The following is a 60948-nucleotide window of genomic DNA, read 5'->3' as shown; positions in this document are numbered from 1 at the left end:
TACACGAGACAAAAAGAAGAAGAAAATGTTCCAAGATGAATCGTGCCATTATTCTGCACCCTTTGCTTCCGTCAGGTCAGAGGTTAACGCAGAGCGTATACACAATTGGCTGAAATTGCCCTCTGTGAGAAATAAGAATTGACATGGTACACTATTACAGCAAAGAAAAACATATGGCGTCAGTAAGTATTTTCTTCAATGCAGTGGTACCAGATAATTACTCTGATTCAAAATTGTGGTCGTTTCTTTAATGCAACTGAACTAAAAACAACGACAACAATTTAGAATCGAAGTGAGTACTACTTAGGCTCCACCTTTTGCCATTTCCAGTCAATCTATTACATGATACATATGAGTTGTGACGGCAGACTGACAGACTGCATGCAGCACACCTCTACTCTGCAATCAAGCAATTCGCTTGGGTCTCGGTACACCCCCTGAAAGCTACATACAAGTACTATACACCAAGCTAGCTAGTTAACCATGGAAAGACATGCCATGCACGAAACCAAATCAATCATGCATGCTTGAGCTGTCTGTAAAGACCCACATACTGTAACAACAGTTTCTCATTGCACCCAGATGCATGGCACATCAGGGCAACGTACAAACACGACTGATCACTGCTAAATGCTAATCCTGTCATCCTGGCATGTCCTTCCTCGGTTCTCCGTAGTGATAAATTAACCAGGACCAGATCGACCAGGCTGCAGGCGTGCAAGCGCGGATACATGCGTCCGGGCTCACCAACCAGGCCAACATAATGTCCACAAACCATACATGGGAATGATTGGATGGCCGTCCTGTCTTAGGTTCACCGCAACGTCCCACCACCATTCCATTCCCTCTATACTATACTCTCTACAGTGGTCTACACTTGAAGCTCCACATCATGCTCCTGCATGCCGGCCGGCCGGCCCTCAACTTTGCTTCCCTTCTACTCCCCTCCTCCTCCTCTCTCTGTCTAGGCTAATACTCCCCCATGAGCTCCATTAGCACATTTGGGGGCCTACTCTAATGAACACACCCACCCCACCAATGCCATTAACCATGTCTCTCCACACACACACATAACCACTTCCACACTAACATGTCAAAAGAGAAAGAAATATCCATCGCCACTACTAGCATGCACACCACACTTCCAACATCCAAAGGTGGACACCCAGTTCTCCCAAGTGCTCAAACCCATGGGCCCACTTGTCATGTATGCCGTGGCCGTCCGATCGGTGAAAATCAACGGCCCAGATCGCGCCTAAATCGGGCATCATCCTCTGAAGAACAATCACAGAATTAGTCACGGGGCGGGCCTCCACCTGTTGTCAGGCTCAGAACTGCCGATTTTCCCACATGGCAAGGACCTGCAGGCTGCAGCAGATCTGTCTGTATAACCTCCGGTCTCTGGCCTCTTTGTCTCTGGCCACTGACAGTTAGTGTTAGGCGCTCTCGAGTCTCGCCTCTGACGCAAACACTAGAGCAGAGAAGAAGAAGAAGAGCACGTACGTACTCTGGACTAAATGAGGACAATCCCGGCCACGATTCTCCTCATCCTCCTGCTCCTCATCGCGCTACCGCCGCCGCCGCCGTCCGCCATGGCGCTGACCGCCGACGGGCTGGCGCTGCTAGCGTTCAAGGCGGCGGTGACGGAGGACCCAACATCGGCGCTCTCCTCCTGGTCCGAGTCCGACGCCGACCCATGCCGCTGGTCCGGAGTCACCTGCGCCAACATCTCCTCCGCCCAACCCCAGCAGCCTCCGCAGCCGCGCGTGGTGGGGCTCGCCGTGGCGGGCAAGAACGTCTCCGGCTACATCCCCTCGGAGCTCGGCTCGCTGCTCTTCCTCCGCCGGCTCAACCTCCACGACAACCGCCTCACGGGCGCCATCCCCGCCGCGCTCTCCAACGCCTCCTCCCTCCACTCGCTCTTCCTCTACAACAACGCGCTGACAGGGGTCCTCCCGGTGGCCGCGCTCTGCAGCGGGCTCCCGCGGCTGCGGAACCTCGACATCTCCAGCAACGCGCTCTCGGGGGAGCTTCCCCTCGAGCTCCGCGGCTGCCGGGGCCTCCAGCGGCTGGTGCTATCGGGGAACAGGTTCTCCGGGGAGGTTCCCGGCGGGATCTGGCCCGAGATGGCTCCCAGCCTGCAGCAGCTCGACATTTCCTCAAACACCTTCAATGGCTCTGTTCCCCCGAGCCTCGGGATGCTTGGTAAGCTCTTCGGCACGCTGAATTTGTCCCACAACGAGTTCTCGGGGGTCGTGCCGCCGGAGCTTGGAAGGCTGCCGGCCGCCGTGGCGCTCGACCTCCGGTTCAACAATCTGTCCGGGGCGATCCCGCAGATGGGGTCGCTGGCGAGCCAGGGCCCCACCGCGTTCCTCAACAACCCCGCGCTCTGCGGGTTCCCGCTCCAGGTCGCCTGCCGCGCCGTCCCGCCGCCCACGCTGTCCCCGGCGCCGCCGCAGAACACCAGCCCCTCCACGGCCGCCGCCGCCGCCGATCAGGGCAGGCAGCATCACCCGATAAAAACGAACCTGATAGCGCTCATCTCCGTGGCGGACGCCGCCGGGGTCGCCCTCGTCGGCGTCATCCTCGTCTACATATACTGGAAAGTCAAGGACCGGAAGAAAAGCCGCGACCACGACGATGAAGACGACGAGGATCGGAAGCAGGGGCTCTGCCGCTGCATGTGGGCCCGGCGTGGCAGAGGCGGCTCGAGGGACGAATCGGACGACGGCGGCTCATCGGACGACGACGAGGAGGAAGCAGGCGTCCGGAAGCAGGGCGGCGGCGGCGGAGACGGGGAGCTGGTGGCGATCGATAAAGGGTTCCGGGTGGAGCTGGACGAGCTGCTGCGGTCGTCGGCGTACGTGCTGGGGAAGGGGGGGAAGGGGATCGTGTACAAGGTGGTGGTGGGCGGCGGGTCCACGCCGGTGGCCGTGCGCCGGCTGGGCGGCGGCGTGGGCGGCGCCGACCGGCGCAAGGAGTTCAGGGCGGAGGCGCGGGCCATGGGCCGGGTCAGGCACCCCAACGTCGTGCGCCTGCGCGCCTTCTACTGGTCGCCCGACGAGAAGCTCGTCGTCACCGACTTCGTCGGCAACGGCAACCTCGCCACCGCGCTCCGCGGTAAGTACTACTACTACTCTTCTTTTCTAATGACACGTACTTAATGCTCCTAATATTGCTTTGAAGCGAACCCCTATAATTGCGTTTGATAGATTTAGTAGGGGAATTTGCTAGATTTATGTTGATGTGACTAACATGTGTTGTTTAGTATTTGCTTGTTTGGCGTCATTTTTATTAGAGGACCAATTGCAGTACCCTATGTCCGTATAAAATTTGCCTGAGCGCGGTCAAATAGCTCCTATAAACTTTAAAATTGCATGCGTAGGTCTTCAAACTTGTCAAAGTTGTTCTGTGAAGTAGGAGTACCATACCAAACACACGGCATGTACTAATTAACAAGAGATCATCGACATGGCCGGCATGCAACAAATGCTGACACCTGGCAGGAATTCCTTTGCATGCAAGGGAGCTAAGTGCTAACTATGTATGGCCAAACAATTGGAAATCAACCCACGGGATTGTACGTACGAAGTTAGGAACAATGCGGGGAGGTAAAGATTTGCAAAGGAAAACTTGTACTAGTAGCAGTAGGATTGTAGGTGATTGGTTGGTAGAAGAGAGAAATCCCCATGCTACGCTAGGCTCGCTAACGAACCCGCCCGTGCGAGGACGGTCACATGAGTGTACGATTTCCTTCCTTCCTTGTGTTGAACGGGGACTGGTTTAGGTTCGATCCCATCTCCGATCATGGAACGCCCGGGGCGGGAGAGCGAAAGCTTCCAAAGGGGCGCACCGGCCGGCATGTCTCCCCGGGCCCCGGATGGACCATATCACATACAGTCATACAGATGCAACAGTCCGCTGTCGACGGACGGACGGATGGTCCTTGAGTCCTTGACCGGCCTGACTTATCCGTCTCTGTCAGTCTCTTTCTCTGTGGTTGCGTTTAACGACGAAGGCAAAAGTAACTTCTGAAGATAACATCCCGGATCAAACAGATGATTCCTTGTCGATGGTGATGCAACTACCGCGAACTAAAGTCCCATATAATAGTTTTACCACCAGGAAATTCTCCAATATTTTATTTTATTTTTAGTACTCTAAGGCCCTCTAAGGTTCTGTTCGGTTTGTAGAAATTTTGATAGGATTTTTTTAGGATTTCAACCTTAGGAATTTTTCCTATATGTAACATTCGTTTTATAGAAATGAGGGTGTTAGATTCTTAAGGAATGGGTCCAAATTGACCTAATTTCTAAGTATTCTAACCATTAGGTAGGACCTCATTTAAAATTTTTAAGGATTGGAGTGTGCATGACATTCTTTTTCCTTTCCTATGGTTTTAAAATCCTATGAACCGAATAAACCCTAACATATGTACCCTATGATATTAGTAGCTTGGACAGCAGCCATAGGGAATCCGATTTGCATATAATGGGTGCATATGCAAGGATCCTTTAGCATCATGCTTTTGATTTTTGGGGCGCTTGAATTTCAAGGCTTATTATGGTACTAAACTAGAGTCACGCCATAAGCTAGTACCACTGAAATAGAGCGATTAAGGAAGCTGCGTCATAATTTAGTATGTTCATAGGGTCGGATGTTTATAATGTACTCCACTACGTAGTGGAGTATATACTATGTCGGAAACAATTCATGGTGTCTCATTGCACAAGATAGGAATAGGACTAGCTATATCTAAATACGGTCACATGATTTTCTCTTAATCCATACTATAGTCAACCTTTTGAACCGTTCAGTTGATCCAAGGGTGCATCCATCTTCTTACTTTCACCCACCTCTGATCATTCGGGCCAACCTCGCCCCTCTCATTTCTGCCTCCAGTTCGTCACATTTGGTGACGCCGCCGGATCCGGCTTGGCATAGCTGTTCATCCTTAGTTGGGAAGATAGTATCTGGCCAACACCTTTAGAATCTGGAACCGAATTATACTAAGCTGACTCCAATCCCTAGCCTAGCTGCTCGGGCACAACATTGCTGACAAACCAAACAGGGCGGGAGACAAAAGGGTGCCAACGGAAGGCGCCTTTACAGCATCCTGCGTGCAGGCGCAGCGCCTGGAAGGAGAAAAGAAGGCTAAACAGAATGATCAACGCCAAACTTTTTAGGCCTGGAAACCTTTTGTCAGTTGTCACTGTCATGGGCAAACAGAATGATCTTCTGGCCGCTAATACAGACCAGAAAAGTTTTGCATGCGAGCCAGCAGCAAAGGCGACAATTGATTGGAGTGCGAAGGCCACGCCTCGTCCGGTGACGCGCATGATCAACGCTTTTGATTACTGTTTGATGATGATCAATGATGAATGTAGTGTAGTACTGGCTGTTGCTTGAAGGTTTCTGTTGATGACTTTCTGTCGCTAGGCTTTGGTAGGACAAAGGCTGACAGACTTTCTGCGATGTGTTTACTTGCTGGTTCTCCAATTTCTACCGTCAGCAAAAACACCTGTTCTGAATTACTACGACACACGTGTCAGAAAAATCACCATTGGCAAGTGAAGGACAAATCAGGCACGACATGGACAATGAATGCTCACTGCACAGGTCCCTCCGAGACAACTATAGACATTGGCTGCTTGTGTCTGTGGAAACGATCAAGCGCAAGTGTACACTGCACGGCTGCACCATGTGACCGGTAAAACTTGTGAAAAGCATACGGCATACCTTGATCTTCCGCCGCTAAGGACACATCACTCTGCTAAACAAATGGCCATCAGTTTCTTATTTCTTTGAGAATCAATCGGCATCAGTCCTGGGTATAGTATAGCAGTAATATACCGTAGTATGCACCATTCAGCTCAACGTGCACATGAATCCACCGGAATCGCACGTGCTGGTGATCGCCCTACGGGGCTGGGGTGGGCGGTTAACCATTCAAAATGATTCCAGCTTACGTTTCAGTTCCGTCAGCAGATCAGTTCATTTCACAATTTTACTCCATGTAATTGTAAAGCGAATTCCTTGACTTTTAATTAATTACTGCGTTGTTGACTGGCGTTGCAGGCCGGAGCGGGGAGCCGGCGCTGTCGTGGGCGGCGCGGCTGAAGATCGCCAAGGGCGCGGCGCGCGGGCTGGCGCACCTCCACGAGTGCAGCCCGCGCCGGTTCGTCCACGGCGAGGTCAAGCCTTCCAACATCCTCCTCGACGCCGACTTCACCCCCCGCGTCGCCGACTTCGGCCTCGTTCGCCTCCTCGCCATCGCCGGCTGCGCCCAAGACACCTCTCTCCCCCAGCCGCCGCCGCCGTCCTCTGGCGGACTCCTCGGCGGCGCCATCCCTTACACGAAGCCGGCGCCAGGGCAAGGGGGCGCCGGGTACAGAGCACCGGAGGCGCGCACGGCAGGGGCGCGGCCGGCGCAGAAGTGGGACGTGTTCTCGTTCGGGGTGGTCCTGCTGGAGCTGCTGACGGGGCGGGGCCCGGCGTCGGACCACGCGTCGTCGCCGTCCACGTCGGCGTCGTTCTCGGGGCCGGCGTCGTCTTCGACGGGGACGACGACGGACCGGTCGGGGAGCGGGGAGCACGGCGGCGGCGCGGGGGTCCCGGAGGTGGTGCGGTGGGTGCGGCGCGGGTTCGAGGAGGACTCGCGGCCCGTGGCGGAGATGGTGGACCCGGCGCTGCTGCGAGCGGCGCCGACGCTGCCCAAGAAGGAGCTGGTCGCCGCGTTCCACGCCGCGCTGGCGTGCACCGAGGCTGACCCGGAGCTCCGGCCCAAGATGAAGACCGTCGCCGAGAGCCTCGACAAGATCGGGTCGTGAGAAACGGATGCCTGCGTCTGGTGCCATCGTCACGAATTAGCCTACACTGGCAAATGGCAACCGCGGGTGAAATCTTTTTCCTTTTCTTTTTTTGAGGTCACAATCTCGTCGGTGAAGTTCTTTTTCTTTTTTTTCTTTTCACTTGTTCAGCTGTTGATATTCTTTTTCCTCTCTCTTTTTTTTAATTGTGTAATTGGGGTTTTGCTGGCCATTCTTTTGGACGCGGTTAATGATTTTCTAATGATTTATAGCAATATACTCCTATATGGAAAATGAATTTTTTTTTACAAACACTGAATAAAACATGTGAACGCACACACAAACACCAGCATAACAACACACTCATGCAACGCACCGTAACACTTCCAAACAAAGGTAGGCGAACAGGTGGACATACTATTCTTTTTCAATTGTCTTGAAAACATTTCACGTAGCACCCAAGCACTAGTAGAGTTCTAGTCTAGCTTTTGTTTTTTAGGGAAAGAGTTCTACTCCCTTTTTTTAGAATCTAAAAGAGTTCAGGTCTTTTTTTAGGAAAAAAAAGAGTGTTCAGGGCTTCGGGCCCATGTATGTCGGGCCAGACGGACAGGCCCATTAGTGTATAGGCAGTACGGAGCACTGAGCAGTGAGCACGCATACACACGGACCAGGCCTAGGCATACATGTCTTGGAGGCCCAATGTTTGGTGGGCCAGGGCCGGCCGGCCGCAGGATCGACCGTGACTTCGATAGTGCTTCATTCCCGTGTTGAGAGCGAAGTTCAATCCTTTGCTGGCTCTCGCCGTAAGATTCCGGCCGACCGACCGACCGATCGATCGGACTCCGATACATTGCGTCACTCGTTTACCTACTTCTACCAGGATTCGGATTCATTCACCTTACGCCGACGAGTTATATAGTCGTCCTAGACGCGGAACGAGTAGCTAGAACTAAGCTGGTGATTGATCGATCGATCAAGGAGATAATATACAATGTTGAAGCGGCGGGGTCCGTCGTCGGAGCACGATTACCACGACTTCGCCTGCACCTGCAAGAGGGCGCGGCCGCCGGCGACGAAGCGGCACCTCTACCTGGCCTTGGACGACCGGGACAGGGGATACAGCCTCTACAAGCTCGACGTACTCGACGCCGCCGACGCCGACCAGGCGGAGCGGCCTCTCCCGGAGCCACCCGTCCTCCGGCTAGAGGTCCCGGAAAGCGGGGACGCCTGCCACTTCGCCGCGCTGGGCACCAAAATCATCGCCTTCAGCAACCGCTCCCCGCCCCTCGTCCACGACGCCCTCACCGGCGCCCTGACCATCGGGTCCCGCCGCCCGCCACGCGCGCTCTCTCGCTTCCCTTCCTTCACCGTGGCCGCCGGCGGCCGGCTCCTGGCGCTGCCCCACGCCGTCACCCAGGATACATATTATCTGCAGGAGCAGCCCACGGCCCAGCAGGAGGATCCGCTGGGCCTGGCCGAGAGCAGCGGCAGTAACGACGACGAGGAGCAGCGAGTCGTCGTTCTCGTGTGTCGTGCCGCGGCCGGCGTCCATGGCGCGGGGCGGTGGAAATGGCCGGCAAGAGGCGGTGGGCGTGGAGTCCCGCCGATTCAAGCTCGCCGGTGCCGTTCGACCCCAGGGCCGTCGCCTGCCACGCGGTGCACCCGGACGGCCGCACCGTCTTCGTGTCCGCGCAGCGCCGGGCCGGCGGCGCCGCCTCCTGGCTGGACCACGGGACCTTCTCCCTCGACACCGGCGGCCTCAGCGGCGAGTGGACGCGTCACGGCGGCTGGCTGCTGCCGTTCAAGGGGCAGGCCTTCTTCGAGCCCCAGCTCGACGCGTGGGTCGGGCTGGACGGGCAAGGGCACCTCTGCTCCTGCGACGGCGTGTCCCGCCGCGGGACACGCGCGGCGGCCCCCGTGCGGAAGGTCTGCGAGGACACGCCGCTGCTGCTCGATCCGGACAGCGACGGGAAGCGCGACGCCGTGCTGACTCACATGGGGGACGCCAGGTTCTGCGTCGTGGAGCGCGCGGCAAGAGACGGCGGCGGCGAGTGCGTGCTTCGTGTCACCACGTTCGCCGTCAGGTACGGCAAGCACGGCGAGCTCAAGATCGCGGATCGCCGCCTCGTCGGATCCTACCTGGCGCCCAGGCACAATGTTTTCTTTAAAGTGCAGGCATTCTTCCTGTGACAACAAAGATGAGCCGATGTTGCAATTAGGTTTTGCCCAGCATATAAGGGAGTCTAATTATTATCTTTAACCGTCCATCGTGGATCGTGTGATACAACCTAGATCTTATACACATAGCAGGTGTGTCCGCGCGTTGCTACGGGTCAATAAAATCACAAACTATTTATTTTTATTTTCTGTGCAGGCAACTCATGGCGCTGTCGAGGTCGGCATGCGGGTGTGGTGGCGTCGGTTGTAAAATGGAGTAGGAAAAATCGTGAAAAAAAATGGAGGAAAAGGAAATAACAGGTAATGACATATTGGTTGTAATTTTAACTGGAGGAAAAGAAAATGGCATATTGGTTGTAATTTTAACGAAGTTAACTTACGGCGATGACCGCGACCGTAACATCACCACCAACTCTAATTTAATAGATAGTAATAGATAGATACTCTCTCCGTTCCAAAATAAGTAACATGGATTTGTAGACGGAAGGAGTATTACATTTTTATCCTTTATTGTTTGGCATTTCTATTTTAGCTCCTCATCCCTTCTTTCTCCCTCCATCTAATCTTCTCTTGACACAGAATTTATTTCTCCCTCCATGCGCCTCATTCTCTCAGTCTCCCCTCCTTCCTCAAGCCGAATGTTGCCGTCGTCTCCTTCCGTGCGAGTCATCCCCCCGCACTGGTCTTACCAACCCCCGCCGTCATTTCTATGCCGGCAAATCCAGCCTGAGCTAATCCAAGCATTCAGATTCAAAATCGTCATCTTTCTTTTCCTCTCTTATATTTGAACCGGATCTATTTATCATGATGCCAAGCGTAGAGTTTCAAATAGCGGGCTAAGCCTTAACGGCGGCTTAGGCCATCATATATCACATATAGTGACGTCGTGAAATTGCCCGCCAGGAGTAGTAGCTACATTTTCGGGAGCAAAAGGGGAACATGGAAATGAGGCTAGGGTTCTCAACTTCTCGTGTGGTGATTTTCCGGTGGACAGAAGAGGGAATGGGTCAAGCGAATGATTTTCTGGGTCGTTCGTTTTTTTTTTTGCACCTGCAGTTTTGCGATGATAGTAGCGTGAGGGCAGCCGGCACCGGTTCTTCTACCTCACTACTCCCTCCCTTCCTAAATGTTTGAAGCACTATTTTTGTTCAGTCATACTTGTTAACCTTTGACCAAGTTTAGACGGAGTAGGAAAAAAAATCAACATATAGAATATCAAACAAGTGACTATGAAAATATACATAACAATCGATTTAACAAAACTAAGTAAAATAGAGCATTAGATGTTGGTATGTTTTTTTATTAATTTGATCAAAGTCCAATTTCTTTTGATTTAGCACAAATATAAGACTTCGAACATTTAGGAACCAAGGAAGTACGTACGCGGTACATTGTCCTCCTTCTTTTCCCTTTTCCGTCTTCTACGACTACGAGGCCACCTGCCCGCTCGGCCCCACGTACGCCGCTGCGCGATCTGGTTGCGAGCTAGGCGGGCTGGAATGCTCGAGCGGCCCAGTCTCGTCGGCAACTTCCGAGCTCTCAGCCGCTACTTGCTCTCTTCTTCCTGCGGCCTCGCCTCCGCGCGCGGTGGACAGTCGGACAAAGGAGACGAGCAATGAACGCTCAAAGAAACGGAGACGAGCAAGGAAATATTCGGCGACGTTCCTTTGCTTAACTGTCGTGCCGAGATAATTTAGTACCGCATCGCTAGCGTACGTGAAAATCCAGCAGCACAAAAGGCAACACTCAGGCACCCGTATCACAGCGTGCGGCAAGCACGTTTACAGCACATACCAAATATGCTTACAAACGTCATAGGGGAAGCTTGCGACAGGTATACTGATATGATATCCATCTCGATCGGTTGACTTGACCAGAATCCCTGTCATGGTCGAATCTAACAGATGAATTCACAACTTACCTGCAGGGGAGGCCCTTTTTTGCTAAGCGATGTATAAACTTGCATGCTCACGCAGTCGATCGGACGATGGATCAATTCCCTTTGCAGTTACCGTTTCGAGAAACAGGAAAGCAGAGCATAGGAGGGAAGCTCGCTCGGCTTAAGCAAAAAAAAAAAAAGGCCGCCCCCTGCACGTAAGCAGTGTTATTTATCTGTTAGCATCGAACATGACAGTCTCTGGTCAACCAGGTCACCGAGATACAGTATATATATCAGTATACCTGTCGCATGCTGGCGCCTATGACGTCTGTGAACAATGTCTGATGCTGTAAGCGTGCTTGCCGCACGCTGTGACACGGCTGCCCGAGCGTTACCTTTTGTGCTGCTGGATTTTCACGTACGCTAGCGATGTGGTACTAAAAATTCACAGGAACGCGCGCGTGACGATTAGTGCCGATCGAGATCGAAGCAGCCAGCGTGCGTACGTATTACTGGCCGGTGCGTGTTACCGTAGAGAAGACCCTCTAGGTGTCCCACGAACAACATAGAGATGCGTGTATCACAAGATGTAGACACGGGAGAATTATCCTTATATATCGAAAAAACGCCAATTACAGATAATTACTGCTAACAAAGTAATGGTTACATACTTAAGCTAGTATCACATCGAGGGTAGGCAACTCAATGGAGCTGGCTAGCTAGCTCGCGATTTTATTCAGTGAAACATCGTCCTATCGACGATCGACCGATCAAATATTATTGCTTGCTGAGAACTGAAACGAACACTATTAATTATCAACTGTACCATGCATTTGCACGTAGTCGTGTAGGCTCGTAGCTAGGCTACGGGCTCCGCGGGCAAATAGAGCCCGGAGGGCAAGGTTCATGGTTGGAGCAGCAAGACGGGCCCTCAATCAGTTGACGAGCCGCCAGAGCCTCCTTAGGCTCACCGCCGGCTGCGGCCTCTTTCGCCGGCCTGCTGGCAGCCGCCAGATGCGGCCCATGGAGATCCGTCGACGCCAGCAAGATCATCATGGCGAGAACGACCGCTCCCACAGTCTGCATGCACGAATTCCCAGCTCTTGCCATGGCCGATCGATCGATTGATCAAGCTATGAAAAGAAGCTATTGCTAGCTAGGCTTGTGGTTGTGTGGATCAGTTTGTTAATTGTACTCCTTAGAATGTTTGATGCAGGGGTTATATGCATGTATTCGGATGGTGCTAGCTATTTATAGGCTTATATCTTGCCTAGATCTGCATGATCCATCCATCAAGGTTCGGTTGGCTCGCTAGCTAGCTGGCTGGCTGTTTTACACACTCCAAGTCCTTGACGTTTTTGACGGGTGATGAAAACTAGAGAATGGTTATTCAAAATTCAGCCGATCGATCATGTTCAACAAGCAGGAATGTAGAATAAGAAGCTAGCGAGCTGAGCTTGATGGATGGCCTGGTATCACGCGTCTTAACTTAAGACCATAAGTACTAAGTACTCGTACGTACAACTCCTATACATGCTATTATGTGACAGGTCTTAAACGTCACGTGCACACGTATGCATGGTGGAACGACATTTTGTACGTGGTAACGTTACGACACAATTAGGCGTCCGCACGCACCTACGTGGAAACTACAAGGTCCATCTTTCAAGGGTGGAACGAAGACTAGTGTTCTTTGAATCCGCGAGTCGTCAGTCGCGTCAAAGAGAATTTGACTGTAAACGGTTCAGTTCCGATCTGAACTTGCCTGGACCTGGAATGTCAAGTTCTCAATGACTGACTGAACAGACATATTTTTACGCGTCAGTAACAAGGAGTAAGTACATCATCCAAAAGACCAAAAGAGAACATATCAGGTGAAAATAACTTAGATGGTAATACTGCAGCAACTACTGTGGGCCTTCTCAAACAGAGCACTGGAACGGGCTACACGTTTCGAACGCCAAACCTCCGGTGACCCCGACGCCATCTGCACCTATGGTGTTTGACAACCACCTGCTCATCTCTTTTTTTCTTAATCTCAATTAGCAGATGGATGGGTCCCACGTTCCTCTCCCCACTCTAAAGTCCATCTTCTCTCACACGGGTCATTTTCCCCTCTCTCTCTCACACACACACCGGCCATGGCTGTGGCTGACCCTGTGCCCCGTGTTCCCATGGCTGGGCGTGAACTTCTTCCTCAAGGACGGCATGGGCGCCTCCACCGCCTCACTGCAGATCCTTCAGGCATCCCCCAACCTTCCCATGGTCGCCAAGCTGCTCCTCGGCCTCCTCTCCGACGTTGTTCCTGCCCGCGGCTACCGGCGCCTGCCCATGGTCCCCTCGCCGACCAAGATCGAGGGCGCTAGCAGCCATCTCTCCTGCGAGCCGCCGCTATTGTAGCCACTCTCGGTCTCCATCATGTACCATGTGATTTTTTATTTTTGATCCATCGTGTACCATGATTTTGTGCTATGATTTTGAAGCACCATGTGATTTTTTATTTTGGATCCATCATGTACCATGATTTTGTGCTGTAATTTTGGAGTACCATGTGAATTCGTGGTTCCATCTTTAAAAATTAGTTGAGAAGGTAGTTAGTCACTGGTAGTGAATTTTTGTGCTGTGATTTTTGAGTACCATCATGTACCTTGGGTACATGACAACGTACCTATATTTTATGAATGTTTGTGTTGTGATTTTATATTGGTACATGATGTACACAGTCTTGATATATGAGGTACTTAAAAATTGTTAAGATACATGTGATGTACCCATACGATGTACTAGTCTCAGAAGAGGTATCAAATTTTGACAGATTTATTTTTCTGATACATGTGATGTACCACATCATGTACTCATCTCATAAGTCCGTATACACGGCGTACTATGTAATCAAAGTTAAAAGCCTAGCAGAGAGAAAACGTCAGAGTCCCATCAAAAACATCTGTGTGCCTGAAAAATGACTAGATGGGTACCATCTCGGCTTTACATTTGGAACCCAATACATTGGAGTTGGCATCCAGGCTGGATCTGAAGATCGCTCAAAATTTCTTTTTTTTACAGTAAAATACCTCTTTGTTGATCGTCTAAAATACGGAGTAGTTATATCCTTAGTTAAGATGTAAGAAAGGTACTTCATTCAATCCTAAATTCTTGTCGTTATTTTAGGTCAAACTTGTACTAAAATAAAGACAACAATTTAGAATCGGAGGGAGTATAACAGTAGGTGCCAAAAAAAGTAAGCTAGCCTAGCGAGCTCAAGGGCAGCACGACTGGCTTCACGCCGGTAGTGACGGAATTATGAAAGGGGAGAGCTCATACCAGACTGGAGCAAAAATACAACGTTCTAAAAATGCACCAAAATTATTACTTCCTCCGATCCTTATTAGTTGTCGAAATATTACATGTATCTAGACATGTTTTAGGCATAGATACATCCATATTTAAGAAAATTTGACACAGTTAATATGTATCGGAGGGAGCAGTATTATTAAAGAAACTGTGTGGCTTCTCCCCCCTCTGGTGCTTGTGACATTAGGTTACACATGAGCTGGAATCATATATGGAGAAAAAAGTACTAGCTGATACTATTTACGTGAGAATAAAATATAGTGGTCAGGTCAGGAATCAGAACCAACAGGTCACACTACTGATCATCCAGCTTCCACACCTCATGGAGGAGCCTGTACCTCGCCGGGTTCACGCCGCCGATCTGCTTCAGCTTGGTGAGCGGGTTCGGTGGCGCCTTGGACACGAAGGTCAGTGGCGAGCTCAGTTCATCGAGCTCATCGTCACTCGTGTTGGACTTGCGAAGGACTGCCGACCCGCTCTTCCTCGGATCGCCAATGATGCTTAGGATTGCACCGGATGCAGGGTACCCGTACAGGATGGGCGAGGCGCTGCAAGGGACTGCTCGTATGCCCTTGTCGCTGTCCTCCAGATGGTCCTAACAACAAAAAAGATTCGGCAACTCATTTTTCATGGCCCGATACTCTGTAAACCGCGATGATGACTACATTTTGCTAATCTGTAGTTTGTTCCATGTACTCACTCCATCCCATAATTCTTGTCGAAATATTCATGTATCTAGACGCTTTTTAGGAATAGATACATCCATTTTTGGGCAAATTTGAGACAAGAATTATGGGACGAAGGGAGTACTCAGAATGTTAGAAGCTACCTAGTTGCAGTACCTGTAATCTGAAACTACCTCCTTAAACAGAATAGCATTACATCGTCAGAAATGATATCAGCTTTCAGTTTTCACATATTATTTTCTGAATAGTTCATTTTTATATGTGTGTGTTACATCATTCAGAAGGGAACTTTTTTGGGGTTCTGTTACAATTTTTTTTTTTTTGCCGATGCCCGTATTTCCAATGATATAATTAAATGCCAAATTTGCAGTCTTAGAAGTACTGGGATGTTGTTGTGTGACAAGAATTTTCCCTTAGCATTTGCCTAGTTTTCATGTTCCACATAAAACATGAACACGATGGGTTCATACTTTTAACCATGGAATTGATTTGATGTCTTTGGCTTTTTGTGAGATTGTTTGCAATGAAGCTAGTTATGTTCTTAACCAATAGAAGTCTTATCTTTTCATTGCATCCAAAAGTTGAATAAACTAACCTCCAACTCTAGTGCTTGAAGCAAAGAATCTTGAACTGGGTCAGGGCAAAATTCATCCGGTACAAAGCCATCAAGTATGCTCCTGACGATTGATGAACTAAAGGTAGGACAAAGCTGTGAAAAGATGACAGCATTAGAACAAAACTACAAATTGAGCAGTTCACTGATTAATTATCAAATTGATGCATATTTTGTTGAACAAGAAATGAGATCATGCCTCTTTCCTGGTATTGGTTTCCACGAGCACATCCTTAGGGATCATTAGGAGATCACTTAATGCATTTAAGAGATAGAATGGCTTGTGAGTTTCAGGAATGCCACTTTTACCATCCCCATTATCAACTTCTGGATAGTCGTCCATATCCATACCAAACAAGTCAGTAAGGCATCTGGACCAGCTGCCGATCTACGACCACAAGAGTAGATACAAGTTGGCTCTCTCAAATCTCGATAACAAGTAAAAAAGTCATAAAAAAAAAAGTTCCGCTGATGTGGGTATGACCACGTTATGAGCATGATTGTACTTACAGCATTTTTCAGTTGGACCCCTGCACCAAAGCTAAATTTCCCAATTGAGATGGGAAGAACCTTAGGATCAGTTATTGGGTCAGACATGGGGTCTGTCGGAATCTCATCTTCTGACTCCCGTAAAATAGCATTGAACATTGCTATGTCCAGTCTAGCTATACACTGCTCCATCACCTATCAAAGGGCAATACTGTCGGACTTAGTACAAGTCTAAAAGATTTACGTGAAATCTGTTCTCGTTTTATCAGTGCCAGAGCTTTGATCAAGAATAGGAGATGCAGTTGCACTGAACTTGAAAATTTGCTTGAATAAAATAATTTATGGTGAGATGCAAAAAACGATAACTATTGGAAAAGCAGTCAGCAGGTGTAAAATGCACAGTATAAGAATTATATCATGAAAAGTTTAAGGTCAAATTCTGTTTATATACCAGTTTGGCAACATCAAAAGTTCCAAAGAATAATGGAAAATGCTCCCAGTGGCTCAAGTATGCTCACAGTGAGTTGCGTTGAATTAAAAGAACTGCAAATCTTTTACATAGTGCCGAGACAAATATCAATGGAAATGTCAGTAATGAGTTCAATGCACATTCTTGTTCCGTATCTAATCTGGCAAAAAATTACATGTACCTTTCCATGCTAGAAATTCAGAAATATGCTTATATACCTAATTTTGGAAATTTGAAGAAATTCGAGTTATTAATCAATCATATTCAGCTCACCAATTTGGCTAACATAGGCAAACACCCGCACTCATGTCCAGCTGCCCTTACTGGGCATATCTTTTCTGATGCTTGTTTAAAAGCCTTCTTCCATATGTCTATTGATAAGGTTGCTTGTTGCTGATTGCCAACAACAGTAATTCTTCCGTAGCATTTCTTTGCACTCGAAGCAGTCTTTGATTCACTACTTGTATAAGCAGATTGCATATGTGGTGTGAATGCCTGCAAAGCAAAATTTTGTTGTGCATCAAAATTAACAAATCCTACTAACAAAAGCACATGCAACAAAGGATTTAAACTAAAAGGGAAACAAACCTGCCACCAAATGCATTCAACAATACGTGAGAATATCCATGATTCAATCTTCTTTAGTGCAGCTATAAACGTGTCACTGTCTTCCCAGTTATCAAACTCAGGGGCAAGCAATTTTCCTTTCTTCCTATTAAGGGACTCCCACATCGATGCAGAATTTTTCCTGGGTGTTGTTTTGGAATTATAATCAGCAGCATTAATGCCATTCCCAACGCCCGACTGCTTCGAGTTTTCAGTAACAATTGCTCGCAGCACCACACAGTTTGACAGCCAGAAACTCAACCTGATTGGAAAATTATATAAGGACATGGATGTCACAATACATTACAAAGTTCAAAATTACATGAAGTACTCTAACGTAGTACTGCACTCTACAAAATGTTGAGAGGATAAAGTTAAGCTTGTAAAGTTTTATCAAGTTATTGCCAATTAATCCAACCGCCAAAAGTAGGCATTCTTTAAAATATGAAGGTTTGAACATAAGAGGAAACCCATGCACCTTGCAACATCGTATCCACAAGCTTTTGCAACCAAAACCAGCCCAGAGGAAGCACTCTTTGCTGCACTCCCCATCTTTTCTCTCGGCCAGTTTTTAAATGCATGAATAAAATGCCTAGAGAGCCTTCTTGCTGGTGTATGGACCTTGTTTGCTGAGCTACCGTGTTCAGCAACCACAGAATAAAGGCCTATCTCTGAAGCAGCGGCTTCTCGCAGTTCTGCTTCAAGCAACTCAACTTTAAGTTCGAGTTCTCGGACTTTGTTGTCGTTTCTATTATTTGAAATGCGTATAGGCGCCTGGGCTTGCATGCCATTATCAGCACTGGCCTTTGTATCATGAGAGATCAATATATCTTTGGAATCAACCTCCTTCACTTCTTCCTTCTGGGAATCAACTTTCTTATTTATGGCGCTTCCACTAACATCTGGAACTCTCATACTGAACCTCATATTCTTTGCTCTATCACTAGTTAAAGTGCTATAAGTTCTTTCACCAAAGTTTTTCTGGTTGGAGTCAGTCGTACCATAAGCAAATGACATTTTACGACCAGTTCTGAGACCACTGTTTGGTGGAATAGATGGAGATTGTTCGCCAGGAAAATCTGATGCAAGAGACATAGTCCCTGGATGGACGCTTGCCTTGTGGATTTGAATAGGATGCTTTTCAACTTCTTCACTCCTCACTTTTGTACTGGAAGATGGGATTTCATGCTGGGAATCCAATGATGAGCTGGTGAATTCATTACCAACTAGCCTGACATCCTTCCCCTATAAAATTTTAAATTACATTAAGAAGGTGCAAATAAGAAGATTTTGTATTTATTTATTTAATTAAAGAAAACGAACCAGACAGCTGAATTACACAATTACTATTTTCTACAGAAACTGGTAGGGAAGCACGTGAAACTCCTGTCCCGTTACATGGTGTTTACGAATTAAGTAAGAGGTAGGGTATAAATTGTACAATCAACCATTTCAACAGCTATAAGCTATGGTTTGGCTCAACAGTAATAGTGTGTAAAAAAAAATTCAGGAATGGATACTCCTATTTTATACAAGTCACACATTATAAATGTGATGGCCGATGGAAACCTGATGATAGTACCAACTCCCTATGCCCTACCCAGTGCTTCTAGTTTATCATAACTTCTTTTACGAAGTGAGGTTTCTTGACTGAAGGATAGAAAAGCCAACTTTTCAAACTAAGATATAAGCATATATGAATCCATTGGACATCCAAAGATAGATTCCTCTTTTTACCTTGAGAGAGTCCTGAGATCTAGCACTACCTGTACGCACATTTCGATCCGAACGGTATGGATATGGAGCTTCCTCCTCATCATCAGTGAAGGAGGCAAATTCAGCATCCTCAGTGTACTCTTCGCTCATTGTTGCCGACATAAATTCCTTTGAATCCTTATCAACTGATGCCTCTTTCGATAATGCATCTCTTGAGGTTGAGGAAACGCTTGATGTATCCCCATCCAAAGGTTGGACACGAAGATAAACCATAGGGTGTGCATTATTCTTAAAGCTCCTCTTAGAGTTGAGAGGCACAGGAATAGCAGTGTCCTCATGAAACATTGCATGCTCGGCCAAGTCTAGTGTTGCAGTCCCCAAATGTTGTCCCTTCAGCTTATCCCTCCTCGGTTCATACAAATTCAATTCAAGCAAGTTCTTCTGCCACTTCCCACTCTTGGATGACCCATCCTTCTGAAAGACCACCTGTATGCTTATGAACTCATTAAATTCGATTTTCCCCGCCGTGGAACCGGATCCGATTGAAGGTGCAACAGCGTTGGTCTTCCCTGAATTGCGCTCACCATTTTCCCAAAAGAGAACCGCAGAGCGCAAAGACTTGAGGGATTCAGAAGGGGGCCATGGACTGATCTCTTGGATGAAGATATTGAAGTCTACATGGATGGAGGCATCCTTCTTCGTCTTGGTTCGGAGGCCCAGCACCATTGCTCAGACACAATATACTGACTGGGCTTATAGTTGGATGGTGATCTGAATACTGAACGAAGATGAAAACCACTTGGTTGCTTCACTCTGATTTATCCATCAAATCACACGACAACATTTGGTTTATAGAAAGCACATATCCTGCAATTAGTAAGAACTATTTTCAGTCCAAACAAATAAAGAAATGCACGTACTCTATGTCAAAAATATAATAGACATGTGCACCAATGATCCAAAGGCCGGGGGTGTTCCCCTTTCGATTATTTCTGTAAAAGAACAGATTACCAAGATTAAACTACAAAAATAGATAGTCGCCCCTAAAACTGCATTTTAGTAAGATCCCCAATACTGCATTTTTAGCAGGACCCCTATATTGTAAAACCGCATACAAACACGAAAGACAGTAATTGTCGGAGGAAACAAAGACTAGGCAGAAACGAAAAGCATCCCAAATTCCAGATCACAGGAATTTGAGTATATCAGACCAAAATAAAATAGAATAAATGGGACAAACTGCTGGCGGCACGAAGAGATCTGAGAAAAGATATTGACATTGACCAGGTTGTGGCGAGCAATCCCCTCAATCTTTCAGCCTCCGTCGGAGCCTCAATCTTTCAGCCCCCATCGGAGAACCAAGTCCAGAAGAGAGGGGCATCAAGAAATCACAGCGATTGAAAAATGGCGCCTTTTGGGGCATAAAAGACCGCAAATTTATCCCCCAGTAACACGCATGATGCAGTAGTAGCACTCTAGAAACAACAGAGAGCAAGCGACGACCCAGTAAGCCAAGATGACTTGGTTCGGTACGACAGTACTGAATGCAGATTAAATGCTAAGACGTCCCTACACTAAATCCGGTACAAAAGGAAGGCAGTTGATGCAAATGCAAGCAACAATCAAATCTTGCCCAAGCGTAGACGCAAGGGAGAAGCAATGAAACGAGTCAAACTGAGAGGTAAAAGAAATGGAGAAAAGAAACAGCAACTACCTGAATCTGACAGGGCCAATCTAACTGCAATGCGAGGAGCACGGCGGATAAATTGATGGAAAGAGGGAGAAAGAAGGAATGGGGGGAGGAGTCCCTGCTCACGTTGGAATGATTGGGCCGGTGATTGAGTTCGTGCGCACGCAGTAGTGTCCGGCTGTCGGTGCGGTGGGGAGAACAAAGACACGGGATACAAGAAGCCGGCCCTCCTTGGGCTTGAGGAGCAGAGCCGAAAGAGGGAGAAGAGACCGTGACCTGAAGCAAGGTTGAGATGTTAACCTGGACGGAAAGAATCTACCATGAGAGATGTTTTACTTTTTGACAGCAAACCGTGAGGAATTGTTACGGGTATATTTCTCAGTCGTCAGCCTTCGATTTATCACGTAATTAGCCCATTTTTAGAAAAACCAGATGATTAGTTCACTGGGTAGAGGCTAGCTGGGCTATTACTGGGCCTCCGTCTTCTCTTGACATAATCTGTAGGTATTTTCCTTACTTTCAGTCACTTGCTTAGGCGGAAAAAAAACTAATTGCACGATGTTTTTGAAATGTGCAAACCTAAGTTGCAATTATAAAAACATCAAGTTGGCAAATTCGTCCCACATGAGTTGCCATGTCATAGCTATTTGTTTTAGATCCGTTGGCAAAGAGACTAATAGCATCTCTAGCAGATCTCTTATTTGTCTCGGGTGGAACATATATCATATACCATGTCCGTAGATAAAAAAATAACTAGCTGAACATGGTCTGAATTTGAACAGATAGAATTCGATCGATCTAAAACATTTAAAGTTAAAGCATAATAAATGAAACTAGGACGAGGCGGTTGTAGGATCATTCGGACTCAGAGGTGATGATGATCATATCATCGTCGGTGAGCTCACCGGCTCACTCGGACTTAGAGGAGATGACGATCATCGTCGGCAAGCTCGCCGGCTCCTCCTCCTCTCGTCTGTGGTGCATGGTCGGCATCAGCATTGGATGAGCCCGTCGCGGGGTGCCGGAGCTCGCTGGCGCTGGCACGCTTCGCCTCGAATATGCTCCTCCTCACCATGCTGGTTAGTCTCCTCGAGATCGGTTCAGCACGACCGGGCAAGGCGGCCGCCGAACCGGGGTGCAGTCAGGCCACCGTCGGATCGGAGCGCCAAGAAGGGGTCGGCCTCGCGGGCGACGAAGGCTGCCCGAGCACGCCAGGGGGCAACTCGAACTCCTGGACCGCGTCCCGTGGCGGCGGGGATTTGGGAGGATTTTGCGGCGACGGCGGTGAACAACACCGGGGATATGAAGAGGTCATCCTGTTACTCTCCCCCTTGCCCTGGATATATTGTGCATGGAGGCAGATTTAGGGTAGCCAGCCCGTAAGAGTTTTTGCGGGCCAGATCGTTTTAAAACCTATTCGGTGTAAATTTTTTCGCTCAAACCTGTAAATTGAGGGTGCCATATGAAAAGATAGAGTTGTTCTAGGCTATAAATTTAGGGGGCAGCTCAAACTACCGGACCGCGTCCCGTGGCAGCGGGGAATTGGAAGGATTTTGCGGCGGCGGAGGCGGCAAACAACACGGGGGGATATGAAGAGGTCATCCCGTTGCCCTCCCCTTCCCCCTTGCCCTAGATATATCGTGCATGGAGGTGGATTTAGGGTAGCCCATAAAAGTTTTTGCAGCCAGATCATTTTAAAACCTCTTCTGTGCAATTTTTTCCGCTCAAACCTGTAAATTTAGGGAGAGCTGTTCTAGGCTAGGATACTGTAAATCTCTTACTTGGAGACGATAGGCCAGAAAATCTCACTCCACGGCTCCAGGTGATCGAGCTAGATGTAGGAAAGGCGAATTTGAAAGTCACACTTGGTTTTACCGCTAGCTGGTGGCTACACCTACGTACCTTTCAACGATGCAGATTTCTGTTTTAATTAGGGATCAAAATCGACCCATAAAAGCAAGAAAGATAATCTTGGCCTCTTGTGAGCTAGAGTTGGTATCTCAGAACCGGTTAATCTATACGGCTTCTGTTGAAGAGAAAAAAACTACTCCCTCTGTTTCATAATTCTTGTCGAAATATTACATGTATCTAGACTTTTTTAGAAATAGATGCATTTATTTTTAGATAAATTTGAGACCAATTATGAAACGTGAGAGTATATTATTGCCACATGTATGCCACGGCAATTTTGGTACCATGCATGTCGCCATACAAGCTTCTCTCGTGGAAACCGAAGAGGAGGCTAGCTGCAGCTGCAGCTGCAGCACACATTGTTTCCATTGTTTGGTGTTCAGACAATAAAAATGCTGGCTTTGGCTGGCGCATGGAAAATGTATGCCTATTAGGTGCCTAGGTGGCCACCAAACCTTGGGGTTGGTGTGATCTGATCTCACCCAAACAAGGGAGAAATTAACAATAGTGATCATCTAAAAAGAGAAATGTACTCTAGTTGGTGTGCACATCTTGAAGCCAGAGAAACATGTCTCAAATGCACCTTTTCAAATATGGTACATCTGAAATAAGGATGCAAGCGAGATCCAATTTTTTATAATTCATTGACTTATTAGTTCAAAAAATTCCTTAAAATAGATATGAAGCTGGCATAGAAACATGATATATAAAGGATGCCTTTTACATCCGTAATCTGAACACATAAGACATATTGAAAATAGCTTCATATTTGAATGCGAATTGGTACGAAAGAAAATGATTTCTATTCAGCTCGGTTATTGCTAAACCAAACCAAAATACACATCCAGCTGTCTCTTCCTTTTTAATCCATGATGCAAGCAATGGGTTACATTCTAGAAAGCAAAAAAAAAAATCCACATCCACCGTGTTCCATGCCACGTTTGGCAGCCGCGAATCATGCGGTCCACCTTCACCAACCGAATCCAAAAACTCGGCGAGTCCAAAACAAACGAAACCTGCTGCCGCTGTAGACCGAGGGCAGAAGGGTCTTTTTCCACAAGAAAACCAAAGCCAAGCCCCCGCAACAAAAACCTGACCCGGCCGAGCATCCAGAGCGAGACATTTCTGCGACCCGGTGGAAGCGACGACGCACGCCGAAACAGCAGGCACGCGAGCTGCGTCTCGTTTCCCCGTTGCGGCGGCCGGAGGAGAGGAGGAGGACGAGATGGCGGCGAGCCTCGAGGACGTGCCGTCAGTGGAGCTGATGACGGAGCTGCTCCGCCGGTACAAGTGCAGCGCCAAGCCCGACAAGCGCATCATCCTCGTCGGTAAACCCCTCCTCCTCATCACCCTTCCCGGCGCTTGCTGGATCCAATCCCACGCGCTTCCCGATTGCGCTCTTGCTCTAGATCCGCACCAAGTCGCCCCCTTTTGGAACGAATCTCGCGCGTTTGCCTCATGTTTTTTCGTATCTGTTGCGAAGAAAATTCTGGGTCTCGCGGTGCTGCGTAAGATCTGGTCGAATTGTGATTCGTCCGTTGTTTGCTTGGATCGGTTGGGGGTTCCCATGATAGACGGAAGGAAATTGTAGGTCAACTGAACAGGGAAAACTAAGCAATGGTCCTTTTTTCTGCGCATGTGTGAAGCCCTCCACGGGGAAATTTGTTGTCTTTTATGGCTGAACTCGAGGAGTAGACACTTGTTTTGACAAGAGGAGTAGAACTAGTCATTATATTTTTTGCATGAAGATTGTTTCCAACTACCGTCCACCCTAACATTGAAGGGAACATTCAAATTTCAGTGGTTACAGCTATGGAGAATTCTCTCTTCATTTGCTTTGCCACCTAACTAGTGTCAAAAAGGCCTTTTTCTTGTCCTAGTGATTGAAAGATCTGGGGAATTTATCATCTGTTAAAATTTCCTGAGGATGAAAAATGTAGAAAAGGAGAGGTTAGTCATTATGGTACCACGTAAAAGCCTTTTGTGATTGCTGACAAGGAAAAGGTACATTTTTTTGCGTATGAGTGGAGATATAGTTTAAGAATGTAACTTGTGTAGGAAGATGTGGATATTTTTTTTCTTTTTCATTTGTTTTATTTTTGCTGGATCCAATGTGACTTTATTATTTCTCAAGTTGAGTGAACCGATCAGCTGATTTACAACCGCACTTGTATCAATATTTTTTTTGCATTAGCACACAGTTCGAAGAATTATGACAGGGAAGCTGAATAAATCATGTACTTCCTCCGATCCATAACAAGTGTCGCTGATTTAGTACAACTTTAATACAACTTTGTACTAAATCAGCGACACTTTTTATGGATCGGAGGGAGGGAGTAGTAAATATCTGTTCCTAGCTATCTAACTTCATTAAGGCCTTGTTCCATTCTGTGTTAGCACTGTTTTGTGCACGAGGGTATGATTGTATACAGAGAGCTGAGGTGGCTGTATACTTGCAATGCTTTTGCAGATCCTGACGGTCATATGCAGAATAGTATTAGTATAGTTCTTTAATTCTGTGGCCCATCTTGATTTTCTGAATGCAAAGTACCATTGTTTATATCCCAGGTTAATTTGCTTGGTGATTTGACATGTGTGTTTTATGAATGCTGTAGGTCCACCTGGCTCTGGAAAGGGAACACAGTCGCCCCTTATTAAGGATGAATATTGCTTGTGTCATTTAGCCACTGGTGATATGCTGAGGGCTGCTGTTGCTGCTAAGACTCCTCTGGGGGTCAAGGCTAAAGAAGCTATGAACAAGGTAGTGTTTCAAGGACATAGTAAAACAGCAGCTAAAATCCAATAGAAACCTCAATTTATTCTTGACTTGTATTTTTTAGGGAGAGCTTGTTTCCGATGACTTGGTTGTTGGGATTATTGATGAAGCCATGAAGAAACCTTCGTGCGAGAAGGGTTTTATCCTTGACGGCTTTCCTAGAACTGTTGTTCAAGCACAAAAGGTCAGATCCTCCGTCAATAGGAACTACCAAGGAAAATCATTTTTTCTATGATGAGAAATGCCTACATTGATGGATAGTAGTTTTCATGTCTTGGGAGCTTAGTTTTTGTTTCCTCATGGTTTGATTGAATGGTTACAGCTTGATGAAATGCTGGCAAAGCAAGGTGCTAAGGTTGACAAGGTTCTGAACTTTGCAATCGACGATGCAATATTGGAAGAAAGAATTACGGGCCGTTGGATACACCCATCGAGTGGTAGATCTTACCATACAAAATTTGCTCCTCCTAAGACTCCTGGAGTTGACGATGTAAGTGAAATAAAGTATTTGTGGTCTTGCCAGCATATGTTATATTTGCATGATTTATTTCTAAATGATTATCGTTGGCTGAACCAGTTTAATGTCATGTCAAGCAGTTCAATATCTTCTCCTGCATACCACATTACCACAATGGTTGCTTCTCAATTAGATGAGCTGATATAATAATTATGAGTTTTTAAGTTAAGATTAATAGTGCGGGCGTTGGCATCATTGGGCTAGGTTCGATCTTTTTATGGTCTGCTTATAGATGCAAGTAATTTTATATCCAATACTACAGTGATGATCTGGTTTGTTTAAACAGTTTAATATATCCTTGTGTTCTTCTGATTTATGGATGTCTTGTACATCACACTAATTCCTCTATTTCTATGGTAATACCTTCTTTCTGAATGACCGTGAATAAAAATAATGACATGTTTTTACAGTAATTAGAGAATATACATTATTGTCATTGATCCTTGGTCGTGTTCAAGGCATATGCTACTTTTTTATGTGAGATTTTGTATGTTTCATCCACGAATGATCTGTGCACCTGCAATTTAAATTATGTTTGTACCATATATCTTCTTCAGTTGGCATTTTTCTACGAACCATTGGCCTCTGATTGTTCTTTCTTTTGCCAAGGTTTCTGGAGAGCCCTTGATTCAAAGGAAAGATGACACAGCTGAGGTCTTGAAGTCCAGGCTTGAAGCCTTCCACATGCAAACTGAACCTGTATGCCTTCTTAACCAATTGTATTTTCTTCATATCTTCGGTATTCTTCTGCTAATACCGATTCATTCAGTTGCATTAGTGTGTTTCCTGCTAAACTCTGCTTTAACTGTCTAAATTTGTCTAGATTGATTTCTTCTCTTCATTTATCTATTCATATAGTAACTTGTCATGGACAAGTTGCTACTACGAATGATGTTCTTGGAGGATTTGATGGAACCTGAAATTTTCTTGCTTGCTTTGTCTTCTAATTTTCCATTAACGCATCTTTTATTGCCCGACATATCTTCCAATGGCTTTAGTTTGTCCATTTAATTTCTTCAACTGAGTTTTGTTATTGTGAAAGGATCACCATTTGTTATCTTGTGTCAAGCAAAGCAATTTCTATCATGTCAACATTTTTAAAATTTGGAAACTGTTTGGTTCTCCCAGGTGATCGACTACTACTCCAAGAAAGGCTTAGTGGCAAATCTTCATGCAGAGAAACCACCAAAGGAAGTGACTGCTGAGGTGCAGAAAGCCCTTTCATGAAGTGTCTGTTCTTCCACTTTGAAAATGACATGTACCAAAACCCCTATCTGGGTTCCCTAGAAGTTTTAAATGGGCACCGGCATTGTGCGGTTCCCGCTTTCCGTCTGCCATTGTGCGTGGTGGCACCATTTTATTACAGCTCTTACAGGCTCGGGAATTTGTCTGAATAATTTTGTTTGGAATGAGAAGTCTTCCTTTTTTAACAACAGAGATGATAGCTAGAGCATCTCATCCTTAACGGGGATTTGCCCTGCTACCTGATTGTAACCTCGTGTTGACTCTTCTGTTTTGATCGATGCTCGAGTTCGCAAAAGTGATACCCTGCTTTACCTTTGTGTGGTTCGTGTTGGCTTTATGAAACTCTAGGTTTGATATCATATTATGTGCAAAAGTATGTCCGTGTAGGCCATGTCTTCCCCATTCTGCGGATGATGATTAACTGATTCTAGTGGCTTGTCCAGTGAGAGAATCAGTCACAGGTGACTGTCATTAGACTTGAGCTTTATGCGGCGAACTCTTGTACAAAATCGGCTGGCTGGTTGTAACATCTTCGCCATAGATCAAATTTTAGGTTTATCTTGTCTCGTCAAGCCGGAATTTACTTTTAATGCTAGACAACAAATCCGTGGTGACATTGTTATCTTTTAGGTTTTCTTGTTGTGTTTTTTTTTTGAAAGCAGGTTTTCTTATTGTGTTTGTGTGGTGATGCCACTCATGTTTGTGTGTGCACACTACCTTCAAAAATTATGCAAAATGTAAACTGCAATGTCAAACCTAATTCCGATCCAAATCGCGTGTTGTAGTTTCAGTATCTTACGTGGGCAATCTATGCACACATAGAATCTTCCTGATCCCATCTATACGTGGACCTCGGGGTTCTTAATGTAAATAATAATATCAGTCTAGTTTCTACAACCAGTCTATCAAGGCTCATAAGGGTTTATGAAAATTTAACCATTGTTCAGATGTATTATGCCCTCCTATGGCAGAAACTGGTCTTGTTTGCAAACTATATGATAGTACAATGATATCTATTGGATTGCGTTCTTCAACATCTTGATAAAATTGATATGCAACTTGACAAGTTAGCACAGTATATGAAAAAAAAAATTATGTACATAAAATCTAAATGTCCAGAAATTTTTTGATGTCTCATGCAAAATTACACAATCTGACATTATTTATTTGTTAATTTAGTTGCGATTACAAGAGAAGATGCCACCACATCAAGACATCTAACCCAACATGGCAGGCTACATTTCATCAATCTATTATGATTTTGCTATCCAATTCCGTGAACTCTTCGAAATATGCCTTGAAGTGTTCATATGCGTGCTTAACGTCGTCGGTCGCACACATCTCCCTAATGCTGTGCATAGACAACTGTGGCGCTCCAATATCCACTGTACGAATGCCAACACCACTAGCGAGTATTGGACCGATTGTTGAACCACAACCCATGTCATTACGAACAACAAAGTCCTGAAAAATAAATCAAATTCATATTAATTAGACTATCTTTTACTTCTATGATAACATTAGCACAACTCTCAACACATGAATTTCACCATTACCTTTCGTAATTACGTACTAAGAACATTTATGTATATAGTAATAAAAAGTATTTTTGATCATAAATCTATGAACATGAGAAATCTAAATATGCTTATGTGAATTTCACCATTAGCTTTCCTAATTATGTCTTAATAAATTTAATGCATAATATTAAAGAATGATTCTGATCATAAATCTATTATTACTCCCTTCGATCCATATTAATTGTCTCAAATTTGTCCAAATATGGATGTATCTATGCCTAAAAGGCATCTAGGTACATGTAATATTTCGACAACTAATATGGATCGGAGGGAGTATGTGACAAATCTCAATATGTTTATGGAAATTTTGACATAATATATTAAAAATTCAACTATCTGGTTTCTAAATCAACACTTAAGTGACGTGATTAAACCAACATGAAAGAGGAAATAGAATCACCTAACTTTAAATAAGAAGGTACTCCATATGTTTTGTAGAGTTCATAAACCAGCTTTTCTAGGAAAAAATGCTTACACAGAAGATGTGGTTGCTTTTAATTGATTGTTTTTTTTGTCATATATTACCTAGTAAATAGTTCCAAATGAATACTTTATACTCCCTCCATCCCATAATTCTTGTCGAAATATTACATGTATCTAGACGCTTTTTAGGAATAGATACATCCATATTTGGGCAAATTTGGGACAAGAATTATGGGACGGAGGACTAACATTTAAGCAACTATTGTACTTTTAAGGAAAAGATGTTGCCCATCCTTAAAGTTACTGTCATACAGACTAGATTTTTCCTGCCTAGCGAATCAACATAGGGAAAGGATGCAAACATATCCTAAATTTCTTGGCCTTATTATAACTTACAACATACATAAACTATGTGTTGCCATGTACGCGATAAATAAACTAACTTAATTAGGAGTTGAACCATCACTAGGGAAACGTTACGTTTGAGAAAATAAAACGTAAACCAAAAACGAAAATTATGTCAGTTTCATTAATTCACACACAAGTATTATATTGAAGTTCTTTACATGAACGAACCTGTATAGGTAATTGATGTTTCTCAGCAATTTCTCGGAAAATAAATGCTGTCACAGCATTTGTAGCATATCGCTGATTAGCATTGTGCTTAATCACAAGTCCACCATGCAACTTTGGCTGGTGATTTTCCTCGTGCTTGTCCTAGAAAGGAAAATCACATTTGAGTCAAAATGTGTTAAAACATTGTTGCATATCAGCAAATCTTAGACATGGTAGAAAGAAACTTTTACCATATAGTTGGGATGCAAGGCATGCGCCATGTCTGCCGATACTAGGAAACTCCTCTGAATAGCCTTTTCTAGCAACTGAAAATTATGAAAACAAGTTGTCACTATTAATTACGAATTTAGTCCAACTTGCTACAAAAACTATACATACTCTGCCACATAATATCTGATATTTCCAATATGAGGCTACATAAGAGCTGATATTTCCCATCAAAAGAGTTTAAAGTTAAGTGCAATTATAAGAGAAACATGTTTATATGCGAGAAACGGAAAAAGCCACTGAAGAGTGAAATAAGTAATTGAACAAATTGACTTTATAATATCAAATATTCAATGAATATTACCCATTGCGCCATACATGTAGTACTAGCTTTATAATATCATAAAATATAAGAAAACGAACAAACTGGACCAGCCAGTTGAAAATAAAAATAACACATAACACAGAGTGCTGAGTAAACAAAATTAGTTTGTACCTTAGAACTCGAAGGGTTAAAATTGGACCATTGAAGAGTGAAATAAGTAATTGAACAAATTGACTTTATAATATCAAATATTCATTTAGTGTACTACTAACGTTATAATATCAAATATTCAACGAATAATACCCATTGCGCCGTACATGTAGTACTAGCTTTATAATATCATAAAATATAAGAAAACGAACAAATTGGACCAACCAGTTGAAAATAAAAATAAGACATAACACAGAGTACTGAGTAAACAAAATTAGTTTGTACCTTCGAACTTGAAGGGTTAAAAGCACCTGTGATTCTTGATAAAGCATCCAACATGGCAGGAGATCCAGCCCCCTGAGCTGAATCAGAACCAACCTCTTCATGATCAAAGAGCGCTACCATTCTCACACCAGATTCATGATTAAGAGAATCCACGGTAGAAGTTGAGTCTATTAGGGCCTGAAAACGTATTTGGACATATTATATGGGCGAATTTGTTGCTGCACAAGGTCACTAATTGGAGTACTTTATTTGAAATTGTTACATTTTGAGTTTTTCTCCTTGTTTGGCTACCATCGGGTGTCATCTTCAGCCTACCCCACCATGCTTTGAACTAAAGATTTTGTCATTATTGTTGCCGCTACACATGTTTTAGATTCATTGGCTTCAAGTAGACTTTAATTAGAATCCTTGGAAACATGTTATTATGCAACAATTGTAACCTCATAAAGGCAGCACGTATTACACAATGAGGACATAGTCAAATGAAGGGGAGCCTTGACGCAGTGGCAGAGCTGTTGCAAAAATGCAGGGAAAGGCTGCGTACAAAAGACCTAAAGTGGTCGGACCCTTCCCCGGACCCTGCGCAAGCGGGAGCTACGTGCACCGGGCTGCCCTTTTTCTAAACCATGCTAAATCATTATACGAAAATCTATGTTACAATTCTCGATATGAAAGGGATTTGTGTGGTCATGCCAGAAATTAATGACAGCTGAGAGTAGGAGGGAATCTACAAGCATAGAATATATATCATCCACACTCAATGGCACCTAAACTTGACAAACTGATATCTTTTCTTTCTCTCTTTTTCCTCTAATTTATAAGAATTAAAAGATTTACTATCTAGCATCCAAGTGCTTGTTTAGCAAATTAGACAGAGGCTTGCATGTATGCGATGCTTTCTTTCCTAAACAGAAAAATTAGATTGGCAAACTGAACTACATAAATTATACCAAAGTGGTAAGAAGCAGGCACTAGGCTTTAAAACAGTGAAGTGAAATGAAAATATCTAAAATAGCGAGACAAACCTGCAGTGAACAAAATGACATGCAAAGGTTGTCAAGCCTCCCAGAAAAGACAAATTCTTTCATGGCACCTGCTACAATGCTCGGTTGAGTATCACACAGTTGCAGCTCAAAGTCACATATCTCATCAGCTTCACAATTAGCCTCCTTAGCTATCAACTGTGAAAAAAAGAAGGAAGGAAAATACATCAAGAAACTATTATAACATACTTTAGAACCCCAGGAGAACCTTTTGGTTTACCATATTAGTTTCGATTAAAAAAAAAACTCAGAGGCACCTGCCTCTGTTTTCACAGAACCCCCAATAAACTACCTGCAATAATAGAGGATGATGCTTTGTGTTCTTGCTCCCTGATGATTCGTTCGGCTCATTTTGTTCCACTAGTTTCTGCATTTCATTCTGCAATAGAAGAAGATTCCAAATCAAGACTTTCCATCCTAAAGAAAACAAAATCCTGTATTTTTTTATAATTTTTTTATCAAACCATACCGATCCAAATAACTAAATGAAATGGTGAGATTTTGAAGTGTTGAAACATGTTAATTCCAATTTTGTATATAAATAGGTGATGCGTTCGAAAGACTATGAATGATGGCTAAAGTTTAGCACTTCATTGATACTGTATACTAGTTCAGTGTAGAACATCTGAACAGCCTCATTTACTTCCTTACATACAGAATACAATATCACAAGATATATCCAATACAAAAGCACAATCTGCCATTGAGGTTTTATAGAAACTAGCCTTTTCAGACAGGAAGCTATGGTGAAATGAATAAAGATTCATATTAACACCTAGTTAGAAGATACCACAACTTCCGATGCACAACTACAATAGCATACAACCTAGGGATAGTGGTATTGGCAACAAACACTCAATCTGACAAAAAGAAGCTAGGGTCACAATCAAAGTATTCAAAGGACCTTAATCAATGTGCCTAGCACAGGGACAAGATGATTCTGATTGTTAATCTTGAGGCCTTCCGAAGAGATAGTCCTGTACAAAATGTAAACAAGATAAATGAAAAGCATTTTTTGTATTACTGTAACTTTGTAACGAACCACAACTTAAAAAAACAGGGTTACATCCACATAGGTTGCATCATAGTAAGTGCTTGGTGTGACTATGATTTGTCGAAAGCACTTGCATGGTGGCATAAAACATTCCATACTCTCTTCCAGTCAATACAAAGTTGCTCTTCATTTACAAGTTCTGGCATACTAATACTAATTACAAAAGTTGCCTCAAGATATGGTTTTATGACATCTGCATCTACCAGTCATTGACTCGTTACGTTATGTGGAGTTCAGAAACAACTTAACAGTATGGACAAACAGACATATCAAAAAATATATAATAATGGTAAATTTATTTTCATGCAAAAGAATAGACTGACATTTTCATGATATTTTTCAAACAAAAGTGATAATGCAAAGTGTTTTTCAGTTCCAGGTAGCACATTGCAACTACTTTCCAAGCGTACCATGACCTATTCTATAAATTGATCCAATCTCCCAAGATATGTATAGTTGCAGCAAGAAGGTTTTAAAATGTTAGACGACCACTCAAAATTCAGTGTAGGCCTGGAACCAACTTTCATGGGCTTCACCAGAATGCAATATTGTATTAAAAGAAATTTCAAACACCAACCTGTCGAGGTGAATAGCCAAAGTGGGGATTCTCATGATCGGCTCTTGAACCCTTACAAGCTTGTGTGTGTAAGAGACTGTGTCTTTCTTCTTCTCTCGTACAATCACCCTACCGGCAATGGTAAGATCACGGTCAAACCATGTGTACCACAAGCCACCTCCATAAGTTTGGACCCCAACCTCGAGATAACCTCCCTTGGTTATCTGTAAAACAAGATCAACATTTTATCAATAACCCGTAAAAAACTATTAGTCTACCAGATGAATTAATTGACACACCTAATAGGTAACAGCAAAGACATCTGAATGACATATGGATCACTGTTCGTTGGAAATACTATCACATCAGAGTTGCAGGACACAATTTACTCCGAAATCAATAACGAAGATCTTAAACTTCACCTTAGAGACGGGCTTGAGCTTCAGGCATGGACTGTCTGTATGTGCACCAATGATGTGGAACCCATTACCGGCAACGTACCTACGAAACAATCAGTCAACAAAAACGCATTGACAAACAACTCAAGCAAACAATGAACATATTTGCCTTTATGTTGAAAATGAAAAACAGTGAATATCCGAAAACCAGAAGAGGTAAGAACAGGAAGGAAACGCAAGCGGATCTAGCTGACTGACTTGGCGCCGATGGCGAACGCGACGATGGTGGAGTGGTTGCGTGTAAAGAAGTACTTCTTCCCGGGCTCGAGCCCCGCCCACTCATCCCGCTCCGACAGCTGCGTGAACCCCGCCGCCTTCAGCTTCCGCTTCGCCTCAACTATTCCCACCAGAAGCAACAGCAGATGAGCGATTCAGTTCAGTTCGCGTCAGTTAGCACAAGGAACAGGAAGGGAAGCGGGAGGGAGACGCGTACCAACGGCGTGGAAGGCGGTGGGCGAGGCGTTGAGGTAATCGATGAGGTCGGAGACGACGGGGGCGACGGCGGCGGCCATGGGCGTCGGATGCGGCAGGTGGGGTGGACAGCGGAAGTTGTTAACTAACTGAAGTAAAATACGAACGATCGCTCGAAACGGAGGGTGGAACTGGAACGTATTTCCTTCCGCCGTACCACTACCGTGTCTCGTATTTCTGTACAAAACAATTCCGGTTTTGAAACGTATCCCAAGCTATTCATAAGTTCGATACTTTACACTCGTAAACACCGAATTTGAAACTCAATGCTGAAAATTCGTGAAGTGAGAGTAAAGTTTAGTGAAATCGAAGTGAAAATTTAATGAAATTTGAAAATTTTGAATTTTATTAATGTTTCTTTTTATTATTATGAAACAAAAGTTAATCGGAACAAGACAACAAAGAAATATGAAATGCTTACAGTTTACTTAATTTACTAAATTATCATTTTTTAAATTTCAATAATTGGGACCTGTCTCAGATCAACTCTACGAGGCCACATGAAACATAGCCCCCCACCCCCACCCACAAACAGACAGTGGGGTCCAGCTGACAAATTTGGGTCGTGAAGGTTACATATTGGTGCCATCGTGGATCCAAAAACCATTACTCAAACAATTTTAAAATGATTTCTTCAAACACTCATGATGACAATTCTTTATTTGAAGGGGAGCAACGACTGTTGATGTAACGTATAATCCTCCAAATCGGATGAACATCCACGGGCGAAGGACCCGATAGGGCCTAAAGGCCGGAATCCATTCGTGAGGTGATGGGAGGAGAAACGGCCGGGAGCGAGAGAATAGAAAGAGAGATCAACTTGGTGGCGGCGCTTGCCCGAGGAGGAAGACGAGCGACGGAGCGAGGGGGCTGGGGCGCTCCGCAACGGAATGGGTAGTGGCGGCGCTCGCGCGAGGAGGAAGACAAGCAACGGAGTTGGGGGCGCTTGGCAGTGAGATGGTCTAGAAAACATAAGTAAGAAACAGTGAGCTCTAAGCCCTCCGGCAAAACAATAAAGTAGTTTCAGAATTCATTTTTTTAAACTTATTTATGATGTGAATTTGTTTTTCGTTTGCAGACTTTGTTTATTTACTCATTCTTTTAACCACGGCTCATAAAATGTTTTTTCTTAACTTCTTTACTACGTTGTTTCCATCTTATCAACTTAGCATCATCGAATTGGATCTCTTATAGTGATGTATGCGAAGAGGAATCTACTCTCTGCACTCACGCAAGTTGCAACCCTTTATCTTTCTACAAATCTCGCTGAGTCACTTTAACCATTAGTAACATTGCACTCGATAATGTCTTAGACTGGAAATTAGCAGCGAGTGATTACTCTGATTGACTCATTCTTATTTGTGTTTGTGGTTATGCTCATGAGAAAAATTACATACACAATAGATGTATTATTTGATACTTGTTGTACTATTGTTAATGTAATGATATCTCTGTTGAGAAAAGTCTATGTTTACTATGTCAAATATTTATGTGTGTGTCTATATACTAGGCGCTTGAGTTTTAAGCAAAATGCTTAAGTCTAACTTGATAATATCAGAGCCATCGGATCAGTATCTGGACATTTTTCCTACTCCCTCTTCTTCATCCTTCCTTCCGAATTATAAAACACCGTCGGACGCGATGGTGGCTGAAGCTTATGCTCTTCGAGAAGGCCTGGGTTCTTGCTCAACATATTGGGTGTATCAAATTCATTATCCAGTCAGACAATATGCAGGTGATTGGTATAATGCTTGATGATGGTTTTTCTGCTACTTCGGCGGCGGTAATTTTCTATGATTGCAAGATTTTAGCTTCTGGGTTTACTTCGGTTACTTTTGAGGCCAACATGGTGGTGCATGAGATAGCTAGGCATATTTTTTTCTTCTCATTTATCCTGTATTTGGGACGATGATCCTCCTAGTTTTATTTTTGCGGTGATGATAAACGATGTAACTATTTTTCATGATCAATAAAGTGCGCCGGATAGCTTTCCCTAAAAAAACACTGTCCAGATCCAATGGCTGAACAATCAACTTATCCCTAACTAAGAATCATTCGATTTTGTATATATAGCAAACCCGAATATCTTTTTGATCTTTTTTGTTATATAAGTTTGGAGATGTTTCTTGAAGGACTACTGCAAAAATATTTAGCACCGAGATTATTACACCACAGATATGTATGCAACTCTTTTTTGATACACTCCAAATTTTTTTATAGAGTTTCGGACCCAGATAACTTCACATGTTGCATTTGTTAGTTTGTACTTTTGTGTGATGCGGGAATATTTTGTATTTGCATGAAACCTAAATAGTATAGGATGGTTGCGAGCATTCCAAATATCAAATTTAATAAAAAAAACAAAGAAAATCAACATGTGGAAATATTAAATGTTCAAAACACAACATTATAAGACTTATTAAAAATAGTAATAACCAAGTAAATTAAATGCATTTTAACAACTATAAAAAATAAATTAAATGTTATGTGTCGGTATACGAGTTCGTCCTACCTAAAAAAATTGTTGTCTCTCGTTTATGACTTTTGGAACACTACCTCCGATTGCGAGATAAAAATGGAGTTGAATATATCTTTGTGGCGGTTGAACCTATAGGGAATGGTTCGAGTGCGGAGCGACATCCGTTCGACGAAACCAATAAGAGATGCTCTATTTCACCACCCTACTAGATTTACAACATCCTTTTGCTCCTCCAACAGCGGTTATTCTTCACGCATCCCGTTGGCTCTGTACTTTCTCTATTGCTTCGGACGGCGGCGCATGAATTTAAGGAATATAGATGCAACCGTTTGGAAATTGTAGAACGAGGTTTTTTACTCGGTTTGGATGGCACGCCTGTCTTAGACTGAAAGGAATTTAAATGCTTTTTTATAATTGATGACCGTGTGCGTCGCGATGCAGAGATCGGGAGGCTTCTATCTTTTCAAAAAAAAAATCACATAATTGTCTTTGAATTTTTTTCCATAAATTAGAATGACAAATTACATATTGCACGTCTACGTATACATGTAAATATAAAATAAATTTGATTGGTGAAAAATCGTGTTTACTGGATTTTTGAAGCCAAAAATCTGCACCCATGTTTTCTCACAATTATTTTCAAAGATTTTCTCGCATTCTTTTTCAGGAAAAGAAAATACCAAATCCAAGGGGAAAATATCGCTCCACCTGGCCCAACCCAACCAACGCCTTCCCCTCATCCACACCGACCTCCTGCGCTTCAGCGCCGCCGTTCAACCACCGGCCGCCCGAATCTCGGGCGCCTCCCATGGCCTCCTCCGCCTCCGTCTCGCCTGCCGCCGCAGCCTCCGCCTCCGCCAACTTCTCCGGCACCCACCGCCGCCTCTTCCTCCCCTGTTCCCTGCGCCGCCTGCCCCGCCCCCGCTCGCGCCCGCGGTCGAGCTCCCGCCTCCGCCTCGCCGCCTGCCACGCCAATACCCTCCTCTCATCCTCCGGGGCTCAGGGACCGTCAGCCCCCGCAGCCTGCTCGTCCGCCTCCTCCGCTGGCGGGTTCTCTGAATGGCTGCTCACGCACGGGCTGCCGCCGGGCAAGGTGGCCATCCTGGAGCGCCCCGTGCCTTGCTCCCGAGGGGGTAAGGACCGGCCGCTGCACTTCGTTGCTGCTGGCCAGGATCTCGAGGTACTTAGCAATCAGGGTTCATGGCTGATTCCGGTGGTAAACATGCGATCCTGATGTGATGCGGCTTGCCGGTTGCTTGTGCAGGTGGGGGATGTGGCGTTCGAGATGCCCATGTCGCTCGTCGTCACTCTGGAGCGGGTTCTGGGCGACGAGTCCGTCGGTGAGTCAGCTGTTAGAGTTCTGTCATTTGGTCATGGCTGGGGAAGTGCCGAATTTTCCTTGATGCAAAATTTCTCAATCTGACTTGAGTTTAGCATTTGTTGGTATGAGACCCAAGCAGTTCCTACCTGGGCCAGCTGTCCTATGAAATGACTTCATTGAAGCATTCTATAGTCATTTGTTTATAAGCTATTATTTCAATGTAATTTTTGCAGTACCACGTCGGATCTTGGATTTAGCCTTGTTACTGGCAATGTGTTCGGAAGTTATCAGTGGTGCTCTAGTATTTCTGGAGTTTATGGAAGTAACTTCCTTAATAAAGCACAATTTAATTGGACCAAGAACGTGTGAATCTGCTTTCTCAGATATTTAACTTTAGCATGTCTACACTCAGCATCATGCTTGCACTTCTCAGCTTAAACTCAACTAACAGTTAGCCCTGCGAGTTAGGTGGTCAACTGGTCATAATTCGTTATTGATTTGATTTCCTCACACAAACTGTAAAGGTGAAGTGCAAGATTCTATCGTGGCTTAAGATTTTTGGGAACATATCACTTATTGGAATTTAAGAACAAGTTGTATTTCAACCTTGAGCTAGCTACTGGTTATGAAGCCAAAAGAGCACTAACAGTGACATTTTATCTGTAGCATCCATACGGATCATTAAATGTTTTGTCATTCTTTGAATTTAACAGAGAATTCTCCGATTTTAGGCATCACTTACATGAGACTAGTATAACAAAGGAGCACTATTTCTACAGATTGGCTAGAAGTAGTTCAAACATGGAATACATTGAAATTGATGTGATACTTCAGTTAGACAAGTTTTTCATGCACTATGTTTATGCACCTCACATATTTTGCTCATGTCATGTGGGCAGCCTGCTGATTATTGTCTGAATTAGTAATACATCTTCGTGCTATGCATTCCATGTTTTTCCTAATAGCATTGGTTTTCCTGAAGTGACCAATGGCGTAATGCTCTCATGCAGAAATCAACAGAACAACATGTAAACTGATTTATATGTCATTTGTATGCTATGCTAATATTTGTTATTGTTGTACTGTACAGCTGAATTGTTAACAACAAACAAATTGTCTGAGCTGGCATGCTTGGCATTGTATCTCATGTATGAGAAGAAGCAAGGAAAAGATTCACTTTGGTATCCGTACATTAAGGAGCTTGATAGACAGCGAGGAAGGGGGCAGCTAGCTGTAGAATCACCGCTTTTATGGACTGAAAGTGAACTGGATTACTTGAATGGCAGCCCCATGAGGGTTAGTGATTTTTTATCTCCTAATGTGAACTGAACATTACCACATTCTTTAATGCCAGAGTAAGCATATAAAATAAGAACACCAGTGTCCGAGCTTAAATTTTCTACTAATTCAGGATGAAGTTGTTGTCAGAGATGAAGGGATTAGAAGGGAGTATAATGAGCTTGACACATTGTGGTTTATGGCAGGTTCATTGTTTAAGGTATTTTCTTGATCTTCCTTATTTTCTGTCCATGACAGGCTGTTGCATCAGTTATTCTTTATTCTCATATGAATTTTGTGCAGCAATACCCTTTTGACGTACCTACAGAGGCGTTTCCGTTTGAGATCTTCAAGCAAGCATTTGTTGCTGTACAGTCTTGCGTGGTTCATTTGCAGGTAGTATGTCGAGCAGTTGGTTTGTGCCTCTCCAACTTTGTGCTTGTTAATTTGATATATTTTCCGTTGTTGTTGAATTCAGGGCTTAATATTTGCTCGGTGAGTTAGTTAGGTATGGTGTTTTATGAATGAAAGAAGTGGTAAACATTCTCTCATTTTAAAATGGTCATAGGATAATGTCACAATATTTCTTTTGCATATTCTGTGCCGATGTTTTGTTTAAAATTTTTCCAATCTGTTTGATTTTCTTTTGTGAGAATGATATTACATAGCTTCTGATCCTTCATACCCAAACTGCGTACCATTGACTTTGTTGTACATCTTTTCTCGAGAGCAGAAGGTTAGTTTAGCTCGGAGATTTGCTCTAGTCCCCTTGGGCCCACCACTATTGACCTACAAGAGCAACTGCAAAGCAATGCTGACAGCTGTTGATGATTCTGTCCGGTTGGTGGTGGATCGGCCATACAAAGCAGGAGAACCAATAATCGTTTGGTATTATGTTATAACTTCCCCTTCTTAAATATTTACTTATCGATAAAAAGTGTTGATTCTCTCCAGTTGCATTGATGACGTCCTACATCATTATATTCGGCAATGTGACTAATTTTGATTTACTTGTAGGATGATCTCATGCACTATTTCTGTGCATGTTTCATGTATGCAATAATCTCAAACTATGTAGTTATGTAGGTGTGGGCCACAACCAAACTCCAGATTGCTTCTCAATTATGGTTTTGTTGATGAAGATAATCCGTATGATCGTATAGCAATCGAGGTGAAGTTTTTTAATTGTTTTATGCTCTTTTATTTGGTTGGTGTAACCAAGACTGAGTTATTATCACAGGCATCCCTAAACATGGAGGATCCTCAATACCAAGAAAAGAGAATGGTTGCTCAAAGAAACGGAAAACTTGCTATCCAAAAATTCCAAGTGGGACTTTTAACTCCCCCTTTTTAAATATTTACTTACCGATAAAAAGTGTTGAATATTGATACACCTCACTTATCAGGTCTGTGTAGGCAAAGAGAAGGAAACCATTTCAGAAATGCTGCCTTACTTGAGGCTAGGATATATTTCAGATCCTGATGAAATGCAATGCATACTTTCATCGGAGGGTGATACATGTCCAGTAAGCATGCTTACACCCTTGATGTTGCTATAATTATTTTATCTCTATATTTGAGTGCCCATTTTTTTTTCATATTTTGTTTGACCTGTGTGATGTGAAATTTTTATACAATATTTCTCTATCAGTTATCCTTTTATTTGGGGCCTGTTTGACCTAAGTCGTGCTTCTACGGTCAGCCAGACTTTTTGGTTCCTTGCTTGTAGGTGTTAATTGTTAAGTACTCCCTCCATTCCTAAATACTTGTCGCTGTTTTAGTGCAAGGCAACAAGTATTTAGGAACGGAGGGAGTATATCATATCTTCTATTCCTATCAGATGGGTCTTTTGGGAATAGTTGGTTGGTTGCTACATATATCTTAACAGTAGCCACCTTCTTTTTAATTCTATGTACTTTAGAAGGCTTCAATTGGGAAGGATGGGTTCAGGCCTTCAAGTTGAATAATTAACCACCCTTTCACTGCATGTTGCTTATAAAGCCTCCAAACTGAAGCTAGGCTAATTGGGCCCCTGATCTACATAACTAGCTTGGTTTGCATGAGGGGTCATATACAAATTTGCCCTTGATTGAATTTACAGCTATACACAACATGTAATTTGAAATTGCTTTTACTTTTGAAACTTCTCATAGACGGATAGACCATATTTCTAGTTTCGTGTGCTCAGAATTGTAGCCAACTAAAATTCTCAAGGTCATAGGTCCATTTCGCTTGATGATAGATTTTCTGTGCTGGATTCCCATTTGGTTAAGATTGACCATATATTCAATGGAACGAATTTTGTGGTGGCTGGGGCCTGGGGTGTACCAGTCAGCATCACTTGTGCACCTTACTCTGGGTAAAACTAGTGAAATAAAGCCTCATTGATCTTATGCAAGTTCTTGACAACATAGAGGAAACTTCCAACCAAACCTTTTCTAATAGCAGTATTTATGGCATGGTAGTTTGTCCACTTACAACCGTGATTCTCTAGGTTAGTCCATGCTCAGAGCGAGCTGTACTGGACCAACTTGTTGTGTACCTGAAGTCAAGATTGGCTGGTTATCCAACTACTTTGGATGAGGATGAAGCTATGGTAAGGCAGTGGGATTCTGTGTTTTTCTCATTTATCTGCTACCTTAATCAACTGTTTGTTGTTTGTCTCTGCTTTGGTGTTTGCCAGTTGGCAGATGGCAATTTGGAACCAAAGAAGGAAGTTGCAACTAGACTTGTAAGGTTAGAGAAGAAATTGCTGCATGGCTGTCTTCAGGCTGCTCATGAGTTCATAAGTGCCTTGCCTGACCATACCGTTTCACCTTGCCCTGCTCTATATGCTCCCAATTTGAAATAAGGTATCATTGGAAATGCCCTCTATGTTTTATTAAATTGGTTATATAGAAAATCATCTCTTGGGATATATGTGTGCAATCGAAAGATTTTCGGTTCATTTAAATACCACTGAAGTAACCATGTTCTTAAATGGAACATTGGTTTTGGCTTAGTTTTCTGCGGCAGAAAAAGGAGTGAGTTTCTCATACAAACCTGGTGTCAGACCAACTTCTCTGCTTCTTGCTCCTCCATTCCCTGTCTCCCTCTTCATGGTTCTTTCTCCTGTCCCAATGGCCATTCAAACCTGCAGCCAGCAGGTGCCGTTGCTGCCACAATTGAGAGGTTCAGGAGCATGCATTGTGCCACACCTGCTCAGTGGTACTGTTGCCGGTGCCCTGAAACACAGTGGCATGAGGAAATGGGATGGAGCCAGAAGCATGAGGAAATGGGATGGAGACAGACACTCCCAAGGATGGGTTGTTCCTGTAGAATGTGCTGAGGCAGAGGAAATTTTGGCGCCAATGGCTTTTGTGGAAGTTCTGTACGCTCCCTCTGTAACTCCGAGCATCTTGTGCGTTGTGCTGGCCTGTGTGATCAGCATCTTGTACCTAAAAATCAAAGCAATATCACCCAACAAACACCGCAATTTAGAAAATAAAATCCCACTGTCTGATAAAGAAATGGAGAACAAGAAACTAGCAGCAACAAGTCATGTGTCAATTCTGATGCCAAGTTGATAAGCTCCTCATGGCAGCCAAGTTCTCCTCCCCACCATTACTTTCATTGAGCATCATAACTACTGGGTGGATGCCGGATGGCGTCTCCAGAGAGATAACATCTGTCTCTTTCTCAGCTAGTCAGTGACAGGAAAGGAAGCCAAAATATAACTAACTTAGATCATGGCTGAATTGGTATCTTGAAGAGGCCTGAAAATTTCAAGTGCGACTTGAATGAACCCAGCATTCGATGATTTATACACAAAGCTGCAATCTCTAGGTGCTATGTGTCCAAATGTCTCGTATGTTTTCACTCTTGGTATATTGTGGCATCCGATTTCTTCAGTTACCCTGCAGTTTTGTTTTACCAAAACTATATTGAGGTCGTGTAATTGATCTGATAGTGTACTGTGGAAATTTGGTTGATGCGCAGAGAAGCAACTGTGCTGTGAGATTCAATTATTGCTAGATGGATATGTTACCCCAAAGCATGTTCCCTGCCAAGTTCATCATCAGAAGGTAAATTGGATAAACTGATCATGAGGTGTACTAGGATTTGGCCTCGTATATTATACATATCCCTGCTGAATATACACTGTTGTTTGTTGCCTACATTCCAAACATCAAAAACTGAAAATATAAATATTGAAATTTTAAAAAATAACTGGTTTTGTTGCAACCTGAACAAACAGTGGAACCCTGCTGGTTACTGTAATTAGGTGCACAAAATGCAGTTTATTTAAGTAAGTTGATCACTAAGCCATGCCTGTTTCCTATGGTTTAGCAGGTAAATCCAGTTTTATTGTGAATTAAGGCTGCATTTGGAAATATGTGGTATCACAAATATATCTGAATGGATGCAACTTACTAGTGACCGCGTACCTGTTCTGTTGCAGGAAATCTGTTCAAGTAATAAGGGCATCATCAGTATCGAGTAGATCTACCCAATGGTTGCATTGCACAGAAGTGTGGATGGCTGAATTTTTTGCCGTTTAGATTCGATCTGCATGTTCATCTTTGACGACTGTGAGGAATGAAAATCTGTACATGCTCGCTGTCTGTTTTGTCCATAGATGAACATAGCTTTGGTACGGCTATTCACTCTGTTTTTTTCTTTTTTTTCTTTAACGGCTGGTGTAGTTATACTGTGATGGCTGCAGAGCGTTCAATGTCGTTTAATGACCTTTATTCTATTAGAAGAAGATGAAATGAAAACGTAGGTAGGTGCACCATGTGCTTGCTTTTAATGGGAACGAAACCGAAGAACACCTACAGGAAATTCCTTGCTTACTGCTCCCGAGTTTGCCATGTCAGTGTGCAGATTAATGTTCTCCTAAGCCAAGAACAGTCACCTCTCCGTAGTGTTAAACATAGTTACGTTGAAAATACGTTTGTGATGAGGTTTAGTTTAGACGGTACTGCAATCTGTTGGTCACTTTGACTATGTATAAATGATGTTGATTTTGAAAAAAAAGGAGGAAACATCATCTCCGGTCCAAGTTACGTACTTGGTCTATGCTTCAACGACTGGACAAGGAGGCGACTCAACACTTGGTCTATGCTTCAACGAGCGCTGGACAAGTGGTGATTTTGGTGGCGTGTTTGCACTCTTTGCAGGTGGAGCGGATGGCCAGTGAGGTGTTCGCCCAATATAGATGGCAGCAAAGAGCATCTTCAATGGCCACAAATGTCGGACATCTACATGTCCGAAAATAACTATTTTTTGCATTTTTCTACTATTTGCACATATGCTTATTTTGTTTAATTTTTTAAAACATATAAATTAATTAAATAAAAATAGCGAATGATAAGTAAACATTTGGAAGTCATATCTTTCATAGAATAAAATGAAAATTTTAAATTAAAAATCCAATAAATTACATCAAATGTCTATTGGTTTCCTATGTGCCTCCATATGAACCAAATCGTTGGAGTTGGTCATGAGTATCTTGGTCACGATGCATCTGGAGAAAAGTTTCAAACTCTTAACAAGATCATCCGCAAGCAAAATCTGTTGCGATCTAGCATTGCGTGTCCTCAAGTTGACCCCTAGAACCTCGAAATGGAACTCTGCTGGTTGTCACAGAGGACAAGAGCAGCCGCAAGCAATAATTCATCGTTATCATCAGATGAATCATCAGACGACGTATTAATGAACTCGTTGAAGAAAAACAACTCGATATCGTCCGACATGATCTACGAAGCAGAACCATGGAACATAAATGAGAAAATATACTAAAGAGAATCATCAGACACCTAGAAACCTTTTTGGGTCGGCACAAAGACCGAACACCTTGTGGCGGGTGGAGCTCAGCGCGGTGTAGAAGCCGGCAAGCGTCGAGAATGGCAGGCGTCGGCGAGGTCTAGGCGGTGGAGCTCAAGGATGCGCCATGCATCCAGGAGGGCCAGCGGCAGCAAGGTCGGGGAGCCGGCAACGTGCGCGGCTGGAGGTGGGCAGAAAGGTGCGCGAGCCTGTCGCTGGAGATGAGAAGCCAGACGCGAGGGGAGCAGTGGCCGGGCTGCTCCAGAAACAACTGAAGCCAGACTCTGAACTGAACAGCGTTTTCTGAACTGAAGCTCCACTGAGCAGTGGCCAGGTTGCTCCAGAAACAAAATGTTCCTAGCCAGAATCGCAACGTTTTCTGAACCGAACTGAACCTGTTTTCTCACATATGATGGCTTCAAAATCAACACGTCTCACAGCATAGCTCTTTATCAAAAATCACAGCATTTTCTAGGCTGAGATAGCTTTAAAATCTGACATATAAAAAGCACCATAGCTCAAAATCTGACATGCAAAAAATCACGGCATTTTCTAGGCTGAGATAGCTCTAAAATCTGACATACAAAAAGAACCATAGCTCAAAATCTTGCATGCAAAAAATCACAGCATATATAGCTTCAAAACTAGCAACATAGATAGCAAGAGCATGTCTTACATGTGGACTTCAAAATGGCCATGTCTCAGATAGATAGCTTCAAAATCAACATGTCTCACATGAGATTATGGGAAGAAAATGCATAATAGGATAGCTTCAAATTTACCATGTCCCATCATAAATAAGATAGCTTCAAATTGAAATGTCCTACATAATAAGATAGCTTCAATCTTGTCGATCGGCGATCTTTTTCTTCTTCTTGATGAACCAAGCTCTGGACACATCATCCAAGGTGCTCAAATCCATGGTCATGATGCGGCTCTCCTCCACCAACACCTTGAGCTCCACTTCTTTGGCTCTTGAAGTTGCATCCAACAGGGCGGCGGCGGCCATGTCGGCTTCGATGCGGAGCTTCTCGGCGGCCACGGCTGCATCTCCACGGTACTTCTCTTGAATTGTGTCCATGAAGCTCTTCAAGAGGTCATCTTTCTTGAGTTCTCGAATTTCCCCTCTCTTTCCACTCGAGGCCTCTTTGACGGAAATCATCTCTTTCAATGATTCTTGCAAGCCGATAGTTACGCTGGCCGCTTGTTGGACAAATGCGTCGGCCACGGCCTGCCGGTTGTGCAGGAGGAGATCCTGTTGGGCGGCCAACTGCTGGTTCCGCGCCGCCTCAGCAGCGAGGGCATCTTCTTCCACGGTGGCGGCAACGCCGGCAAGGGCTCGGGCGGCGGCATCCTCCTGCGACCTCTTCAACTCCGCGGCCCGGTGGCGCCGCTCCTTGCGCTTCAAGCTCTCGAGTTTGGGGATTGATTTGGTCTTCTTCCCTGCGACGGCGGCGCCGGCGTGGACAGCAGAAGAGGCGCAGCTTCCTAGCGCGCCGTCCATGGCGGCTAGGGCGCGGGGAGGGGAAGGGAGGCGCCTGGGCGCCGGGACGGCGGCTAGAGAGCGTGGAGGCGACGGTCGGCGACAGGGTACGGCGAGATTCGGCCTCCGCGTGCCGTCCGTGGCGGCTGGTCGTGGGAAAATCGCCGGAGGCGATGGCGACAAGGGGAATCAGGCTGGAGGGAATCGGGACGAGGGGAATCGGGAAAGAGGCGTCCGCGTGTGGGGAAAGGAAGTGGGCCCGGGCGGACACAGGACAAAATCGGACACCAACCGGACACCGAAAATTTCTCCAAATTTGAAAGAGGTTTGGAGGATTTGGGTGGACAAAGTGGACATATTGTCCATTTGGGGTTCCATCGAAAGATATTGTTTTAGTTAAGATGTCAGTTTGGGATAAATAAGACATTTGAGATAATTTTGGGGCTCCCATTGAAGGTGTCCATCGTCGCATGAGTGACATTTGTTTTGTTTTTCTCAATAATCATGTCATCAAGCGTTTTGTTATCTCTTGTTTGGGTCGTGAAATCTCATTTGATTTTATATCTTCTCGACATGAAAGAATCAATTAAGCTTTCTTTTCAAAAAAAATATGTTAATATATGGTAGTATCATTAATTAATCCAGTTGGTACGCAAACCGTGAGTGCAGGCCTTTCTCAATGGCCTCTAGGCCGCACCTTTGTTTCCACCTCTTTCTCTGGATTCCATTCGGATTTGGTGGCGGCGGCGGTCGGGTCTAGTTAGGCACTTAGGCTACCAATCCTTCAAGGAATATGCCTCTACGTGAGTTTGACAGGTAAGCCAAGTCACATCTGGTCTAGAGAAACACTTGAAGCCTTAAGGAGGGGTATACTGTATCGTGTCACATCATTTATCAAGATTGGGTATCTTGGCGACAAAATTCTCAAATGGGTACTCTCTCTTGTACAAATTAAGTCCACATGCACTAAAAATACAAGTACACAATTTATGGACAGAGCTAACGCGCGACCGTACATGCGTGGGAGTTAGGGTGCGTACGATCCCTTGCTAGATGGACTGCTCACGTGAATGCTAGATGAGTAGAAGAGCACGACTTCAAGCATGCATGCACATGCGCATGAGAGACAAAAACAATGGCATCGTCTTTATTCCTTCTAAACTTCAAACTAGAAAATAGTTTAACTTTCAAGTTGTATATCCGATTTATGATCTGTCTTCACGGTTAGTTTCGTCTCGACGAGATCTTTAAAACTAGATCACATATTGATATATTTCGACAATGTTTTTATCGTTTAAAAAATACCATCTCATTATATATAAAGTTGCCACCATGTTAGTAACAAATTTACCACGTGGTACTTCATCAAAGATAGAATGGCAACTTCTGCATTGAAGTTACCATCCTATCATATGCAAAGTTGCCATCATGTTCGTAACAAGTTACCACGTGGTACCTTCATAGAAGATAGAATGGTAACTTTTGCGTTGAAGTTGCCATCCTGTGATGTGTAAAGTTGCCACCATGTTACTAACAAGTTACCACGTGATAGCTTCATGCAAGATATAATGGTAACCTATGCATTGAAATTACCACCCTGTAATATATAAAGTTACCATCGTTTTAGAGATAAATTACCAAATGTTACCATATGGCAATTTCTTTCATAATAGTTGGTAACTTATGCATTATCGCATGGTAACAAAGGGGTTTTAAATAGTTGGTAAAAATATAATCAAGAGTGATCTAATTTTGAAGCCCTCGTCGCGACAAGTTCAACGATGAAGATCAACCGTAAATCTGGCAGATAGTTTGATCTACAAGACATTTTGAATGTGTGAAATCAGCCTTAAATGTGCACTTAGCAACATGTACTATCTTCATATGTCCATCCCGCATATGCATGCATGCATTCAGCTTTTTAGCTCGCACCTACCATATGCATGCATGCAGCACCTGCATGTGCGCCCTATCCAACCAATAAAAAAGGTTTCCATGCATGCGAGAAGCCATGCAATGCCAAGCTGGTGCATCGGCAACTTCGGACCAATGGCAACCGTGCGCGCAAATCAACACAATAAAAAACGTCAGCTCTTTATGAATTATGGTGTCAGGGGAGCACATAAACACCATAACTGGCTACCAACAATATTTATGATGGTTGCACTTTGCATTTTGGTGCAATGCCCAAATGATTCTCATTTGGGCTTTGTTATATATACATATGTTGTCCATCTTCTCGTGTCTGTCTATCCTGTTGAGCCATGCTGTATTTGTTTTGACAGACTGGGAGGCTTATGGTCTACTATTCCACTGCAATCAGAAAAACAAACAAAGTTGATATTCATAGCAAAGTTCAGTATATTAGAAAGAAATTTCCCAACCGACAGAATGACCAAGAAGCAAGATGTAGGCAAGAAAAACATAGCTAAATTGTATGATTGGTAGGTATCAGGAAAGATGATCCTAGTTTGAATACTGATCAGCCCACTTGCAGGACATAGCTATCCTCAATGAGTCATCGTAGAAGTTATGGAGATGATGTGTGGTCATAGGGTGAGCCGGTGAGGAGAATACAAAGATTTATATATACCGCAGTGTAACAGCCCGAGACCAACCTTTTTCCTTTTAAACCCTTTTGGACTGTTTTGTAATTTAATTGTTGTCATCATGTTATCATGCTCATGTCATCATCAACATTTTGCAATGTCATTAGCATCATGTCAAATGAAACTACTTTCGTTTGCATAAAAGCTGTCGTTTCAGGTGTTTGCCTTTTCGCGTGTTCGGAAAGCCTAAAACTATTTTGTACAAATCCTAATTTGAGTTTGACAAAAAAATAATTTCGGATTTAGTTAGACCTAGCCACTTGTCTCTTGTCTATTTTCAAAACCTAAAATTGCAAAAACCGTATTTTTGTTTGAGGTTTTTGTTGACCCAAAAGCCCATTAAGCAAACCATAGCCTATAAAAGCTAGCTCCCTGGCTTTTTCTTTTTTTCTCTCCCCCCTTTTCCTCCTCCGCCGCCACCTTCTTCTCCCCTTCTCTTCTTCTTCCCGCGAGCTCCTCCCTGCCGCCAAGCTTCCCGAGCTCCTCTCCTCCCTGGCGCCATCTCTCTCTCTCCCCTGCTCCGCCGTTTCTCTGCGTCCCGTGCCGCTTGGCTCTCTCTCCCTCGCGCGCGCCTCCCCGTCGCCCACGTCCGCCTCGCGCGCCCTCCTCTCCCCGCGCCCGCAGCTCCGCGAGCGCCTGCTGCCTCCTGCACGAGCTCACGGCCGGCGCCGCCTCTCCTTGCGCGCCGCCCGGCTCCCGCTCCGCCCTCTGCTTCCTCGACGCCGCTCTCTGTCCTGGCCGTGCCGCCTCGCTGCGCGCCTCCCCTCGCTCTCTGTGCCGCTTCGCCGCCGAGCCCGCTCTGCCTCCCCTTCTCCTTGCTTCCGCGCGCCTCCAGTGCACCACGCCGCCCGAGCTCCGCCTGCCTGCGCCTCCTCCACCTCGCCGGCCCGCTCCGCCTTCCCTTCCTCCTGGCCGCGCTCGCCCAAGCTCCGCCCGCCGCCGGATCTGCTCCGTCGCCAAGCTTCCTCGCCGGCCGGCCTCCTCCCCAGCTCCACTCGCCTTCCCCTCTGCAGAAGCAACGCCCGCCGCCACCTAGACGCGCCACCCAGCTCTCTGCTCCACCGGCAGCGCCTCTGCCACCTCCTGCTGCTCTGCTTGCTGCTGGTCCAGCCCAAGCCCTGTTGCCCATCTCCACCGAAGCCCAAGCCGAGCCCCCCTTCGGCCCAACTACAGCCGCAAGCCCAAGCCAGGTCCAAGCCCAGCAAGCCCAGGCCCGTGTCTTTTCCCTTTGTTTTCTTTTCTTTTCCCTGGAATTGATGCCTGATGTGTGGGCCCTGCCTGTCAGCCGCTTGCTGTTGCTGCTGCTATGTTGCCACTGCTCCGCGTCGAGACGCCTCTCTGCTGCACGTGTTGCTGCCACACATCATCGGCACCGTGGAGACCAACATCGCCTCGAACCTTCGAGCCGGTCCCGTGAACGACTCCTTCGCCGCGACGACTACATCGCCTACGTGTACGACTACTTCGACGACTGTACGACTACTTCGACGACGTCGACTACATCGACTACGGACGTGGCACGCAACAAAGGTAGAACCTTGGAGTTCCCTGATTGTATCGATAGTATCGATAGTATCGATAGTTCCATTGTGTGCAACCCCGACCTTGTCGGATCCTTGTGTTGTTCTTGTTTTAAAGCATGCATCGCACCTATCCATGTCATTGTCATGCATCCTAATATAACTATAATATTGTGGTTTGTATCTAATCCATTAAACTCTATTCCTTGCATATGGAGTTGTATACGTGCTATGTGTAGTGTTTTCAGACTCCAATTAACTTGGTAAATTATATATCGGATTTACTTTTGGAATCCTTAATATGACATGCATCATCCCTATATGCCACGTATCATTCTTTGATTGCGCATATCAATCACCTTGTGTATCTTGTATGCTTATACTTTCCTTTTATGTGGTGTATTTGCTTCTTCCTCGCTAGTTCGATTTCTACGACGACTACTACGCTTGTGTTCTTCTTTTAGGATTCTTGCTCAATTCCGGGCAATTGAGTACTCCAGGCAAGAAGCCCTTCCTTGACCATGTTGATTCTACCTATTGCTTCTTCCTCAATCTTGCATTAAGTTACGATCTCAGTCTTGTCACGATGCCTCTAGATTGCATAGCTTTTAGTCAGCTCTACTCAAATACATTTGTCTTGTTACTTGTCCTATTACCATGTCACATGTTTGTTGTTGCCCTACATCTTGGTCATTAGATGTCATGCTTAGGTTGCGAGTCTAGTGTCCTTATATCTGGGGTTCCACAATTGCTACATCCACATGCTACTTCCTGTATTTAAATTACAATTATTAAACTGTGATATGATATTAAACTGTAACAAGGCAACGATGGGAGGCCGTGCTCTAACGCATTGGTGATTTGTTCCATTTGCGCCGACCTAAGGACTAAGTTCTCGTTTTCGCCGATCCAAGAAACTTTGCGCTAACCGCTCGTGGGAGAATATATGGGTTCCCCCTCGGCTTGGTACTTGTTTCATAGCTCTTCCAGGGGCCACATAGTTCGGACGTTCCATTTGGTATTTGCATTGCATGCACACAAAGATTTGTGGAGATTTGTTGGTACTTTGCATACATATAGGATTGCGGCACTAGTCTGGAGTGGTCATTCTGCGGACACTGAACCACTACCATCTGTCCACACAACTCTTGAGTCCGTACGACGCTTCGGCCGGGCTCTCGTTTCGGATTAGACTCAGTTGGGTGGTCCCTTGGATTAGTTGTGAGGCTTGGAAACGTCATGTCGCCCAATCCTGCCGACACACGTCTTTATGTGTTCCTACACGAGTGGCAACAAGGGTTGGACGAACGTGTACAGGTAAATTGGCACACCCTGCAGGGATAAATTTTTCGGAAAGCTGTGTCCGCGGTTATGGACGACTTGGTTGGTCATTACTTGATCATAGAGAACTTAACCAACTTAATCTCATAAACTTAAGTAGCAATTAGCCTTAATCATGGATATGCTTAAAACTACTTAAGTGTGAGTTTTCTTTGGATTGCTTTCTCACAGGGTGTTGAGGGGGTGATATGAGGATTGTGTTGTTTTGGTGTTCAGTAAATAGGTTAATCACCTCACTTAGTAGACGCTTCTCATCCTCTCATTAGATGTTGTTATTAGAGTGTCTCTCCAGATATCTGTTACTGCATAACTCCACTTTACCCTCTTTTGAGACATGTTGCATACTAGCATAGATCTCCCCGTAAGTCTTGTGAGTACTTTGTACTCAGTTGCTTTGCAACGTTGTTTTCTTCAGAGGTTCCAGCAGAGTAGGTGAGCCGCTAGCTTCTTCGTGGAGCACGCGTTGGATTCGATGTTTAGCTAGGAGATCCAGATCAGGGTTCCGAGACTTGTGGCGGTTTTCCTTCCAGCTTCCAGCCTCTTCAGGCCATGCTGTATTCTTGTCCGTACTCTGGAATAATTCGACTTCCGCTGATGTAATGATGTAATGTTGGGACATGTGTCCTCTCTTTGTAATAATTGTTATTCTGCTCCTTGTATGAGCTTTGTAATTACTCTCTTCTGTAGAGTTTTGGTAATGATATTCATGTTGCGAAACCCTGCGATGAGCACATTAAAGCATGTATGTATTGAAGTGTTTATCGTAGGTTAAGAACCTGAGGCTTGAATTATGCAAAAGTTAGTAATTTGGAGCTAAATTGTATAATTCCGGTCCCGGGGTCTTACAGGCAGTACGGCACGCTCTCAATACAACATGTTCATCGGAACAGTGTCCTCGAGCTTACATGAGTCCAGCGGCTCAAATTCGGATTGGGGGGCATTTGGAATAAACTTCGGAAGCTAGCCATAGTCCCAAGATTCATTTTTTCTGGTGGATTTCTGAAAGACCTTCTCCCTTGTTTCCGTAATCTCTTGAGAAGCCATGTGATGGTCGTAGCAACCTATAAATTATGTGGACATACTATATAATGTGAGCATGCCAAACTTTCCTGGGTGACATTGTGGCAATGGAGAAACAATAGGTTTGAAGTTCCCGAGACTGCAGCACCCGAGACCTTTGGACATCCACAATACTTAGGTCATTACTAATTTTTCCCTTTCTCTACTTCAATCTGTTTTCTTTTTCTATCATCTTCTTTTTCTTAGTGGGTCCACGTCCACGTGTCAGACTCTTTCGTTTCTTGGTACCTGTGTACTCCTATTCCTGTCATTCACATAGCACTAGTAACTTCACAGTGATCATTGTCAACAATGCTATCATTAATTAAGGAGGACAAAGCGGAGGCGATCACTCTGATGTGGTGCATGTGGACTGGACGAGCTGTCATGGTTTTGTTCATGGCAGGGAGCAGCACTAACCAGCCCATTCATTGCTTTTGGTTGATGAGTTTCATATCCTGACCGAGTCATATATCCAAGTCTTCCAGCCTTTCAAGCTTCTTCATCTTCCCGAGCCTTTAATTTTTTTGGCACACCTGTGTGCAAAGGAAGTTCTAACCATTACTAGTTCCGTTTGCTTTGATGTAACACCTGGTTTGCTGATTGCAGCTTCGCGATCAGATTGCAGTCCTAAACTATTAAGTCTAATAAAGTGGCTTAATATAAAACTTAAAAAAGAACGATGCACTATTTTTCTGCTCGATTAACTTATAATAAAGTTTACTGTACAAATGAAAATGATCTTCACGTAAAAGAAGATGGGAGAATATGCTGTACTACATTCTTTTTTGGAAGACGCTGTACTACATGTGTGTATGATATCTACTGGGATAACTCATTTCCCCCCATCAAGGATGACACTCACACCAAGATACAGAATATGTTAATTATATTGATTGAATTACCTTGCAGACCGATCGAAATTAAGTCAGAACTCATCCTTGTTATTTTTCGTTTCAATTTGTGATGGGTACCGACCATCTTCCCAAATGCGCCGTGTAATTCGTACACCTGACAACGCCTCTTCCTTTCGGCCCGTCGGGGAAATCAATCACGCTGATGCTGCCGTCGTCAAGATGGAAAGAAGGTATGAACTCCATTGTCAGATTCAGGCACCTACAGATGAGTGCCAGGTGGATAGCAGGGTGGCCCACCGCGACGACGACTCGATCCGACTCAGCATCATCATCGTCGTCTGCCAATTCCTTTACCAGTGCTTGCCATGCATCATCTGATTGAGCCCATAGTGTCTCTAGCATCTTGTACTCCATGCCGCCCATCCAACCAGACTGAACTATCTGTCCAAGGCTCTGCAGAGAGGAAGGGGAAATCCTTATTTTCCGTCCCAAAAAATGTGAAATATATATATGTTGGATTTGAAAAGCGTCGGAGTAATCGGCCAATATGGACATGAGAGAGGTTTAGCAATAAAAGAATTGTATGGTGAGTGTAAGCAGTGATTTTGAACTGTAGATCCTACAGTTTGCAGTGTCTTCGTGACAAAATCATCTCCGATATTAAAATGCAAATTTGCAGGACATATAAAAGAACTCAGTCTCACATTAAAACTAGTGGGATGCCGATGCTTAACATAAACCACATGATTGGAAATGGTCTAACCTTTTGTTTCGCTTGAAAGGCATCATCGATTTCGAGTCCAAGCAAGTTCTTCATTCCCACGCATCGAGGCACACAGTCAGCACCTAAGCATTCTGCGGCCTCTTGTACCTTCAAATAACTCAATGATGACAGATCACGCTCGTGGAAAATAGGGAGAAATATGACAAACTGCAAGTTATCTGACTTTGCAGCCAGGTAAGATTATATTCACCTCGCATATGGCAGTTGCAGTATCAACAGCTGCAACTTGTGGGCTGCAGATAATCTCGTTCACCTTTAGATCTAGAAGCAATTCAGCAGTTTTCTGAGCCTGAACATATTTGTCCAGAAATGGGTTCAGTTGTTGTATTGGAAATAATTTCGTGATGTGAGCCAAACAAAAAGTATATTACCTGTATAACCCCAAGCATGTTCAGTGGCGCATAACCCACTCCGCCTAAATTACCCTGGAACTCAAAACAACAATATGTGTAACTCAAAGGACTACAGATAGTGAATTGTGCCATGCGGTTCTCTATATTCTCAATCTAGAGCAAAATTCAAGGAAAATCCATACCTCCGAACTGCTCATTGTAGCCCCTTGACAGACCAGAATGATCCTCTTGCCAGTCTTTCTACCTGCAGAACTTTCGGCAGAAACAGGAGAATTCGGGGTCTGTATGAAATAAAAACATGGATAAAAGATTAAATCACATGTTTTTATTGTTTGATTACTTCATGTCCATCTTTTATTGTACTAATACTATAATTTATCTATTAATTACCAAGAAGCCTGCAAAAGAAGACACCTCACGACAAATTGAACATTGTCAAACAACGATGTTGCGTAGGAGCACATCATGGATGACAGGAAACAAATGCTCAGTGGTTGAAGTATGTCACCTCTTAGGGGTAAGCATACTGTAATTTCATCACTACTACTAGCTTTTGTGCGACTATTTGGAAACAGAAACATTATTATGCTTAGCGAACTTTTTCATAAGAAGGATGAATTGTCGCTTTAAACTTCACATACCATCTCAAATGCTTTACGAAAAAACACCTAAATATCCTGCACATTATTGTAAAGCACCTTTATATCTAGCCATGCAATTAAAGCAAGCCACCCAGATAGTACAAACAGGCAAACAGGCAAGAAACTCAAGTTTCAGCATACTGTGTGATAGTGGAATTTTATCAGTTACAAAAAAAGAAGCAAAATTCAGTGACACAAACATAGTTACACTCACCTGATTTAAGCGGTTAAGGCACACATTTGGAGGGCGTCCGCCAGTCTGTGGGGTGAAATCCAGCACACTAACACCACAATTGCTTTGGAGTAAAGTCCGGAAGTACTCCGTGCCAAGTCCTAAACACAAACACCAATAATCCACACATCAATCAAGGAGACACCCTTAGCATGCACATCCAAACCAGAACCTGGTAGCACCTACCCAACGAGGTGGCGACCAGAGCCTGGTTAACAGCATTGTGCGCGACCACAAGCACCGACTTTCCCTCGTGTGCCAGGATCCTCTCCCAGCAGCTCCGCGCACGGTCCCAGAGCTCCCGCACAGGGTAGTGCCCATCAATGCTGAAGTCTGGCGGGTTCTTTTGCCACTGCTGGAAAACAGCCCCGTACTTCTCCTTCCCTTCATGCTTCAAGAGTCCCTGCAAAGCGAAATCATCAGCTCACCAACGAAGGCATTTCCACAAGCACCTGCCAAGCCAAGCTAAGCGATCAACAGGACCGTTGAGGCATTTCGACAAACACCAGGCGAGCAAGGAGTGGCGTGCCTGGAAGGAGTAGAGGTCGATCTCGCGGAGGTCGGAGTGCGGGATGAGGGCCTCCTTGTCGCGGGCGTCCCAGATGATCTCGGCGGTGCGCCGGGAGCGGGCGAGCGGGCTGGTGAAGCAGGCGTCGAAGGAATCAGAGAGGAGCATGAGGCGGGAGGTCTCGGCCTGGGACTCCCCCCTGGGCGTCAGCACGGAGAAGTCGGAGCTCCCCTGGATGCGCCCCTCCGCGTTCCAGGTGCTCTGCCCGTGCCGCACCAGCACCACCCGCTTCGCCTCCAGCAGCGCCGGGCGGCTCGGGGACGTGTCGAGCTCCGGCACGCCCGAGCAGCGTACGCGTCGGGAAGCGCTGCCGCCGGGTCTCCGGCGAGCGTCCGCCGTCCGCGACGACGGTGTGGTGGGGGCGAGGAGGAGCATGGGCGGAGAAATGTGGGATTTTCGTTCGTCCCTGAGCAGAGAGAGCTCTGGACGGCAGCCAGAGAGATGTGTGGTTTGGGTTGAGTTTCCCGCGAAGGATTTTCCCGGGGGAAAATAAAAGGAGGATGCGGATTTTATGAATTACGCCTTCGATTAATGAAGCGTATTCGTCATCCAGTCTACACAACTCAGACAACTCAAAAGCGATTTAGTGAGCACCCCAAAAATCCATATTTCGTGTTTGAATCAAACTCATCACACCCTTTTGTTTTTGACAAAGTAGAATGCAAATGCATGTAGGTAAACCCAATGTTTTTTAAACGTTGTAGGTAAAAAAAACATTTGTCGAAAAAAAAGAACTCTAAACCCCCTGCCTAATCACTACCGAGGTGGACGGAAGCAGCTTATGCTAAAAACATGAGCGTAGTCATTTGGAAGCTGATACCGAGTATATCCAGGCTCCGCAACAACGTGACTGCAGGAGCCAGTCGATATGCCAAAACAACCGAATTATTAGAAGAAAAAAAAGACATGACAACAGAACGTCATGCATGCCCAAGCAAATAATAATGACATGCAGCAACAAAATGTCATATTTGTAGGGAATGGGTTACTTTGTTTTGAATAGGTCAGAAAACTTATCTACGGAGTACTTTACAAACAATCAGTATTCAGTACAAAATCCCTCCTCCAATCCAAGATGGTACAAACAAGCCAGCTGTTGTATACTATTGTTTTAGGTATCCTGGCCCCGCAGCAGTGAATGCAGCATTTGAGCAGGCAACATATACTCCCTCTGTTTTATATTAAGTGACTTAAATTTACCTAAATATAAACGTATCTATAATTCTTTATACTAAAATATGTCTAAATACATGCAGTATTTCAGCACTTCATACGAGACAGAGTGAGTATATTTCAAAATGAAGGTAATATAATGAAACTTAGCCTGCTTAAAACATAAGAGTTCTACAATATGCAGAATCATATCATCTACTTCCTCCGTTTCTAAATACTTGTCACTGTTTTAGTGCAAGTTTGTACCAAAACAACGACAAGTATTTAGGAAACATTTTATTGCAATGTTATCGTCTAACATTGCTTAGATAGTCAGATGCAGCCATTCGTCCTATAATCAACTCTATGAATTTTCGACCCCACCTCACGTCCTATCACTTACTCCATCCACATTAAATTGGCGAGAATTGGGACCCTCAGTGACACATAACTAGTTGAGCTCGAGCATATGCCGTTCTTAAAAGGATGTCAATTCAAGTGCAAAAATCAATTTGGCCGAGTGTGAACAAACTGCTAGATATTTGTTGCATGTACAAAAGGTAAGACGCACCTACTATAGCTATTTCTCATAACCATAAACTTGCCTAGACGATGACATCCCAAGCAAGACTATACTCCTCCTAGCTAGAAAGAGATTTCGTTGGCGACAGCTGGAAGTGACAATTTTTGATTAGGAGGCATCGAGAACTGATTGATCTAGATGACAGAAGATCGACGTTGTTGCAGTGTGTACCAGCGCGCGAACCTTGGAGAACACTGAAGCCCAAGAAGTGCGCTGCTCACCTCCTAATGCTGCAACATAGGCGGCATGCCTACAAAACATGCTCACCGTAGGTTTCACTCGACCTCTACCATATCAACATCATAGCGTACCTCCATTCGCACAACACTTTGTTAGCTCGGTCCAACTTTGATGGTACCTTCATCCACCCTTCTCTGCATCCAACTCAACCCGGCCTAGGGCCAGTGAGCCATATCTTTTGTACTATAGTGTTTGGAAAAACACCTCAGCGATCTGATAGTATACGCATCCTATGGTTGAAAATGGGGGAAATTTTGGGAGCCACCGAATTATACGAAATTGAAGGAAATACTTCCCAATCAAGCATCGAAACTACGATTTGCATTTGATCAAAATTCGACCGAATTTTATTGCATCTTAGTGAAGTTTTAATTAACTAGAACAAGGCAACGACAGAGCAGCCAAATGTACTTCACATGGCGATCGAAGAGAAGCTGGTGGTGCCGCCTGCAGCTGCCAGGAATCATGCACCATCAGAAGGTCGATGCCGATCGGGCAGGAAGATCGATGATTCGGACAAACCAGGCACAGGTCGCAGAAATTTGATGTATAAGGAGGGCTGGCAGCATAGAAGTTTATTTGAGTGTTGAGAACAGAAACAGAAGAATACAGGGGAGAATGGTGCTTCCGTTGGGATTGCCCAAAGATCAAGACACGAAGACACACACGCAGAAACGATCACACAATTATTTGGCCAAGGGCGTATATCGTGCCCTCTATTTTCTCTTTATTTCTTTCTCCAATCCCACGACTTTCTTACAACCTACGGCAATGCACGCGTATATATACACACGGCCAACACCTAAATACACTCGGACTAGTACTCACAGGTAACTCCAATCCTAATAACACAAGGACTCCAACACGCAGGCTAGCTTAACAAAGAAACTAACCTGATTACAACTCACAAACTCACCTAATCCTAGTAGAACTCAAACTGAATATTAATTGTAACAGCTTCGTCGGTTGGGCTCCAGAAGTAGGCTTTAGGCTAGACAGGATGAAAATCTCACCGAACCAATTTTTTTTTGCCGGTGGAGCGAAATTTCTAGATTGATTGTCGACCAAATTTTGAATCCTGCCTGCAGCTGCAGGTACTGCATGCCTTCCATCCTAAGCAATCAAGCATACATGCCAAATCATAAAGGTGACATCATGTTTATCCTGCCCCCTGAATCCCTAGCGTTTAATTTGGTCGATTGTCAAGCTTGTAGGAATGTGCTGGCTGGCGCCCGTGTTAGACATAGAACATTGGTGTCGGTTGACACCATCACAGCAGTGCTCATACGCTAGCTTGTTTCCTGGAACAGCAACGACTATCACTGCCACTCGTTCTCCAGTCTTTGGTCACAGAGATATATCTAGGTTGAAGGAATGGCAGGGATTCCTGATCACTTTTGACGAATCGAAAACTTTTTTTTCTACCAGTATTTTTACAAATCGAAAACTTAAGAGAAAGCAGAACACTCTTGGGATTCAATTACGACATCTCTTCAATTATTGATCTTACTACGCGTAGGCATATACTGCCATGTGACTATGCAGCATGATCATGAGCTACATACTAGCTACCATTATTTCCCATCAAGGCCTTCTCAAGTTCACATCTCATGACCCTAGATAACCGGCCATCAATCAATTAGTTTGGACCATTTACATCGCGATCACCATCCTTTTGGGGATAAAAGCTATCCGCCGTGCCGGCAAGTAAGTTACTAGTAGTATATATATCAAACCATATGCCAGTGTAAGGTGATAAATATGAGGAGTGAAATGGTGGAATACCAATACCAGGTAGTGCAGAAAGATCCTAGATTGCTTTTACCGTAGTAGGCACGAGACGCATCAGAAAGTTTATGTTGGTGAATGAGTCCCATTATTTTACCGGTGCTACCACCTCTGCTAGTCTCAAACTGAATGTCAGTGCTTGATTCGATGATGGGAAAGTTCTGGCTAAACCCGGACGCACTGCGCCATGTATCTGCAGCCGTTGGGGGTGCCTCGGGATTCATGCATGAGGGAGAGGTAGAGCCGGCCATGTGCATGTCACGCGTGCGCCGCCGGCAGCGCATATGTGCCGGCACCAGCATACACGCCTTCCATATGCGTCGCCTGCCGCCACCCCGTGCTCGCCAAGGTCTCTGGAGATAGGAGGCGTGGTGTGCTGGGTTTATAAAATGAGAAAATTACTCAAAACCACCGCATTTGAAACACATCTCTAGCAAAATATCTTTTTTTTAAGGGATCAACTAATGCTCAGGCGACTGAGAAACTAGAATTTCTCAGTCGACCAAACGTAGTCCTGGTTGTGTAGCGTACAAGTTGGGCATGCAAGTTCTAGAAACACTAAATGGGCCTGGAGCTAAGGAACACTAAATGAATGCATTCATGCAGTCGTGCACTATACTCTAAAAAAATTTAGACGTGCACTAATTTTGTTTTAACAGAAAAATGCACCTAAAAAAACTCAATTGCACATCATTAGTCTTAGTGTGCAACACATACCTTGAAAAAAATCAAATTGCAATTAGGTGATGTGCAATAACAAAAAGTGATACTCAATTGCACATCAATATG

At 44.5% G+C, this 60948-nt stretch overlaps 7 protein-coding genes across 10 annotated transcripts; 3 read left to right on the top strand and 4 right to left on the bottom strand.

The window, feature by feature from the left end:
* The first annotated feature begins 591 nt into the window (after window positions 1-591).
* LOC100821153 (receptor protein kinase-like protein ZAR1) lies at window positions 592-7107 on the top strand. The gene is made up of 2 exons (XM_003578694.4): window positions 592-3120; window positions 6079-7107. The coding sequence occupies exons 1-2, from the start codon at window positions 1518-1520 to the stop codon at window positions 6828-6830; spliced, it is 2355 nt and encodes a 784-aa protein (XP_003578742.1). The 5' UTR covers window positions 592-1517; the 3' UTR covers window positions 6831-7107.
* A 7103-nt stretch (window positions 7108-14210) lies between these two features.
* On the bottom strand, window positions 14211-20755 carry LOC100821761. 4 transcript variants are annotated; one of them, XM_014902776.2, is made up of 9 exons: window positions 20613-20755; window positions 18818-19663; window positions 17559-18325; window positions 17063-17342; window positions 16748-16969; window positions 16027-16200; window positions 15716-15904; window positions 15499-15612; window positions 14211-14812 (listed from the first exon to the last, which is right to left on the bottom strand). In XM_014902776.2, the coding sequence occupies exons 2-9, from the start codon at window positions 19520-19522 to the stop codon at window positions 14513-14515; spliced, it is 2751 nt and encodes a 916-aa protein (XP_014758262.1). In that variant the 5' UTR covers window positions 19523-19663; window positions 20613-20755; the 3' UTR covers window positions 14211-14512. The 4 variants fall into 4 exon arrangements, with proteins under 4 accessions (XP_014758262.1, XP_010238583.1, XP_014758261.1 ...); XM_010240281.3 differs by having other exon boundaries at window positions 20511-20746; XM_014902775.2 differs by lacking the exon at window positions 20613-20755 and adding an exon at window positions 20075-20416.
* Window positions 20756-23496: 2741 nt separating this feature from the next.
* Window positions 23497-27250, top strand: LOC100822074 (adenylate kinase 3). Its single transcript, XM_003578697.4, has 6 exons — window positions 23497-23725; window positions 25013-25158; window positions 25238-25357; window positions 25496-25663; window positions 26300-26389; window positions 26819-27250. Exons 1-6 carry the CDS (start codon window positions 23623-23625, stop codon window positions 26915-26917), a joined length of 726 nt encoding a protein of 241 aa, XP_003578745.1. The 5' UTR covers window positions 23497-23622; the 3' UTR covers window positions 26918-27250.
* Window positions 27251-28015: 765 nt separating this feature from the next.
* Window positions 28016-34187, bottom strand: LOC100820851 (probable aspartyl aminopeptidase). The gene is made up of 11 exons (XM_003578693.4): window positions 34026-34187; window positions 33791-33929; window positions 33557-33635; window positions 33156-33358; window positions 32429-32501; window positions 31817-31903; window positions 31507-31662; window positions 30482-30658; window positions 29745-29819; window positions 29515-29655; window positions 28016-28399 (listed from the first exon to the last, which is right to left on the bottom strand). The coding sequence occupies exons 1-11, from the start codon at window positions 34102-34104 to the stop codon at window positions 28181-28183; spliced, it is 1428 nt and encodes a 475-aa protein (XP_003578741.1). The 5' UTR covers window positions 34105-34187; the 3' UTR covers window positions 28016-28180.
* Window positions 34188-37250: 3063 nt separating this feature from the next.
* Window positions 37251-43965, top strand: LOC100846657 (fructose-bisphosphate aldolase-lysine N-methyltransferase, chloroplastic). Its single transcript, XM_003578692.3, has 13 exons — window positions 37251-37722; window positions 37807-37882; window positions 38954-39159; window positions 39275-39361; window positions 39445-39537; window positions 39875-40029; window positions 40228-40312; window positions 40382-40468; window positions 40548-40667; window positions 41636-41737; window positions 41825-41993; window positions 43120-43205; window positions 43583-43965. Exons 1-11 carry the CDS (start codon window positions 37351-37353, stop codon window positions 41990-41992), a joined length of 1551 nt encoding a protein of 516 aa, XP_003578740.1. The 5' UTR covers window positions 37251-37350; the 3' UTR covers window position 41993; window positions 43120-43205; window positions 43583-43965.
* A 1591-nt stretch (window positions 43966-45556) lies between these two features.
* LOC104584747 lies at window positions 45557-46673 on the bottom strand. The gene has a single exon (XM_010240279.2). It carries the CDS (start codon window positions 46451-46453, stop codon window positions 45791-45793), a length of 663 nt encoding a protein of 220 aa, XP_010238581.1. The 5' UTR covers window positions 46454-46673; the 3' UTR covers window positions 45557-45790.
* A 6957-nt stretch (window positions 46674-53630) lies between these two features.
* Window positions 53631-56856, bottom strand: LOC100846352 (2-carboxy-D-arabinitol-1-phosphatase). Its single transcript, XM_010240278.3, is given in 9 exon segments — window positions 53631-53919; window positions 53921-54271; window positions 54582-54689; window positions 54793-54891; window positions 54974-55027; window positions 55138-55236; window positions 55811-55929; window positions 56015-56231; window positions 56358-56856. Coding segments are annotated over 9 exon segments (1491 nt in total). The 5' UTR covers window positions 56772-56856; the 3' UTR covers window positions 53631-53889.
* Between the last annotated feature and the right edge of the window lie 4092 nt (window positions 56857-60948).

This window comes from Brachypodium distachyon, chromosome 4 (genome assembly GCF_000005505.3).
Source record: "Brachypodium distachyon strain Bd21 chromosome 4, Brachypodium_distachyon_v3.0, whole genome shotgun sequence".
Classification (NCBI taxonomy): Eukaryota; Viridiplantae; Streptophyta; class Magnoliopsida; order Poales; family Poaceae; genus Brachypodium; species Brachypodium distachyon.
This window is presented reverse-complemented; position numbering and strand designations above follow the sequence as displayed.

What these genes read in the sequence shown, in the direction of transcription:
- LOC100821761 (XM_014902776.2), bottom strand. Translation starts at nt 19,522, where the DNA reads ATGGTGCTGGGCCTCCGAACCAAGACGAAGAAGGATGCCTCCATCCAT. An exon ending in TTGAATGCATTTGGTGGCAG is followed by an intron (nt 16,970 to 17,062) that starts GTTTGTTTCCCT and finishes TTTGCTTTGCAG; the next exon opens with GCATTCACACCACATATGCA. An exon ending in TGCCTATGTTAGCCAAATTG is followed by an intron (nt 16,201 to 16,747) that starts GTGAGCTGAATA and finishes GCCCTTTGATAG; the next exon opens with GTGATGGAGCAGTGTATAGC.
- LOC100822074 (XM_003578697.4), top strand. Translation starts at nt 23,623, where the DNA reads ATGGCGGCGAGCCTCGAGGACGTGCCGTCAGTGGAGCTGATGACGGAG. An exon ending in CTAAAGAAGCTATGAACAAG is followed by an intron (nt 25,159 to 25,237) that starts GTAGTGTTTCAA and finishes TGTATTTTTTAG; the next exon opens with GGAGAGCTTGTTTCCGATGA. An exon ending in TCCACATGCAAACTGAACCT is followed by an intron (nt 26,390 to 26,818) that starts GTATGCCTTCTT and finishes TGGTTCTCCCAG; the next exon opens with GTGATCGACTACTACTCCAA.
- LOC100820851 (XM_003578693.4), bottom strand. Translation starts at nt 34,104, where the DNA reads ATGGCCGCCGCCGTCGCCCCCGTCGTCTCCGACCTCATCGATTACCTC. An exon ending in ATCATCCTCTATTATTGCAG is followed by an intron (nt 31,663 to 31,816) that starts GTAGTTTATTGG and finishes TTTTTTTCACAG; the next exon opens with TTGATAGCTAAGGAGGCTAA. An exon ending in AACATCAATTACCTATACAG is followed by an intron (nt 28,400 to 29,514) that starts GTTCGTTCATGT and finishes TTTATTTTTCAG; the next exon opens with GACTTTGTTGTTCGTAATGA.
- LOC100846657 (XM_003578692.3), top strand. Translation starts at nt 37,351, where the DNA reads ATGGCCTCCTCCGCCTCCGTCTCGCCTGCCGCCGCAGCCTCCGCCTCC. An exon ending in TGGCAGGTTCATTGTTTAAG is followed by an intron (nt 39,362 to 39,444) that starts GTATTTTCTTGA and finishes AATTTTGTGCAG; the next exon opens with CAATACCCTTTTGACGTACC. An exon ending in CGGAGGGTGATACATGTCCA is followed by an intron (nt 40,668 to 41,635) that starts GTAAGCATGCTT and finishes GTGATTCTCTAG; the next exon opens with GTTAGTCCATGCTCAGAGCG.
- LOC100821153 (XM_003578694.4), top strand. Translation starts at nt 1,518, where the DNA reads ATGAGGACAATCCCGGCCACGATTCTCCTCATCCTCCTGCTCCTCATC. An exon ending in CCTCGCCACCGCGCTCCGCG is followed by an intron (nt 3,121 to 6,078) that starts GTAAGTACTACT and finishes CTGGCGTTGCAG; the next exon opens with GCCGGAGCGGGGAGCCGGCG.
- LOC104584747 (XM_010240279.2), bottom strand. Translation starts at nt 46,453, where the DNA reads ATGGACGGCGCGCTAGGAAGCTGCGCCTCTTCTGCTGTCCACGCCGGC.